This window comes from Uloborus diversus, chromosome 5 (assembly GCF_026930045.1).
Source record: "Uloborus diversus isolate 005 chromosome 5, Udiv.v.3.1, whole genome shotgun sequence".
Taxonomy (NCBI): Eukaryota; Metazoa; Arthropoda; class Arachnida; order Araneae; family Uloboridae; genus Uloborus; species Uloborus diversus.
The window spans coordinates 179,195,877-179,251,993 of record NC_072735.1 but is presented as its reverse complement, the minus strand read 5'-3'; the positions used below and the strand labels follow the sequence as shown (position 1 = coordinate 179,251,993).

The following is a 56,117-nucleotide window of genomic DNA, read 5'->3' as shown; positions in this document are numbered from 1 at the left end:
ATGTGATTGGTTTCTCGCGAAATATTTGGATGCTACATTTGTTATTTTGCTCATCTTGCAGAATATTTAGTAATGTATATATATTATCCTTGTTAATTTTAACGCTTAAAAAATAGTTATATTTGGAATAGTTATTTTTATGATAAAAAATGAACAAAGAGTTCTTCTCTTTGATTAGACCCTAAAAATTTCTGATAAGTATAGTATCTTAGTCCCTAACTTTAATTGTGCAATTTAGTGTTATTTCAATTAACATTTCTTCTCTATGGTTCATAAAACGAAATCTGAGCTTTTAAATTATTCAGCTCTATCACTAGTTATCTCCTTTTTTTTTCATTTTGTATAAAATATAGGAAACTAGTTGTTGGTTGTTGACTATAAAACTTTTATCTTTTAAGACGTAACAGCAGAACATATTTATTTGAATCCAATACATACTATAAAGACTATGGCATTGATTATAATGGCTGAACCCAAATTATGTTTTATTACTTTTCCGTTAGCAATAAATGTGTTTTGTAGAAAAGAAAGAGAAAAAAAATCATTTTGAACAACCAGATTTCTTTTTTTCCCCCCAAATGTGTGCTATGTTTTGAATAATTCATTTTGTGAAAGCATACCTTTATGCGAAAAAAAAAAAAAGGTTGACAAAGGTCATAACTTACTACCATGTATTATTTTTACTGTGTTTAGTTGATATTTTAATCAATTTCTAAAAAAATATGATCACACTAGATTCAAATCAAAATTTCAGTTTTCAATAAGAATCTATTTTATTGTAAATTTCGGGAATTTACAATTATAATTTTAAAAAATATTTAGATAATTATTTTTTTAGTGGTTTAACATGTTTCCCTCATGTTTTAATAGTGCTTATATTCAGGACTTAGTTTCTGTCAAAAGAAGTGCAGGAGCCCTATAGTCGTCAGGACTTCTTCTCATACGTAAATATCTTGAACTCCATTTAAATATGTTGAATCTGTCATAAAATTGAAAAAGAAGTGCAGGAGCTCAGCTCCCTTGAGCTAACAAGAATTGAGCTGTGCTCATATTTATTTTGCTGAGAGAAGGTAAATGCAGTATCTGCAGCAATGAATTTTTGATGAAACTTTTGTTTTAAGAAATGAGTTTTATACTCTATACCAAAAGTAGGGAAGTGCTGGAATTTGACATTTCTTCGTGCTTTATTTTCAACTAGTGGTACCCGCACGGATTAGCCTGTAATAGAAAATTAAAAGGTCTTTTGATTCGCCTGTATATTTACAAATAATGTATGGTGAATTTTCTCACCAATTGGCTTGTGCCCATGTTACGGTTCCACAGTATGATAATTTCGTAATTTACTCATCCATCTTATGATAATTTTGTTCTTAAAATATGAATAGAAAAAGAACCACATCGAATTTTCGTAAAATCGCTTCAAGGTGCACACCCCATGCTACAAACTAACTTTGTGCCAAATTTCATGATAATCGACCAAACGGTTTCGGCGCTATTCGCGTCACAGAGATCCGAACAGAGAGACTTTCAGTTTTATTATTAGTAAAGATGGAAATCAAACAAACAATCAAGCTTGTACAATAAAGCTAAAGTGCAATAGATGACAAAAATGTAAGAGTGTTTGTGATCCAAAAGTTTAGGTTGCTGTTTCTGAAAATTTTGTGATGACAACACATTCTAAAACTAAAAAAATATTTCAAAAAGAAACTTATAAAATGATTTTTATCAATGATTTCAATGATTTTCCTATGCATAATTGAAGAATTTTTATAGGGGGGGGGGGGGGTCGAGCTTCCTTATCGTTTCAGAAAATTCCACTCTGTCTCCAGAAAACTTTACTTCTGCCCACTATCACCCCTGGAAGAATGGGAAAAAATGAAAAATGGAAAATTTGCTGATACTGCACTTTACCTTCCCATGGCAGCATTGTGTTCCTTTGAAAAGGAGTGGTTTTAATTGTTTATTTAATTTTTCAGAGCTATTTTATTTGAATTTTAACTTGCACTTAACATTTAGCAATGAAATAGCAAGTAATAGAAACATGTTCTGGTAAGTTACATTTAAAAATTAAAAAAACTAATAGTGTCCTACAGAACTATTAGTGTATTGAATTCAAATATTGTATATTTTAAAAATAAATGTTTCAGTTTGTATGCCTGAAATTTTCTTTGTTTTCTATGAAAATACTTGAAAGTCATATAAGCTATTTGAGATTTTATAGCTGATAGTTGTACATATTATAATTTACTTTTTGTATGAAATTCAAAGGTAAAATCGTTTCACAAAATCTACAAATGTATATATTGCTCAACACTATGCAAAGACTTTTAAAATTTTTTATTATTATTTATTATTATTATTATTTATTATAATTAAGAAAATGTATTTGCTCTATGGTTTAAAGCAAGTTAATTGTGACAGAAAAATGATATTTTTCAAATGCTAACTAATCATTCACAAGAAAGGTTCAATTCTAAATTTTAGATTAAAATTCTTTATAGTGGTATCACTGAAGCATGTTATAGGGTCATGTGGGGGAAAGTGGGTCTAAAATGGAGGGATGTTTTTAATAAGAAAAGTCCTTAAAATTTTTTTCAAAAAATCTATTACATTTTTAAAATGAAACTTTTGATGCATTTCATATGCATTGAATTCATATAGATTTAGCATAAAACAGAGCAATTTAATTTTGTCTGAATGTTTCCTCTCAATGATACATTTAAAAGGTCCAGTTTTGATAGCCCCTACTTCCCCCTCCCCCCTGGTGGAGGAAAGTAAGGCTATTTAAAAAATTTGTGTATATTTTTAAAAAAATATGTAAATATTGTTTTTTAAATAAAAATGCAGTGAAATGTGCTTTAATTATATTTAAAGGTACAAATGTTCAGAAAAAAAGATTTTTTCATCTGTTATTTAATTAAAGAACTAACCTCAACAGTTTTTGCCTTTACTTATCAATTAAGTAGAAAAATACAGGAAAATTCTAGAAGAATCTGTATTTTTCTATTATATGTTCAAAAACTTGCCAAGTTGGCAACTTTTGGCAATACTTTGCCAAATTTGCGGACAAAAATGTGTCGCCAAATATGATGCCCAACTCTACAGTATCTCTCCAAGCAGCCCATAGAATCCCCATGTTAAACTGATGGCAAAGCAGGGAAACCAACAAGCAAGTAAAGTTTGAATGAGAATGAACTGGATAAATGCTGAATTTAACAAGATGATGAGAAATTAAGCACATAAAAATAGCATCAATTTACAAATTGTGTAACATTATCACACAGCTCACTTTAACTTATCCGTAGGCCCAATTTACCCCACCGCAGAAAAGGTCTCATAATAAATAGGATTATAAACTTTGTTTTTATGTTGATCTAGCCCTTGGATTACTCATTACGTTTTGCATTGAAAAAGGCGTTCCCTGTAATGCCGAAACACGTGTCTGCTGTTATTGGCAAATTTGTGCTTTTTTAACGTTGTTTTTCTTACTTTACCAGGGTTCGTACGGGTCATGGAAATCCTGGAAAGTCATGGAAAAAAAATAAGCAAATTTCAGACCTGGAAAAGTCATGGAAAATTGAAATTTTCATTGAAAGTCATGGAAATTTATTTCAAGTCATGGAAAAATGTCCTGAACAAAGAGAAAGTAACAGTAACTAAAGGAGGATTAGAAATCTTGAGTGATTTAACAGTATAGCACATAAAAGCTATTAAAAGTGGAAAATTGAACGATCCCAAAATCAAATGTGAATTTTGAAATCTCATTGCATCCACTTCTGTCGCAGCCGCTTGTCTTTTTTTGCGATGTGATTTTACTGCTTGGACATCATTTATTTTGAATTTACTGTTATTTTCTACACTTCTTTTGTTTCATATTCTGTAGTAGTGAAATTTCACGTTCTTAGTTTTGCCACGCCCACTCAAAAAGAAAAAAGCAATTCAATTGCATCCGAGTTCGATTCCATCACTCTTACGAACTTTATTATTAAACTTATCAAAGTTATCTTCATTTGTTGAAGGTTTTGGAAAATAAAGGTCTTTAGTCAGGCTGTAGAATACAGAAAAAGAGGAATTCTAATCTCTAAAACAGTAGTGCCCAGCATACGGCTCGCAAAACTAATCCATGTGACCCACTGCTACGTTCAATGTCAGGAATCAAACATGTTCTGGAATTTCTGTTTCTATTAATTTATATGCATTTGAAAATATGCAAATAAGTAAACAAAACAAGTATACTTTTGAATCAGAAGATTGATTCATTACTAAATGGTTTTTTCAAAACAGATCTGATTTAGAAACATAAAAAACTAAACTATGGCTTTACTTTAAAGAATCAAAATACTGTCAAGTAACGTGGATGATTAAATGCACTGTTGACACTAAAAGGCAACTTTTGAAGCAAATTTATTGGAACTTAGTGATGACTCATTCAACCTTTGTCCCATTCAATATCATTCTGCCTGTTTATAAATAAAATATCTGACATTTAAGCATCATCCTATTCGTTTCACTGCATTTTTACTTTACTTATATTTATATGATAAAGTCGAGAATAGTTTGGTTTTTTAGGTGTACACTTATATTTTTCCCATTACGAGTAAGTGCTTCAATGAGGCTGTGGCATTCATGTAGACGTTTTGCTAATGCTCATTTCCAAACATTATCAAGTTTGAGATTAAATAGTGTTATTCTTTTCGAGTAACGAGGTCATGAAAATTTTCATTGAAGTCATGAAAAAGTCTTGGAAAGGTCATGGAATTTTTTCATCCAAATAGAGTATGAACCCTGTTTACTGTTCAACACAAAGGTATTTATTTATCTAACCCTTGGATGTTCTGTTACATGTCTATACTAAAATATCGGATGAGTAATGATTTTATAAGTAAGTTCATTGGCAGCTTACTCTTACGTACCACATGCAACGAGCATAAACAAACAGTTCGTAAACATTCAACTTGGTTACAGTTTTCTAAAAATAAATTAAAAATACTTGCTAAAATCTCAACATACAGGGCCCAATACAGATTGATTTTACTACCGCTTTTCGGTACTTTCACAAAAATCTTATTTTAAAATCGGTACTTTCACAAAAATCAAGTTATAAAACCAGCAGCTTCACAAAACTAACTTTGAAAATCGACACATTCTAGAAGCAATATTAAAAAAAACGAAAGTTTCACAAAAACCTGTGTTTTAAAATAGAAAACATGTTTTTCTGTTTAAAACATAGTTTACTCATAAAATAAAACGCTAAGATAATTTATATGAACGATCGCTTAGGTAACAGCTTTTTCATAGTATTAAACTCAAATTTCACTGTTTTTCGCCAAATTGCTTTTAAGCAATCTTTTAGCATCAGTTTTAGGGGATGGTGTTTTCCTGAATTGTACACAGTACAAAGCTTTTTGAACTGAGATACAATGATATTTTCCCTATCTCTTAGGTCCCCCCCCCCCCCCAAAAAAAAAAAAAGAAGTTCGAAATATTAGTTAATGACATTTGCACTTTTCAAACTAACATTTAAATTGCTCTAATTTTCTGAGACAAAAATTAGAATGTGCCTATAAAGATCACAAAATCAATGCTGATAAAAAAAAAAAAAAAAACTTTCACAAAAATATGCAATACTTTCACAAAAATAGGTAGTGGGAAAAAAATCCTGGATTTGCCTCTGACATGTGTCCCACAAAAAGAATGATCCAAACATCATAATTTAAAAAGAAAAGAAAAATTGGGTGTTTTCCAACATAGACACACTTGACTCCATGAACCTACGTTCACCCTCCTGACCCTATTTATGTTTCATTAAAACAGGAGCATTAGTTATTCCATAGTATTTTGAATTATGTCATTTAACAATGATTCATTTTATTTTATTTAAATTTTGGCAGAATAAATATGTTATTATTTTTATGTTAGGCTAATAGATATTAATTTGCTCAGTTTTAGAAGCAAATTGAAGCTTTGAATATAATAGCTGAATTAATGTTGTAATGTAAAATTGCAGTTATTGAAGGTAAATTTATGGTTTTCTGCTTAGAAATGGCACTAATTTGTTTGTACTTTTATATTTTCTCTTTCTTTTTCTGGCTTTGTAAAGGCAGATTCTTTTGTTGCTTTTTTTAAACTTACTATTTTCATTTATGTTATTGACATTCCTTGCCATATTGTTTCTAAATTTGACATATTTGTCAAATTTGATGATGCTCAAGCTGATTTAACTTTCACACCAGCTGTTCAATATGACTAAACTTTTATCATTGCCCTTCAGCCCACATTTTTGGTTTCTCATAGTTTAATTAACATACCATCATGTTACCGATCTTTACCCGTTGGCTGAGATTAAGTCATAACTATCAATAAAATTAAAATCATTTACCTCATATAATGTGTTAAGTGTGTGTGTGTAACCTGAGCTTTTAAAATTTAATGTAAACTTTTCTGCATATCCTTGAAAAATCCAAAACTTATGCATTGTCGAAAATTGTCTAACAAATTCTCAATGATCACAATTTTATGGTTCAAGAAATTTTGCTTATGCTCCCATGGATAAGCATAAATGTTATGACTTGTTCTTAGTCCTGTTATTTTCAGTTATTCATTTGCAGGTTTATTTTTTGTACTGGTGGTCTTACAGGTGCGTTGATAAAAAATACACTCTCAACCATTAGTTATGTACTTTTTAATTGATATGGTTGTAATCAGTCTTTCCTCTGTTTTTAAAAGGCTGTTTTCAAGAATTGTACAGTGCGTCTCCACTAAACTATTCAATTTGTTTCATCCATTCGATCTTTTTGTTCAAATTAAAAAAGCCTGCAAGTAAATAGGAGTCTAAGATTTGAAACACGATACAATAAACCAAAGTAATGCATTTAAAAAACAAAATATGTGCAACTACTTTTATATATTAAAAAATATTTATAATTTTGGGTTTAAAAAATTTTTCTTCATAATGTACTTTTGTAGTAGCAAAAAAATAATTTTTAGCATCCCTCAATTCATCCTAATATCAATAAGTTAACCTAGAGCATTTCAAGCAAAAAATCGAAACTTTTAGACAATTTCCAAATAGTAAGCCTGTATCGTTTGTCATATTGAACTCATCAAGCTGGGCTAGTCAATTTTCTATGCGTTTTTTTTTTTTTTTAATGTATATTGTCCCTCATCAGCCAGCATGCCAGGATATTCGGATTATCTGGCATGCTTCAAAATTCAAAATTTTACAAAAAAAAAAAAAAGTAGACTGAAAAAATTTGTGTTTTTAGTCATGAATACAAAGAAGCGAGATAAAATTAGTGTATGTTTGCAATAAATTTAGGTTATTCGTTATTGTTTTAGTTGATTATGCAAGGCTAATTTTTTTTATTCATTGAGTAGTATAGTTAATCTTTTTTGTGATAGTAAAATACTTTTATTTGAAGACTAAATGTTTGTTTCATTTCAATCTATCTTTTAGATATCCTTATCAAAATACAAGAATCAAACATAATATTTTGACTCAAACTGTTTATTAATATCATTAAAATGATACATATTGTCGCCTCAGAGCTATAGTAAGATATCTTGGTGTTATTTCTGGGATTAGATATCTAACTGTTGCTCTGAGGCGATGATATGTACATTGTTTTTTATGTTAATCATATATTTATTATATTAAGTATATTTTTCTAACCTCATTTTTTCAAACACATCAGAAAGGTCCGTGCAAGAGTTATTGAAAAATCTCGTGCATCCTCAAATTTTGCAGCATGCCGGCTGATGAGAGACGGAACAAAGTTTAATTTAGTGCACCTCAGGATTGTTGGCATTCGTCCTTGAACGAGTCCACTTCAAGATCAGTTAAAAACAAACGAATGGTTAGCCATAATCAAGATTTAACAGAACAAGTTTTTTTAAGTGAAGGGTTGGTATTTGTTGACAATGAAAAATAAATTTTAACTGCCAACTGACGCGAAACCCAGAATAAGTTCACTGTAAAAATTGCAATTTTTTTAATTGCACTTACTACCCTCCTCGTTTCCTGCAAATTTTGGTGTTTTTGACTCTTCTGCTGTATGCCAACAATGCTGAGGTGCACAAAATTAGTATATCTTTGTTAATGTTGCTTAATAAATGGCCTTTGGTTATGTTGCTGCTAAAACTTTTAATGCTCGAACATTTGAAAAACTCGGTATCTGAATGCAGGTATTTCAAATGTTCAATGCTCTACTGTTATAGTATTTTATTGCACATGTGCACAGAATTTTTATTTCGATGCCTATTTATTACATGCCATTGAATAGTCTGAAAGAAGGCCTTTACATGATTGCATGCAGTTTTATGTATGTATTCAATCATAGTTTTTATTGAATGTTTTACTTTTGTTTAGTTACTACGAAACATTTCTTATTTTTGTTAAATATGGTGTATATGTTTTGTGTTTGTTGAAATATATTTATGAATTTGTGGAAACATGAATCATACTGTTATTTTTGTATTGTTTTTTTTTCCCTTGCATTATTTATATCATGTAAAATGCTTGATATTAATTCGGATAAGGGTTCTCGTAAAAAAAGTTTTGAATGCTTTTTTGCCAAGACAGGATGAATTTTTGTTGTCTCATTTCTATGCTACATGTCCTCGTTTCCACAGAAAATGTTAATTTTGTCCTGCTCGTAACACTTTATACATTTCATTAGAAATAATTTAAAAAGGTAATGAACAAAATTATGTTGCTTAAGAAAGCATGAACGTATGTGACTTATTAAGCAAAACATTTCGTCAGTGCCCTTTAAAATTACTTCTTTTTTTTGAAATACAGGCGTCATGTGTAGGACAAAATGGCCATTTTCAGTGGAATGGCCACATAGTTATTTTTTCGGTGATTTAAATTATTATTTCTCAACAAATGAGAGATGTTTCCTTTACATTGGAGACTAAGCTTTCAAAACCTACAATTTCTTTTGCCTTTGCTTTATTAATAGAGCCAAAAAAAAAAAAAAAGAAATGCATGCAGGAAACTACAAGAGGTTGACTTAGGATGTCTTGCATGTGACGTATGCAAATGAATTAAATTTTAAGTAACAAAGTTGTTTAATAAAAATAGTACTGTGTCAGGATATTCTTTGTATCAAATGTAAAAATAAAAAAAATGTGATTAATCCTGTTCATTTGATATATTAAGATCTACGACAAAACGTTAGTGAAATTATGGAGTCGGATTGTCCGGCATGTGGCAGTTTAATGGCCCAGATATATACTTCGAAGTGCAGAAATGGTCATAACAAGATAACAGAGTTCAGATATTGAATTTAAGAAGCAAAAAAAAAAAAGAAAAAAAAAACATATGAAATCTAATTTTGAGACATGAAACACAGCATACTACATTACACTTTTCTTCCCTTGCATCTTTTTAAAGGCTGAATAGCTGCTTAATAAATTTGATTTTAGGTTTTTATATATCATAGTGTATATGATATATTTTTTGCTACATTAATTGCCATAATTGGTGTTCTGATAAGGCGATATGTCCCTTTCTCATTTTTACCTTGGTCTTTTAGAATCTTGAACTTGAATATTTCCTTAAATTTTTGTCATATAAAAAGTAACTCTAGTTTTTTTTTTTTTTTTTTTTTTTTTTTTTGTCTGTCTCCAGATCTTGTTCTAACCATTTTTGCAATTGGAAGTATAATTTTTCTACAGTATATTGAAAACTTATGTCTAATCATATTAGTTTTTGTACAATAAAATCTTATAATCACTGAAAGACTAACTTCAAAGACAACCTTGTACATGTAATTTTTCTTTTCTAATTACAAATGAACAATTGCATGAAAAATTAAGAATATAATATGATAAATTTAGAAACCTTTATGCCTCCAAAAGCAGTTTTGATCTGTAACTCTTCACATAATATGTTGTGTTTGCAGGATCAAAAATCAAATAAATTGAAATTGTGCAAACTTAGTTCCCATTAATATCATTACCATAGACTTATTTTTAAACATATGAAGAAATATTAATTTCTAGCATGTTTTATTGTTGTTTACATGTGGATGGATGGATACCTATGCATGAATGGTTTTAAATTTTATTACATATAGCAAAATTTGTGAGGTTTCAAAAGTCATATTTTTGTAGACTGGGAAAAAAAAATGTCTCAATATTTTATGAACTGATGTTAAAATAAACTCATTATGTTTAAATACTGTACAGAAATACGTTGCAAGTTTATCTTAAAACTTGTGTTCAAGACATCTTTTCTTTAGTAGCTTAAATAATAAAAACTAAAATGATACAGTAAAACCTGTCTACGACACCGTTGGGACCTAAAAAATTATCGTAATAGACAGGTTATCGTTATAGAGAGTTTGATTATTCATGCTGGCAATTTGCTTGGGACCAAGGAAAATATCGTTATGGACAGGTTTATTGTTATAGACAGTATCGTCATACACAGGTTTCACTGTAAAAGTAAAAATTACAAGGGAAAATAAGCATTATTACCATCAGCTTTATTTTGCCAACTGGTGAGAAATGAATTAAGTCCTAGAAATAACAAATTATGAAAATTCTCAGGTTAGAAGATGTCAATTGTTCTCAGAAAAAAAAAGAATCAAGTCGCATATAGTAGTTTATTCAAAGAGCAAACAAATAAATGGACAACACGTTTCAGTTGCCTTTGAAAAATTAGTGCTAAATCTTTATGTATTTTTTTTTACCCAATTTTATTATTTTTTCAGTGTTCACTTTATTATTTTTATTAAGGTAGTTTGTTTAAAAACTTGTACTGAAAAAGCTTCAAAATGAGACTAAGTTAAATTTTTGTATGCATTTTACTTAGTTTAAAAACTTCTGAAAAATGCCTGGTGTTAATGTTATCAAAAAGCCAAAATAGTCACTTATCCAGTTTAGGCTCTAAGATACATATTTATTAAAATATTTTAATTCAACATGCTTTAACCTCATACCTTGTGGCTTTTTATATAAAATGCTTTACATATTAAGGTTTAGTATAAGAAATTCATTTTGGTTATTATGGAAATGAATTTAGTACACTTCTCCCCACCTTGGTTCCATCTAATCCAGAGATGTGAAGTCCTTCATTTTCGAGATTTAAAGCCTTAGATAAAGATTTAAAATTATTTCTCATCTTAATATGAGCTAACTGAACATTAATACTTGTTATAGGTATTGCATCAGATAAAAATTATGTTTTAATGTAAGTTTGGTATGATTAATGACTTGTTTTGAAAAAAAAGTCTTTAGGAAACAAAATTTTGCTTAAACATGCAAATTAAAAAAAAAAAAAAAAAAAAAAAAAAAAAAAACAGCATCCCTTTCTTGGCAGTTCATGCACATTTTGTCCTTTCCCACATTAAAAGCTCATAACAAATAAATAACAATATTGACAAAATCAACAAAACAAAAGGAAATTGTTTAGGAAAACTTTCCTCTTTCATAAATGTATAGCTCTGCAATCAAGAACATTCCTATTAAGAATTTTTGTTTTTTATTACAATAAAATTCATTCTTTGAAAAACAGGTTTTGAATTTAAAGTAATGAGCATAATTTTGTCAGTTATATACCTTACAACAACTGTACATATTCATTGCTTAATTATATTGCTCTTTTTTCCTTGTTGCAAAAATGTTGAATTAAGCTTGTTAAGTATCACTCCCAAACTCGATCCTTTTAAATTGTTTGTGTAAGAAAAGTGGCATTTTTACTCTTTGCATGTGCCAACAAGTTTTTATGACTTGCTATTTTAAATGACTCAATTTAGCATTTTCTTTGAATTTTAATTGTGAAATATATGCTCTCTGATGGTGGCTTGAAGCTCAATTTTGGAAACAAAATCAGATATTTTTACTGAAGATTGAAATACAGAACAGAAAAATTAAAGTCATTAATTATGCAAAGGTTTGGGCTAAAGAATACATGAACATTTGCAATAACATAGCAAAATTTAAAATTCTAGATTAAGTGGCCTAGTGTAATAATTTTTAAAAAATGCTTTAAACACTTGTTTTAAACTTGGGAGCTTGGCCGCAGATTTTTCTTCAGCAGTCTGCGACAGAGATTAAAAATTCAAAAATAGTCCAAGGAATAATCTGACATCAGATTAATAGTAAAATCTAAATCAGCTCTGAGAAGTACTTAAAAATAAGATGCTGAACTTAAAGCCTACAAGTGCATGCTACCTGGTGGACTTGCTAAGGAATAAGTCCGACTTTTCTCTGTACCGAAATCTCAATTACTCTAAGTAATTTGTTTTCCTCAAAAGCTGTAATCACTTAAATTTGATCATAGGTTAAGTACACAAAGAATTTCTCTAATTATTTAACACTAGAAAGACGGCGTTTTGCGTATACCTAGAAAGACGAGCAGCGGTCACTTTGACCGCCATACTTAAAATAATAGAAATTTCCTCCTTTTGGGATTTTCAGCCATAGAAAAGATTTGTTTCATAATATCAAAGTTTAATTTAACAATTTAATCCTAATATAGTCTGCAAATAAGTCTCAGATAGCTTTTTTTTATTTTACGTTCGATCAAGTGAAATGCACATGCTTTACACAATTGGCATTGAGAAAGAGGAAATTTGTACAAAAAAGAGGAAATTTTCTTAGCATGTAATAACCAACAAGTACTATAATCAACCATGCATGTGTTTGATTTAAAAAATATCTTAATATCGCAAGATACCGTACATTACTATCTTTTACAGTATTTCGAAATACTTATGTTATCACGTCACCTGTATATTAGTCATTAACAGTTTTTTGTTTGGAAGTTAGAACAAATGCTCGTAGTTTTAGTTCCGCATAATTTAATTTCACACTATTTTAATCTTTTTCCTGAGGTACTTACTTATTTATATGCAGCAAAATTGATCAGTGGGGATGACTTGGCAGAAATGGAAGAAATAGGAGTTCTGTTTTTGAAATTTTCTCCTTTTTTTCGGCGTCGGACCCTTTTCACTCTTTCTTTCACTACTTTTTAAATTTTGAGCATCAGTTTTTATTAGCGAGGTTTCTTCTCATTCTAACTCAGAAGAACAATCCTTTTCTGCAAATCTAGGCTCCGAAAAATATTTGCAATACTCTCATGAAAGCAAACTATTCTCATCGCTAGAAACATATTTCTCTTCAGATAAGTCAGACTGTTCATTCAAACCATAATCTGTTTTAGATATAAATCTGCAACAGTTTCAGGAGTTAATGTTCCTATAAGTTTTGCTTGTCAACGGTTCATCTCGACATCATGAAGATAATTATGTGACTGAGCACTTCATTATCACCGAAGAAAATAAACGTCAATGCTTCAAGCAAAGCACATGTTTTGGTGCACAAAACAATTCCAGCAAACATTTTTGTAATTTACCTGTTTATATTTCCTTTTTTTTAGACCCAAAGTAATTTCACGTGTCCAGTCACATGCTTTTCAAATTTACCTTTCCCAACTTTGCCCCCTGTGCAGATAGCAGAAAACTGAAACCATGCAACCAGCAGGTGTTTCGCATTTTCCTAACAGTTCAAAGAATTAAACCTGACCAACAGATACTACTCAAGCTCAAAAGAACATTACTCACCCTGACAACTAACAATAGTCCATAGTACACACAACTGATAAGCGAAAAAAGAAGAAAACGGATGCATAAAGAAAGGTTCACTTAGCGGTCAAAATGACCGTAGTCAGTCTTTCTAGGTATAAACATTTATAGCGACTATAATAATCCTAAAAGGAAAAAAAATTACTGTTGTAAAATCTTAATAAATAGTTAGGAAAAGTCAATGAAGGAAAAAGAGTTTAAAATTAAACGCAGCAAATATGAGCATTTGAAAATCGTTTGCGGTCAAAATGACCGCTTACGTCTTTCTAGTGTTAAAAGTGATACAATTTTTTAAGTCTCAACTTTTATTTTCGAAGTAATTTTTACTCAATGTTGCTGATATAAATGATGGAATATTTCCTCATATGTAGGCCAGTCTTATTTTTTTCAGTATAATTTGTATTTAAATTGGTGCTGAAATGGGTGCGATATGAAGGCATGTAAGCTCAGAGCAGTGATAATATAGAGTGTGCTTTTGTTATGGTAAAAATTGAAAACCAGGTTCGTGTTTTTTTTTTTGCTATCACTAAAATTAAATTACTGTGCTTGAATAAATTAGGGAGGGGAACACAATCACTGAAACACTGCTTGGCTGAAAGTTCGACCACTCAGTTCCCCAAACAGTCATGTCGTCAGATTTTTTTTAATGCCGAGAAATCCTAAAGCTCACTCACTCGACTTAATCTTTGCTCTGAGCATACAAGCTAATTTATAGTTTCTCTCTCTCTTTTTTTGGTAGAAGGAAACCTGACATCCGATTAATTCGTTATCTGCTTCATGATTTTCTAGGTTAGAAATTCTCAAACTTTTCTCATTATGAGCATTCAAAAATCTTATCTCGGCAAAAAATCATTTTAAGTCTGAAGAGGACAGCTGTTTATTTTTATGATAGAAGGCATTTGAATTTTCACAAAATTATAGCATGTCCGGAATTTATTTTTAGAAAGTGAAATGCTGATTTGTGTGAGGGAACATGCTTAAATTAGTTTTTGATGATTCCTATGTGTTTTGGTGCATTGCATTTGTGTAGTTGCCATCACTTGTGATGTGTTGGGGTTGAATTTATCATTTTTTTCTATTGATTTTTTTGTATAGATTTGCAACTCTGGTGAGCAAGTCCAGTTTTAATCATTTTTTCTGGTATTTTTATTTATTATTCTGCTTTATTTATGTCGCTTAATGTATTACTGCTTTTGCTCAAATTTCCAATTTTTTATTTTTCCTTTGCAATTTTTTAAATAAATAATGATTTAGTTTTTTTATCCATTCAAATTGGGCTTTTCTTTTTCTGATTTAGCTACCTGCAGCATTCTGAACCTTAATTTTTTAGAGGAAATTTCAAATTTATTAAATGATAAAACGGTAGATAACATATGTTCATATAATGAAAATAGGCATTTAGTATTAAAAAACTGCAATAGCGTCTCCAAAATTGCTGAAGGAAATTTTGAGATTTTCACAGTTGCATCCCATTTGGGATCTCTGTGCTACCAGTATAACAGTAATCTTGCCATCTATGAGAAGTTTTAGCTCTGTTATGGCTATTCCAGGCTGATGATTCCAAACAAGGGTAAAACTTGTAACTGCTGGATGCCGCACCCAGTTGTTAATTAATATTTATTTACGTAAAATACATTAATATATTTGCCATTGTAAATGTTTTTATAGTTCCATTACACAATGCATTTCAAACTTTTTTTTTAGTCTTCAATTAAATTCTTTGTAACTGCTCAATGACCTAAAACATCAACTGGTTAATAGTATTTCATTTGTTAAGTATGAATAATTACAAATATTTGAAGTAGTTTGAGAATCTCTGACCCAATGCTTAAAATCATGTTTGATATCTTTGTGTGTTTTTGTTCACTATGCACTTAATAGTTTGTGAAGCAGAAAAGTGTACCATTTCTTGCTGCCAGAAACAGCTTATTTCCTTACATATCATGTATGTATGTGGAATTGTTATGTAACTGTTTCTATTATGTACATGTAGACACCAGTATGCTGAACTTTGTTCGAGATCCAAGCTGAAAAATTTACTTGAAAATTTTTTGAAGAATGTTTCTTTGAAGAATTTGATCCTAGGTGCTTATTATTCTCAATTTTGTTTTATTGTTGCATAAATTGTTTTTTTAAGTCCAATACTTTGTTTTCTTGTCTCTCAGTGGTCTAAATGGATACTTGGCTGAATGAGTAACCCTCTAGGAACACAAAATCCAAATTAAAATCTGCAGGTAAATATTTTGCCAAACTCATCCTTGAATTAAGTATATTCAGGAATTAGAGTGGCAAAATAATAATACAGTGAAACCTGTGTAAGTTAACCACTTGCGGTGCAGTACTTTGCTGGTCAATTTAGACAGGTGGTCAACTTATAGAGAGTAATAATGAAAACTTTTTTTTTAATTGTCATTTCTTGTCCCATGTATTCATTTTTTAACTAATTGAAATACTTCATTGTTTAACCATTACTTTAAAACAATAAGAAAAAAATGTTTTTTAAATATTTTTAGAGATTATTTACCAAAATGACGTGTAAAGTATCATACAAATTTTAAATTTCTGTAAATCAATCAAAAAAAAAAAAAAAAATTGTCTCATTGCTTTTGAAAAACTCCTTGCTTGATATTAACTATTCATAAAAATTCATAACAAGTCAAAAGTGACTCAAGTTCTTCATTTGATTTTTTCTTGTTCATTTGTAACCATGGTTATCTTCTTTTCAACAAAATAACTCCTTATTGAAGTTTGGCCCCTTTTCCTGGGACTTAACATTAGCCTAAAGTTTTGCGATAGAAACATAAAAATTCATAAGTTTTTCTAAAATGTCTGGTTGCTTATTTGAGGCATAACTGATTAATTTTTTATTACAATCTAATGCTTTTTCCAAGTGGTCAACTTACAAAGGGTTTTCTACACTGCCCCAAAACAAAGCTGGTGTATATTAGTGGTAGAGGTGGTCAAGTTACAGAGGTTTTCCTTCATTATATAAGACAGGACTAATTCCGTTCCTGACGAAAGTGGTCAACTTAGACAGGTGGTCAACTTTACAGGTTTTGCCATACTAATAAAGTTCTAACAAGATTTTTGTCACAAAATTATTTAAAAATATTTTTTTCAAAAATGCACTTGCATATTTGAATTTTAAAATCTTAGTATCTCTAGCATAAGATTTTTAAAGAAATGCTTTACTTTTGTAATTATAATGCAGCTGAACCTGTTTAACATGAAACGCTTGTTTGGAGTTGACAATCCCTTAGCAATTTATCAGGTAAAATAAAACCGGTTAACTAGAAACACACACTTAATTACAGTCAGACCTCCATATATCGAAGTAGCAAATTGCCGGAAAAAAAAAATCGATATATAGAAATTTCGATTCATAGAAACAATCTTATTTTAATATATAAAAATCTTCTGTGTGAACTTTTGTCACCATAAGGCTTTTAAACGGCTGGACCGATTTCGATCAAATTTTTTGTGCGAATTAAGTTGTGGCAAGCATGGTTTCGAAGCGAGATAGATCGAATCGGAAACGTTTTTGTTAATTAAAACATTGGATGGTCATATCTCCCAAATGATTAATATTTATTTTAACCTATTGCTGAGCGAGAACTGAAATAAATATTTAACCCGTTGCCAAAGGACAGTAAGAAAGCCAGCTCTGCTTTTTGTAATGAAATTTCCTACTGTGATATGTCAATTGAGAATAGAAAAAAACATAGAGAGAGAGAGTGAAGCCTACATTTCTTTAAAGCAACGATTTTAGGTCCCGAGATATTTTTTAAAGTAAAGTACTGGAAGGTTCACGCAAAACGTTTGTTCTGTGGTCGTAGTTGAACCATGTGACCGGATCGGTGCTTTAGGTTTTCCATACCAAATGATTAGAAAGTACAGTACCTAGCAACATTTGTTTTTCGGCTGAAATAAATCTGAGTTTTGGCACCAATTTCGAGAATACTTAAAGGATTATATAAGTAATCAGTACATTATTAAAGGAAAAGATGATAGAATTTAAAGACGAATGTTGCAGCGGGATTTTCCGTTTGTTCTAAATGGGAAGTTTTTTAAACTAAATATCTGAGGACACATTTTATCCTTTGAGTGTGGCTGAAGGAACAAACCATCAAGTACGGGAGAAAAAAGTTAATAAAACAACTACTCAGTGGGCATAAGATAAATCAAGTTGTAATAAATATATATACGCATTCTGACACCAAGCAGCTTAAAACATTTTCTTTTTTACTTATTTTTTTTCAACAAAACGGTTCAAACACTTGATAGTTTATTGAAATTTTTTAACTTTTCAATTTACAAAGTTTAAACAGAATGTCTGTCGGGTCCTCTATTTTTATCATAAAAATCTCTTAAAACATTAAAATTAAAGCTAATTTTCGTGCATGAAACCCAATTTCTAATTTATAAGAGCATTGGATTAAATGAAAGTTAATAACTGAAAAATTAACAGAAAGTACATTTTTGTGCCTTCATACATCTTCATTCTTCGGCAATTCAACTTGATCCGCAACATGAGGGGATTTTAGTTTTAACAATGTAATCGCGAGATAAGTAAAAAAAATCAATTTACTTAACTTGAATGGTTTTTACTGAAGCTAAAAAGACTAGGAATGATAATCAACAGACAAAAAAAAGAAACTTGAAACTAATTTTACAGTGTTACTGGTTACAACTAAGATTTGAAATAAACTTGAGGGAATTTATGAACTCCAGAACGGAACAACCTCCTATCTACACGCTGCTCAAACCCAAATTTCTTATGAGTTTCTTAGCAACCTTTAGTAAACTAAATTTTCTCCCCTAACCTTCATTTTTCACGAGACAAACAGTCTAAAGTGGAAAAAAAAAATCTACGAATGCCTCGAAAAAAAATCAATATATGGAGATTTTTTCGATATATAGAAACAATTTTTCTATGTAATGAACATAGAAATTTGCTGGGATTTCGATACATAGAAAATTTTGATATGTGAAGGCTCGACTGTACGTACTTTTGTTATGTTTCAACTTTTCAAGACCTTGGGTGTTTTTGCTCCTATTACTTTTAACATGTTGAGGAAAAAATGCTAATAAAGAAAATAAAAAAAAACAAGAAAGTTACTTTTAAAACTATTTAACATAAACAGTAATACTTGGAGTTATGAAAATAAATCGTTCATCTCTCAAAAAGTTGCCGATGTGCAATTTATATTCTAATCTAGCAAAATAGTGCTCCTCTTGAACCTCTTTGTAAATTGGCAACTCTGCAAACTTAGTGAAAGCTAAATTTGGTTTTCAAATAAAATAAACAATCAATTGTGATCTTCAATGGAAATGAAGTCCTGTAAAAGCGTTTTATTTTCACAAGCACATCGAGATCGTGAAGTATTTCAAATTTATAAACATAACCAACTTTCTGTTTATGTAAAAACTAGCCGCCTGCGGCGACCAGCTGGTCCGCCTTTTTACGCAATTCGCCTTTTTGCGCCAGGGTTCCCGCCTTTGGCGGCTGCTTAGACAATTTAGCGACGGTAGTAATCAATGTTTTTCTTTATATATCAATATTATCATTCGCCTTTTTACGCCAAGGTTGCCGCCATCGGTGGCTGCTTAAATAAATTTTGTGTTGAATAAAGTATTTTCTAGATCTATCTCCAGTTATGTCCTTTGGAACATTTTCAAAGGGGGGGGGAGGCACAAAGGGTTATATTCTTCATGCAAATTTTGTCGGAAAGTAACAAAAAGCACTTCCACTTTTATGTGAAAGCATTGTTTTTTCAAAGTCATGGTGTGTGTTTGTGTGTGGGGGGGGGGGGCTATTGATCCCCCGCTGAAGTTCCACTATTACTTACTGTCCATCTACTGTATCCACCTCTATATTTGTCGCATTAGAGAGAAAGAAGGGTGTTCTTTCTCTCTATCTATCTATACGATCCATGTATATCTACCTCTGATAGTAATTAACAATCCTTTTTCTATGTAAAAAAGAAAAAAAAATTGCCCACTTAATATCATCTCTCTATCTACCAAAGCTAACCACCAATCCCAACCAAAATCATGCAAAAAATCGCGGGTTTTAATAATTTACTAATAACTGCACGCAAAAAAAAGGCTCTATGTTCCCCGTAGTGTGCAAAAAGCAGCGCTTGCAAAAGATAAAAAAATCACCGCTTTTATTGAATTAAAATGCGCACAAATATTTGACCAAAAGTAAATATAGCAAAACGTCCAGAAAAAAAAAAAAAGTGGAAAAATAAAGGTATGAAATTTCTGAAAGAAAAGTAAAAAGAAAGCGAACGATTTCAGTTAGGTCACGTGATAAGGAAGTGCGGAACTCAGCCGGCAATGCTTACAGGTCGCGTCACGTTCTGCATTAAAAAAATTGTAAAAAAAAAAAACTTTTGCGTATTTTTAGAAACTTTTTTCTTCTGAAGGGGGCGGAATGTTTTTACTATTACCAACTAAAATTTTGGAATTGTGAGCTGAATACTTTTTGCAGGATGAGTTTCGAAAAGAACTAAACCCAGAAAAAAATGCAAAATAAAGGTTTTTTCAAAAATTCACAAAAAATACAAAAATTGCTCTATCTTCAAAATTTTTTTGCTCATCATATTTGAAATTAAATTTCTGACACTATAGTACAAAAAAATATTCGTCTGGTGGGATTGGTTCGGGGTCTGTGAGGTAAAAAGTGCTAAAAATCACATAAAACATTAAATAATTTTTTTTCTAATTAAAATATCAAAAATCGAAGCCCGAGGTGCACAACTTCAGCAAAAACTACACCTGTATACCAAATTTCATCTTTCTAGGCCTGACCGTTTTCCCGGGATGCGCGCCACACACACACACAAACATCTTATTTTATTATATGTATACATCGCAAATTTTTGAGCTCGCGAAATCAAATACTTTTGCGAAAAACTGTGCTTTTACAGTATTTAGCATTTCTAAAGTGATTTTTTTTCTTCTTATGAATGAATACTTTAATTGTTACTAAAACTAACAGAATTAAGATCACCTTGGTTTTAAACTAATATTACTTTGTTTTAACTGAAAAAAAAAAATTTGTTTTAATTTATTTCAGATTATAATGTTTTTGTTGGGCAATATTCTGAATTTGTCAAATTAAAAGCAAAAAACTTTTAATTTTTAACTCGGCTATTTTTTGCAATGTTTTTTCTTTTTCTTTGTTCATTGTGGGTGTGTTTTTGCTTTCGACTTTTTAAAAGTAATTGCAATGATATTTCAACCTTTCACATTAATCTGGAAGAACCTCAGAAACTCCTCCTATTTTAAGTCATTACGACTGAATCTATTGGAGAAAGGTTGACCAAGTTGTTGAAGATATAATGTAAAAATGTATGCAGTTTAATATTTACAAAAATAACACATTACAAACTACAATGATTAAAGCATAATTCTTGGAATGAAAATAAAATGCGAGAAAGTTTCAGCAGTCCGGCAGTAGAAATTCAAGCACTCATTCTAGTATGCCCTGGAGAAAGAAAAATTTATTTCAATAATTCATTATCTTCAAATTCTAATTTAAAAACATACAAATAAACAAAAACTATTCTTGTTTATTCAATACTAGTGGTACCTGCACGGCTTTGCCTGTAGTAGAAAATTAAAAGGTTTTTGGTTCGCCTCTATATTTACAAATAATGAATGATGAATTTCTCGACAAATGGATCACCCATGCTATGATGGTTTTACGTTATGATGGTTATGATGATTTCGTAATTTACTATTCCACGTTGTGATAATTAGCTTGGAAATTTTTTCTTAAAATTGGAATAGAAAAGGAACAAAATCAAATTTTCAAAAAATCGCTTTGAGGTGCACACTTTCATGCTACAAACTAACTTTGTGCCAAATTTCATGAAAATCGGCCGAATGGTCTAAGCGCTATGTGCGTCACAGAGATCCGTACAGACAGAGAGATTCTGCTTTATTATTAGTAAGGAAGTTACCTCCCATTAGCCAGGGCTAAGGCAGAAATACATAATATACATGAGTGTATTTCATAAGTGTGAGCTGGCGGTGTATTTCATATATTCTTGTTTGTTATTCAACATGAAGATGTCAAAATCATGAATTTTTAAAGCAAATACAATTTTTATTTCAAATGAAATAAAGATGGCAAAAAGGAAAGTACACTGGTTTCCTACACCTATATTTAACACTAGTGGTACCTGCACGGTTTTGCCCGTAATAGAAAAATTAAAAGGTCTTTTGGTTCGCCTGTATATTTACAAATAATGTATGGTGAATTTTCTCGCCAATTGGCTTGTACCCATGTTACGGTTCCACATTATGATAATTTCGTAATTTACTCGCCTATCTTATGATATTTTTGTTCTTAAAATTGGAATAGAAAAAGAACCACATCGAATTTTCGAAAAATCGCTTCGAGGTGCACACCCCCAGGCTACAAACTAACTTTGCGCCAAATTTCATGAAAATCGGGCCGAACGGTCTAGGCGCTATGCGCGTCACAGAGATCTAGACATCCTGACAGAGATCCAGACTTACAGCTTTATTATTAGTAAAGATTATCTGGTCCCATCTAAGACCTGCACAAATGTAACTAAAATTTTAATCAAAAGCAGAAGTTTAATTTAATGTAATAGTTATTAGTGTCTAAAATAACACAACCAACGATAGTCCAAAGGAATATTTTCCATTATATTTTGTTTATTAATATGTTTAGTTTGAAAGTTGCTGATTCAATTATTTTAATTAAAAGGAAATAGATAATTGAGAGTTCAATGTTCAAGGAAACACTCTTAAAAATTAGGTGTTGTTAACAATTCTGTAAATTTATTTTATTACATTAACAGTTAATGTTGTAAAGTAAGAACCCAAAACAGCATGGATGAATTTTAGAATACCACAGCTGCCAGTATTGAAAGACGATAATCAGGAAGACTTTGCATAAATATAATGATAAAATTTTTTGCATAAATAGATTTCTACAGGCTATCTTTTGCATTTAAGAGTTTTCAAATGCATGATTTTCCAAGATTTGTTTTTTCAACTTTCCATGACTTACGGCATGCAATGCTATCAGAAAAGCGTACAATTTTCACAAGAAATGTCAAAATTAATGCTTTGTGAAAATAAAGTTAAAACCATTATTGCACGTAAATTTCAGAAAATTCAAATTAAAGCTAAGAGCTACTATTATGAATATAAGATATTGCAACCTGATGTGATTTTCATATTCTACTCTTCCTAAACATCCTTAAGTAACTTTTCAGGCAGATTTTATTTCCTAAAATCTTTGCAAACGTAAGATAAACACTGGTGAAAATAAAGGATACTTTTTACAAGTGGCATTTATTAGTTCAAATCAGAGTGAGTGAATGCAAATAGATTAAAATTTTCGAGATGAGGTTGATGCATGCATGTTATGTCATTAGGGCCTTATTAAATTATTGCATTCTCAGTTAAAAATGAGGGAAACAAAAAGAGTTTCTATGGAAACAACAAAAATAAAAATTTCATACAGGAATGCAAAAGCAAAATGACAAGCTGAAAATTATGCTGTAAAAAAAATCAATCAATTTTAGTATAGAGAATAAAGTTTAGATTTTAAAAATTATTGGGGCAAACAAAGAGCATTTTTACAAAACTGCGACTAAATAATTAAGAGCCAAAAGCAAAATGTAATGAATAAACTAACACTTCTGTAAATTTATATATGCATTCATTTCTGCCCTATAAATTGGATGTTTGTTTTTCCATCTCATTGTAGTAAGACAGTACATACCAGAAGTAAAATATCCTTTTATACGCGTTTATACCACAAATCAGGGTTGGCAATGTTTTGGACACTACAATAAAAGCCGTGGTAAATGCAGTGATTTTACCGTCTTGTCCAAAACTACATTTTTAGAGAAACTAATTTGTGAGAAAATATCAAAAACAGAAGGAAATGTGTCAAAGTTATGTTTTATATTGAATATTTATTCAATGTGAACATTTAAGTATAAATATATATCGTCGCCTCAGAGCAACGGTAAGACATTTAAGCCAACACTAGTAAGAAAACAACAGTAAGTTATTTTACTGTTGCTTTGAGGTGACGATATGTAACTTATTTATACAGCTTATTCTAAAATAGTTACTTAGAAGAAATTCTTTAGAAATTTCAATTTGTATGCACAAGTTTTTTTAAATTCATAATAGTAACCAAATTTTTCAACATTTATGTAAGTGTGCCAGTGGAAGTGTTCAAAATATAGTGCAATCATAGACTTGAACTTGAAAAAACAAATTTGAGAGTTTTTTACAGCTTTGGGAAGATTTTCTTCTTTTGACTATGGTGCCATTTGGGATCTAAAGCTAAATTACCTCCAAATCACTTTACGAAAATGCCAATAAGTTGTTTCCAAAAATTGTTAAGTTACTATAGTTTTTGCATATTGTAGTTACAGAATGTATTATATAAAAATATGAATTTAAAAAAAAATTGCACAAGTTTTAAAATATAGGTGCATATATTTAATCCTCAATTAATTGTTTTTTAATCTATGATTTTAAAAAGAATTTTTGTTAAAACATTGTCTGTGTGCTTATATGCAGAAGCAAAAACCATTATAAAAAAAAAAAGTTTTTTTTTTTTTTTGCACAAAAATGTCACATTTAATAACATTTCTTTGAGTTATAAATGGAACTGAATTTAGTAGTCTTGGTAGTGTTGTGAATTTCATTTCATAGCTTTATCAACTTTCAAAAGAAAGTTTTTATGTGTAGAGTAATTGACAATTTTTTAAATTAAAATATCTTTTAAATGAATACTTCGAAGAAACATATTATCAAATACTCATTAATTAAAAATTTATATTTATGCATTAGGAATATTGAAGTAAATACAAACTGATTAGATTACATTTCTTTAGCTTTAGCATACTTTAATTCTATTATTTTTCAAAAATAAAGTAAAAAATAACTACGGACTTAATTTCTCTTTTTATCATATGAAAAATAAAATACTTCAGCACTCAAAAGATTAATGCACTGAGTGTATCCTTATCAAATAACTAGATTTTACTGGAAGAAAAAAAGATAATTTTGTTAAATCAGAGACATTTTCTCTAAAAAATATTTTAAAGATCATTTTTTAATTTACCGTTTAGCATTACGCATTATTGCACTGTTGTGACATAAAATTTACATTTAAAATTTTATTACTCCTTTTGAACGAAGTTTCTAGGGGAAAAATGAATTTCAGCATACAGAGATAAATGCAGAAGGGAATAAAATGCTGAACCTAATGTAAGACTAAAACTGTCAGACATGACATTTGAGCCAAAGTTATTTGTCTTACAGCCCTCTCATCACATTTTTTTTCTAAGTGGGCTGAAACTCAAATTATCACCACGAGGTTTGTTCAGTTGAGTTTTTTTTTTTTGTAATAACTTTTTAGCTGTAATTTTAAAGCTTATCGCAATGTTTGTTTGGTACTTCTATGGTTTACAATTATTATCTTTATTTCTCAAACTAAAAAACATATTTCAAGTTTTACTGTGGTGATGGGGGAGTGCTTGTAACTTATTACTTGGTGCACAAAGGGTTCGCCAATTGCTTTCAGATTTTGGAAGGGGTTTGCAGTATAAACTAGTATGTTGTGGCCATCACGAAACTTTCTTCTATATTTTTCCTTTTTCTGATCCCTTCCCATTCTTGACGAGGAAGCAATATTCCCAACAAAAACAAAATTACACATGCAAAAACTTGACCCAATGTCTGAATTATTGCAAAAGCAAAGCAAAGAGCGAAAATTGAAAGTTATTTTAAAAGCCTTGCTTGAATTAATTACAAATATTTTATTTGTTAACAAACATAAGATGGCAACAGTTAAAAATTTTAAATCATTGGGATAATATTTCCTATCATTTCCATTCAATTAAAATCACGAGAAATACGCAGACGACAATCTATTACGATTTATCTTTCTTATTGTTGCATTAATAAAAATATTTTTATTCGCAAAAAAAAAAAAACTCAACACCTCTTGGAGCGATCGGCGTCAAAATAGAACCAAAGCCTGTTTACATATGGATTCACATATATTCCAAATTTCAACCAGAACGTAGCATTACTTCTTGAGATAGGGCACTCACAATAGAAAAAAAAGAACATTCGATTGCGCTACCCCCTTTTTAGCTGTTGACACAAAAATAAAATAAGTTCTTATACCCACTAAGGGTTACTTGCCGATAAATTTTTCTTTCATTCCGTTCATTATTTCTTGAGATACACAGGGTTCATACTCTATTTGCATGAAAAAAATCCATGACTTTTCCAAGACTTTTTCATGACTTCAATGAAAATTTTCATGACCTCGTTACACGAAGAGAATAGCGCTATTAAATCTGAAACTTGGTAAGATTTGGAAATGACCATTAGCAAAACGTCTATATGAATGCCACAGCCTCATTGAAACATTTACTCGTAATGGAAAAAATATAAGTGCACACTTAAAAAACTAAACTATTCTTATTTTGTCTTCATCGTGTGAATTTAAGTAAAGTAAAAATGCAGTAAAGCGAATATGATGATGCTTAAATGTCTGATTTTTTTTAACAGGCAAAATGATATTGAATGGGACAAAGGTTGAATGAGTCATCATTAAGTTTCAAAAAATTAGCTTCAAAAGTTACTTCTTAGTGTCAACAGTGCCTTTAAGCATCCACGTAACTTGACAGTATTTTGGTTCTTTAAAGTAAAGCCACATAGTTTAGTTCTTTATGTTTCTAAACCAGATCTTTTTTGAAAAAAAAAAAAATCAGTGATGAATCAATCTTCTGATTCAAAAGTATAATTGTTTTGTTTACAAATTTGCATATTTTCAAATACATATAAATTATTAGGTTCAGAAATTCCAGAGCACGTTTAATTCCCGACATTGAACGTAGCAGTGGGTCGCATGGATTAGTTTTGCGTGCCGTATGTTGGGCACTACTGTTTTAGAGCATTAGAATTCCTTCTTTTCTGTATTCTATCGCCTGACTTAAGATCTTTATTTTCTAAAACATTCAACAAATTAAGATAAACTCTGATAAATTTAATAATAAAGTCCTTGCGAGTGATGGAATCGAACTTGCATGCAATTGAATTGCTTTTTTTTTCTTGAGTGGGCGTGGCAAAACTAAGAACGTGAAATTTTACGACTACGGAATATGAAACATAAGAAGTGTTGAAAATAACAGAAGATTCAAAATATATGATGTCCAGGCAGTAAAATCAAATCGCACAAAATTGCAAGTGGTTGCGACAGAAGTGGATGCAATGAGATTTCAAAATTCAGATTTGATTTTTGGATCGTTCAATTTTCCACTTTTAATAGCTTTTATGTTCTATTCTGTTAAATCACTCAAGATTTCTAATGCTCCTTTAGCTACTGTTCCTTTCTCTTTGTCCAGGACATTTTTCCATGACTTGAAATAAATTTCCATAACTTTCAATGAAAATATCAATTTTCCACGACTTTTCCAGGTCTGAAATTCTGTTATTTTTTTTCCATGACTTTCCAGGATTTCCATGACCCGTACGAACCCTGGATACAGCAGTCACAATTGACGACAAAAAACGTTCTATAGCTCAACCACCGTTTGAGTTATTGACACCAAAATTGAATCAGCACCTGTTCCTGTTAATACCAACATATGGACCAAATTTTGTTTGATTCCGCCAGTTACTTCCTGAGGAATAGCAAGCACGTGTAACTCGAAAAACGTCCCATTGCTCCACCCCCCTTGGAGGAATTCGCGCCAAAAACTAATGGGCACAAGTTCACATAGGGGCACATATGTGTACTAAATTTCGTTCGATTTCATGCGGTAGTTTTTGTTGTAGAGCGGCCACAAAAAACTGGTCACACACAGACGTGACACACATACATACACACATACACACACACACACAGAGACAGACAGACATTTTCCAAAAATGGTCGAAATGGACTCAGCACACCTCAAAACGTTCGAATCCGTCAAAATTCGAAATTCGAAAATTTGCACGAATCCAATACTTTCTTCTATATATTAGATATAGAAGAAAGTAAAAAGGTAGGGAAACGCTACTGTACACAAATATATTGTACATATAGAAAGCATACCATTCTGCAAACCTTGCAGATATACTCAAATGTCAGCGATAAGCTTCACGAAAAATAAAAATTAAGATTAACTCACCTTGACTATACTTGCTAGTTGGTTGGCTTCTTTCACAATGTTTTTTAGTTGGGAGTTTTCAACTTCCAGCACCTGTAGTTGATCGTGTAACTAAAAAAATAAAAATGAAAAAAGTTAATGTAGAAAAATGATGCAATTTTATTTAAACCTAGTTTTGAAATTCAAGATGTTAAGACGAGTGCTTACCGATTCATTTTCTTCCAAGGCTTTTTCCAGAGCAATTCTCCTCTGCTCAGCCAATTCCCGCCAGAAGCTGTCTGGTGGTGCAGCTGGGAAGAGAGGGAAAGTGCAGGCACGTCAAAATATTAGTAATTCATGTTTGCCAACTTTTTGATATCATCAACATCAAGGAACCTCTTACAAGGGTGACATTTCAAATACTTAAGGGAAGAGGAGATTCCCATTGGCTTTTTTTTTAGAGTACCAGATTAGGCCAGGATGTAATTACAATTATGTTTTTAAAAATATTTTTAAAAATAATTGATTTTTCTTTGATTAAATCAGATTTTTTAAAATTTAAATAAAACTTTTAAAAAATCCAAAAAAGACTTAAACTTCAGTTATTAATATTAATAATATTACAGTAATATAATTTTTAAAAAATCATATTCATCTAAATATAAATAAGAAGCCCAGTGGCTCAGTGATGACACTTCGTGCTTCCATGGCGCACACCCAGGTTTTGATTCTCAGGTTGGGCACGCCCGATTCAGCCCTTCATCCCTTCAGTGAGTCGATAAAATGGGTAACAAGTTTGCTTGGGAGCAAAACCCTATGGGCTCTGCCTTCAACTGACCACATAGTTGACAGTAGGCCAGCTCCCATGGGCTGTTGCATTACTTAGGTCAGTTTTAGTTTTTTTAAATATAATTAAACTTGAAATTTATATTTTGAAAAATTACAAATACCACATCAAACTTTTATAATGTGACAGAGTTCGTACTCAATATCAGAAATGAAATGTAGGAGTTTTGAAGGAGTACTAATGGAGTGTCATTAAATGATGTCACACTTTTGTTTTCAATATATTTGACCATCAGCACCCTTTATCACAAAGTGTCATGCTTCACCCCAAACTTCTCTTGTCACGTCATATTTTTTACAAATATATTGTTACAATAACTGTGTGATGTCACTTTTTGTCACCCTATCTCTTCCCCTTGTCACAATTTCATGAGCCCGTTAACCTCCTCAAAGCATGACATCACTTGTGAATGACCCTTTTTACAATATCATAACTGCAATTAACTAAACAATTGTTTTTTTTAACGCAATCACTTAATGTAGTACATTTACTTATGTAGTTTTAAATATTTAAATAATAATTAGACAACTTTACTTTTGCTGCTGAGAGTGTGGTGGAGGAAAAAACAATAATCATAAAACTTGAAAAAAAAAGCTAAGCACCATTTAAGCATGTTTTACTTCACTTATGAAATGTCTTAATCTTCTAATAAAATTTTCACCCTCAACTTTTATGAATTAACTATGATCAATTTGTAAATCGAAAAAAATAAATGCACGAAATTACTACATGAAAATCGCCTTTGTGACAAAGTTAGTTGTCAATCAAAGTATTTTAAGTTTCTGTTATAGAGGAAGATTATGTAGTCTTGAACTTAAAAAAAAGGAGTTGAAACCAAAATGAGGGAGTTTGAAGGGCCTTTCAAAATTTTTTTATAAATGAAGGAGTATTGGAGGAGTTTTGAAGGAGCGTACGAACCCTGTGTGAGGTAAAACCAATTTAATACAAATACATTACAGTTCACCTGAAATTAAATATAGATGGCACAGCTGTGCACAAAAAAAAAAAAAAAAAATGCAGAAAAACAGCGGAAATAATACAATTAGGTAGGGTTAAATAAGATCCCCTTTTTTTAGAAAGTGATTGTAGATTTAAAAAAAAAAATAATAATTTACTTATTTATGTAAGGATTGTATCTCAAAATCATACAGCTTTCCATATTCCCTTTCTTGTAAAAGTATATAAAAATGTTTATATTCAGTTTATATTTATATATGAAATTACAGGAAGAAAAAAACTAAGCTTTTATTTTATGAATAGTTTTTTGAGTATATTTTTTGGTTTTTTAAATTCATAGGTACATACTTCAATTTTTTTAAAAAACTATTATTAATTTTAAGTTTCCTTTATCCATTTTGTACACATTTGCATACACTATAGCAACAGACTTCATTTGCCAAGATTTCTCCACACCCACCTTTTACATAGTACCTTACGATTTCTTCATTATTTTCATTTAAGAAAAAAATCCTGAATACAGTGGCAAGCAAAAATTTGGCCTGAGAAATCACACGTTTGCAATTTCTTATGTGAAAACTTTATACCGTAAAACCCCTCCTAACGGACACCCCTCACATGCAGACAAGTTTTTAATAACAAAAAAAGTAAGATATAGAGCCTAATGTATCAACCTCTTTACTACCGACTCCCTCAAGTACGGACACAGACACTATTTTGGAAGCCATTTGCATGGATCTTTCCCTTTTTGCAGATAACTGAATCGTTACTAATAATAAAGCTGAAAGTCTCTCTGTCTGGAGGATGTTCTGGATCTATGTGACGCGCCTAGACCGTTCGGCCGATTTTCATGAAATTTGGCACAGGGTTAGTTTGTAGCATGGGATGTGCACCTCGAAGCGATTTTTCAAAAATTCGATGTGGTTCTTTTTCTATTCCAATTTTAAGAACAAAACTATCATAAGATGGACGAGTAAATTACGAAATTATCATAACGTGGAACCGTAACATGGGCACAAGTCAATTTGCGAGATACGAAATTATCATAACGCGGAACCGTAACATGGGTACAAGCCAACAGGCGAGAAAATTCACCATACATTATTTGTAAATATACAGGTGAACCGAAAGACCTTTTAATTTTCCGATCACGGGCAAAGCCGTGCGGGTACCACTAGTTAAGGAATAAAAAAATTAATTTCCAGAATAAAATAATTAAACATTGAAGTTTGTTACATTTATAAAGTTGATAAAACACATTTGTTTTATAGAGTTCGTAGAGTAAGCTGCTCTGGTGAGAATTTTCTAATGACATTTAACAATTTTTATGAGCACCATAGATAGCATGAAATTGAAACCTTTTGTCATCCAGAAAGCAACCAGACTCCAGTACTTTAATGGCCTGGATTTAAAGCATTTACCCGTTAACTGGCATTCAAATTAAAGATCCTGGAGGATGATAGCCAGTGAAAGGTCAGATCGGCTTTTGATTTTGGATAAAATCTTTGCTGGAGAAAGAGGCATGTTGTTTTCTTGATTGATCAATGTGATTCAATTTCAAACATTCATCAACAGTACAGAGACCTTTTTCTTGTTAGCAAACACAACATCAAAATGTCAACTCATGGACGCTGAAATTTAATGGTAGAAAAATATGCTAGGTTTAACACATTTGATCAACAAAATGGAAAACGCTAAAACTAGTAGTGAATTGCTCAAAACTGTTCAGGGTGGCGACAGAAACTGAAAAAAGTTCCCTGACTTTTCCCTGATTTCCCTGATTAGGTTCCTCAAATTTCCCTGATTTACATTACCAATGATAATGGTTTCCTTTCTTTGCTCTGCTTGAAATCCATTGTATGTTTGTATAAAATGGAGTATTTTAAACGTTTTAAGTTATGTAAAGTTGTTGAACTAAAGATATAATTTTTAAAAAATGCTGTTTTTTAATAAAATGTTTAAAAAAAAAACCTATCAATTTTTTTGGAAAAAACCTCTTACAAAACAGTACATTATTTTTTTTCTATTTGGAAAGTTATATAAAATTAAAAAAAATACTTTACTTCCAGTAACCACTTAGCATAAGAATTTTAAGAAACTATTAAAATCACTCTTAAAAACATATGGGTATTTAAGATTAAACTAAAAAGTAATTGAAATTTGGAACTAAATTTCAAACAGTATAATAATTATTGCAAGAAAAACAAGTAATAGTGAAATAATAGAAATAATGTAGTTATTCTTATATAACTAATTGACATATTTATGCAAAACAGATGAAACCATTTGACATCCATTCATAGGGAGCTTTTCTCTAATCAAGAACATAGGTTTTAATGTATGAATACAGCATTTTAACAATAAAAAAAAAATAAAGATATTTACTTAAGTGCACAAGCTAACTCTATTTCAAATGATTTCAGTATGTATCGAAAAAAATCTTAGGTTGCTTTTGTAACAAACAGCTTTAAAATGCAAGGGGGGGGGGGAGGGAATGGTTAATTTCAAAATATATAAAAGAATACAACTTGGTTTTAAAATAAAAGTATCATTTAAGCCAGAAAAAAAGAAAACCTCTCTAATCTGTTGTGACAACAAATAGTATAACGGAAATTTTTTTTTTTAATTCAAAGTTCAATTTTAGCAATTACATAAAAAATGCGAAAAAGTAATAACTTTTAAGCTTTTATCAGTATTAATTCAAAAAACAAAGATTTTTTCTTGAAACCTTGATTACAATACGCTTATTGCTTCGAGACAATGAAATAAAGGCAAAGGAGCTAAGGCATTAATGACGGTTTCCTCTTTGCTTGTAGGGTTGTTTATTTTACGTAGTATTGAAGGGCGTGAAAGCAAACTTCAAGCTAAGTAAAATAAACAACTTTACAGGCACAGAAGCAATTTTAGGAAGTTCATCCTGTGGTTAATAAGTAAGATGCAATACTTTGACGTTGAGGAAAAAAGATGCACAAATATGCGGCAGTGTATAATCGCACCTCATTAATTTTAACTTTTTTTTTTTTACAGATAATTGCAAAAAATGCATAGAGAATTAGGGCAATTAATTTAATTTTGCAAAGCAAAAAAAAAAATTTTTTTTCTTCATAAAATCAATTTTCCCTGATTTTTTGTTATTTTTTCAAAATTCCCTGATATTTCCCTGACTAATAAAGTTCCCTGACTTTTCCCTGATCTCCCTGATCTGTCGCCACCCTGCTGTTGATGTTTTGGATGCGATCAGCTGTGTAAAGTACATTTGCAGGCGGTTTAAAACTAAAACAATAGCAAGTTGGTTTCATTGTTTTGTATTCCAAAAAGGAATGAAAAATTTTGTGGCGTTCAAGAATCCGAAAGTTTGCAGTCGTTAGTGCATCAATTAAGTTTCAGAAACGCAACTTGATGTAACGTGACCTGATAAAATAGCGTTTATTATTACTACATATATATTTTTAAAAACTAGTAAATTAAAAAGTTATGGAGACATTTAAGGGTATATTATAAAGATATTTAAGTTGGGAGTAAAAAATGAATAATATGAAATAAACAAATACAATTATAAAACCCCTCTCCTGCGGACACTTTTCTGTTACGGACCAAAATGTTTGTCCCGTTAGTGTCTGCTTTAGAGGGGTTTTACTGTATTTTTGTAATAAATTAGAAGTGTCACAAGAGGGCAAATGCCTGTTTCTTTGTGGTACGACTCAGTGTTTGCTTCTTTAAATGTTCTCGTTATAAATGAGTTGGAAACTACAGTCCAACTCATTTATAACGAGCCCTGATTTAACAAGGAAGTATGAAATATTTGGTTGGTAATGTTAAATGAATTGGAGAAAACTCTTTTAATGAGCAAACTCCATTAAAGAGATCAATCGACATGACTTTAAAAATGATTTTTTCTGCATACCTATACCCATAATTTACGAGCAATTCTTGCGGTCCCTTAGTTCTAGGTATAAGCAAATTCGACTGTATTACTAAGAACTAGAGATGATCCGAGTAGCACTTTGGCCGAGTAGCCGAGTACTCGGCCTTTCACTACTCGGCCGAGTTAACAAGTACCAATTATGTTTAAAAAAGAACCACTGACACACACGTGATCAATTTTGAACTTATTGGAATAGACCTCTTTGTCCACATAAAAGTTTTTAAAACTAAATTCCTGCTGAAATTTAATTTTGTATTATTTAAAAAATTTTGTTTACATCAAAAATTTTACAAAAAAAATTATTTTTAAAATTAAAAATAAATAAATAAAAGGTATGATTGATCAAGTTGGAATTAAGACAAACTATACCAATCTATTTTAGTTCTAGTCCGCCAAACATAAATAATTTTTAAAAGCAAATAAAGCAAATGTGCAGGAACACTGCACACATGTGTTTCTGCGTTAGAAGGAACGTCTTTATCAGTGCATAAAATGTGAGCTAAAGAATGTTAAGACATTCGACAAAAAAGTCCGACTTTTGTCGGATGCCTTTAAATCTACGAGCTCACATTTTGTGCATTGAAAAAGGAATTTCCTGTAACGCCAAAACACGTGTCTGCAATGTTCCTGCACTATGCTTTTAACGTTGTTTTATTTCCCCTTTTTTAAGCAAAGGAATTTTTATATTTCTTATAACTAATTTTTGTTTGTAGCAAAAATCTATTTTTTATGTAAAAATTTCATATTTTCTATACTTACCTTTTTTGCACAATTTTTAAAAAATAAGTTTTATTAACTTTGGGGACATTAAAATAAAGATTTATTCCATTAAAGCATTAAAAACTTCATTATTCTCAAAATTTAAAATTGATTTGTAAAATGATTGCAGAATATTAAATATGCTTGCGCTTTTTTATAAATTTTAATATCCGTCTTGGACAATATTCAATTTTTTGCAACTACTCGGTATTGGCCGAGTATCTGATCAAAATTTGGCCGAGTACCGAGTACTCGGCAAATTGGCCGAATATGCCGAGTACTCGGTACGTCTCTACTAAGAACTATAGTAGGGAAGCAAATTTTATATTTAAAGTCTTGCAACAATAGAGTCTCAGGATAGTTTCCAAGAATTGAGAAGTCTAAAAGTGGATGCATGAGAAAGGTAAACTTCAGCAAAAAATAAAAAAGATGCTGGAGAAAAAATTTTTGCTTAACAAATCACGCAACTAAAAGTCTTTCACTGGGTCAATAAGTTTTTAACTGTTGTTCCTAAATAATTCACATTTATTTATAAATGTAAGGAAAAATTTAGTCCAATTCAACCTACATATCATAGTGGGATCACTTTTACATTACATTTGAGTAAGAAATGGATGCATGATTTTAAAATTACATGTATCTGCATGAAATGTAGAAATAAGAAAACAGTGGTTTGCAACAATATAATTTAAATATAAATCCAGGATGAAAAACTTTTTGAAAAAGCCCAGGTTTTTTTCAAACCCAGAGACATACCACATGTAAGTATATTACTCTCTTCGAAGATGTTTTTACTTTCAGCGGCGACTTTAAGGACAGGAGTAATAAATTCATAAGTATCATTCATAGTAGTTAGTGTCTTGGTTGTATCAGCCTCCAATTCACCTTAAGGAGAAAAATAAAACTTCAAAAAAATGAAATTGTCATACACAATGAATTTCCCATACAAATATGAATTATGACGAAGTTTTGCTACATTATTGTAAACAGTAATGCAACAGTAAATGAATAAAAAAAAACAGTTATTGGATTCCATAAATCAGAATAACATACATAAAGAATTTATATTAGAGCAATTACAACAATAAATTCAGGTCAAAAAATAAATGAATAGTTGGTGAAAAAAGATAAAAAGTAAATGTATAAATGACTGAACATAGGAGCATAACTACACACACAATTTTCATTTTCCTTCACTTTTCAGCATTCCCTCCCCCCCAAAAAAATATTACAAATGATGCCACTTTCTTTTTTCTAATTGGATAGTACTTCATATCAAATATTAAGCCTGCCTATAGCATAAAAACCCTGCAGTTTTGACCAATATTGCTTTTTATACACGTGATCACTCAAGCACAAAAAAGGTGAACTTTTTATTAGTTGTTTTTTATTGAAAAGAAAGAGAAGAAATGCTTCTCTGAAATTTACACTACTTGTTTGAACCTAAATATCTTACAAGTATGAATGTTTAATTAAATAAGTTATTTTTGAATGCTCATAATTTTTTAAAACACTAGAATAAAAACAGCCTTAAAAAGATAAGTCATGCTTATGGTCATTCTATGGTCATATACATTTGAGACGAATCACTCGCTGAAAGCTGCTTCAACTTGCAATAGTGTTATTTGATTTTTAAACTATTAAATTTAATAACTGTTATATATTTAATGAAAGCATAATTTTTTTATTTTATAATGGAACAAAATAGGTTATTTTAAATAGAAAAAATGACATTTGTACCAGATGCCGAAGTGCACCAAACAGAAGAACATGCTTTCTTTAGCATTTGCTTGCAGGCTGTCAGAATTTTAAGCTTTGAACAGTAACATAGAAATTTCTAATGTGTTCTAAATATTAGTATTTGCTGTTACTTTTCAAACAATCGCCATGATAAAACATACAGAGCAAAAAAGGGGAAAAAAAATTTGTAACAATGTGCGGTTTTTGCCAATTCCTCTTGTTAATTATGTAAAAAAAATTGTGTCTATAAAAGCGGAAATTTAAGAAGCTGGTGTATGAAACTCTTGAAATACCACTAATCAAATAGAAGAAATTCTGTGTGCGTCTTTTTGAAACTTCCGACTGCTCGAGGTTAGTGTTTTCACAGAAAAGCTCTACTTAGATTCATAACAGAGGTCAGCCAAACATTGAATCATACATCCTTTGTTCACTTGGCAATTTTCTGAAACATTACAATTTTATTAGTTTCAAATACCTTCCTGACTAGTACCAGGTGCAATTCCATTCATTTCCTCGCAGACCGTTTCATTCGGAAAAGGGATGGGCAAGGTAGGAGCTTCCAACTCATATGTATCATCGTTCTTGACATCATTTGGCAAGTCATCTAGAAGAAACAAGGTTGTAAGTAGAGCAGAGAAGGCTGTAGTCCAATGTGTGCACGCTAACATATAATTCACATACATGTAACAGTCTGGTCAAAAGAAACTAAAACACTTGAAAGTTGGGAACAACTTGCCCAGAGCTGGAAATTGACAAACCTTAAGCAAATCTCTGTAAATGAAATGTCAAAAATCACCAACAAACACACTTGAGCTAAAAATTTTATGTAAAGTCATAAGTCAAAAAATGCTTGGTTAAGTTATTAGAGTAGAACCTCTTCAACCCCTGTAATCCTAACAACCCAAGATAAAATACATTTTCACAAATTCAAGATTTAGCAGCCAGAAAAAAGCACTTCATCCTTAGTTCAGAAGATACCAAAAACGATACCCGACTTAAGGATTTCCTCAATTTAATGGTCTGGATTTGACTTGATTAAGTGTCCATGCTCCTCGATTTTAATTAATAGAAATTTGACTTTGAGAAACAAGTTGCATTGTATAAAAAATTCCCTAATCTATACATTCAACTTTCATATAATTATGCAGTATTTTGATGAATTACTGAAGAACAGTAGCTTACAAAAGTTCAGAAGTGAAACATTGACTAGATATGTTATGTATACATATTATTTACACACTTAAAATACCTTAACCCCTCATAACGTTCCGCCTTGTTATATCACTAATTTAGATGTATAATGCTTTTCCTTCATCTCTTTAGCTATAGTAACACTCATGAGAGATAGACTCAAGAAACAATCTATCGTCACCTCAACCATACTTAAGCATTTTATTTACACTTTTTACTCTTTATTTACGATTTTAAAAAAATGGGAATACATGAGATAGCAATCAAAAAGAAAAAAACTTAAATACTGTTTTAAAAAAGCTATTTAGAATTGTGGGAATTCAACCCAAGAGTACATTTTGCTTTTTCACAGGATGAGGGTAGTTCAGTCTAAGTAAGCTCATAGACTATTGACAAAACTGTTTTTAAAAGACAGAAATCAAACTGAAAATTTGTTACACAACGTGTTATGCTACTTTGATAATATAATACATACATCCAAAAATTCCTTTTGCGAACATTATATAGCATTATATTTGTGAGTTTTGCTCAAACACTATTTATTAATCTAACTTACAAAAAATAGGATATCCTTTAATTTTTAATGTTGACTGAAAAAAAACTTTACTTGAATTTTCTTCAAGTTTAAATAAAGTTATCTTCTCAAGAAATATTTTAAAAAATTATTTTAATTTTTCTGTTTTCAAGAAGTGATGACTGGTATAACCACAATGTGCATTCTTTCCTACATCCTTTAAAACTGAATGTAACTGTTTTAAATATATTAGAGTTTTGACTGTAAGGCATCTAAAATACATAGTTATTTGAATACCATATCTTAAGAATTAAGATTTTATCCTAAACACACACAAATCTCCTTTGTGCAAACATTAGTTTTGTGTCAGTGCCTACTCTTCAGTTTTTAATAAATAAATTTATTATATATGTGTGTGAAAAAAATATATATCTTTAATAAAGGTATGCGTTAAAGATTAATACAATATCTATAGATCTGCTCATTATTTGGGTCTCTTATCATTTAGTGTTACTCCCTTCTCATGAGTGTTACTTTTTCCAAGTAACACTCCAGAGGGGTAACACTCAAGAGATTCATAGAAGAATTCTTCGCTGGAATAAATTCTATCTGCGCTTTTGAAAACTTAGTTAGGGCACTTGTTCCTTAACCAAAAAAATACATTACTGCATAATTGTGTATTTCTATACTTAAAAAAATACAAAATAAATGGGCAACACTCCTGAGTGATGATTAAAATACTCTTCACATTGAATTGTATGTTCCAATATACAATATATAAAGAATAAATATATTCAGTTTTAGACTTGCACCATTCAAGAAGAAGCAAATATGACTTCCTCAATACTGTTGCTAACTAAAATAAAGAAATATTTTACACATAAAAAATATGAACTTCCCTAAGGGAGATACTGACTGACTACCAATGAGATGGAAAGGCAAATATCCAATTTAAAAGTGAAAATGGAAACACAGGGGTCTGTACAGGATTTTTCACAAGGTCCGTTTTTTTGTGAAAAATCAAATAATTTTGCAAAAAAAAATTTTTTTTTTGTAAAAACGAAAGTTTAGACTCTTGAGATGGTGGATACTGCATCATTGACACTTAAAGTTGAGTGTTCTCTCTTTTCTGTTGAGAATATCATTCTTGAGTGTTTTTCTAGTATTTGAGGAGAGGGGGGGGGGAGGCATCCCTCCCTGGGAGATAGGCACCCCTCAAGTATCAATATTTATCTACCATTCTACATCATGTTAAATTATACTAGAAATGTTATTTGTATAGTATTTAAAATAACTAAGAAAAAAAATTCAGGCAGGGGTTCAGCATTTAACTTTTTAACCCAAGACACTGTTTAAGAGCACAGAGTTTCGTTCAAACCTTATGAACTCCGTGATTTTTACAAAAATAAAAAAATATTTTATTTGTTTAACTCTAACTAAGCACACTAAACATCGAAAATTCAAAAAATCAGATTTCCACAGCGGATGCAAAGAGATTGCAATCCTCAAAGTGAAGGCATCAAAAGTATAAAAACGACTTGTAAAATAAATATTTTTGATAAAATTACTTTTGAATTGCATTTTAGAGTCCTACGATAAACATATCATTAATATCTGAACACAGTTGAAGCAAAAAGAAACAAATAAATAAAATTAAAAATAAACCATCGATTCAACATTTTAATTATTGACTCATAAAAGAAAATGGAATTCCCATTTAAAAACTTGAAATAAGCTTTGTTACAAAAATAAAAACTTTTCATTTATTTGCATCCTAATAAAGCGAAGTTAGCTTGAAAAAAAGAATAAAATATGATTCTCATATCGGATGTAAAAAGAAACGGTAAATAAAAGTTTATTTAAAGTTAATTATCTTTTTTAGCTTCCAAAAACCAAACCCAAATAACTTTAACATCGGACCACCAGACACTAAGTGGCGATAAACAGTTGAACATTACACAGGACCACCAGACACTAAGTGGCGATAAACAGTTGAACATTACATATTACACCGCCAGATGCTAAGTGGTGATAAGTTTGAATTTTGTAACCCTATCTGAAGCAATCACATCCGCCCCACCCATACTATCCTTTGAAGTTCTAAATTCATTTCCCTGTATATTATTGATGATTAAATCATGCGTGGGGAGAAAAGTGCTTACTACGCCTATTCAGAGAATGTTGACGGTTTTTTTTCCAAAGAAGTTTACAACAATACCACTGCATAAAACAAACAAGCAAAATAATAAACCAAACTGACTTTCAGCTGTTAATTTCTTTCAAAGAAACCAACAACAGGCATTATATTTATTTGGCGGTAGTAATTATTTATGGCTTGCAGGAGCATCACAAGAGTGCCGATTTTTTTTTCTTTTGCAAAATTAGCTGATTTTGTATAAGTTGATTTCTCTAATTTAACTTTATATATGCTGTATTATTTTAATTTGAGATTTGCTCTTTCAATAAACAATTTGTGAAAGATCTGTTTTTGCTTATCAGAATTTTATGAAGGGCCTATTTTGGTTGATAGGGATATTGTGAAAGGTCCGTTTCGGTTGATCGGATTTTTGTGAAGGGTCCGTTAACGGACACAAATTTGCTCTGGCCAGACCCCTGAAACATCTATTAGTTTGCAGAGATAACAGCTTATATATATATATATATATATATATATATATATATATATATATATATATATATATATATATGTTAACATCTAAATTAAGCAGAATCACATTAAAAAAAAAAAAATACAGGAGCATCAAATTTTTCCTTTTTCCTTCATTCAGACTTTCTGTTTGCCAATTCCATAACAACTGTTATCAGACATTAATTCACTTTTACAATGAGACATACAAAAAGAATTTTGTGCTTATTAAGGAAAGAGTAAGATATTGAATTCTAAAAAGTACTACTATTTCCAACTGCTCTTTACTAAAACTACTATTTCATTACTACAACATATTAACAACAATCTGCGTTATAAATCTTAATCTTATTTGAAATAAAATTTGTACAAACAGAATCATTGTTATTATACTCGCAAATGTGTTTCTTTTTGTGTCACTAAAAGATAGCTGAAATTGAAAAACAAAAGATAAAATATGATAATTTAGTGCATTGTTTTCCAATTTGCAAGTGTATGTTTATGTATTATTAAATGACATGAGACAGGGAAGTGTGTATGAAGCAGGGTTGGCAAATACCTCTTAAAAAAAAAAAAAAAAAAAAAAAAGACCAATGACTCAAGGTTTTTTAAAAAAAAAACCCCAACTAAAGCTGGGTTTAAAAAAAAAAGGCTTTTTTTTTGTCTTTTATAAGGAAAAGGTAGGGCATTTCTAGCATATGGTAGCGTAAGCATACAGGCAAAGCGTAGAAATTGTCCTGGGATGGAAAAAGCTGGAAAACTAGACAAAACTTAGCGTTTTCTGAAGAAAAGTATGAAAGACTATGAGAATGGTGAAGTTTCAGATTTGCAATTTCTGTGATTACCAACAGTTTAGGTCAAGTTACTTATCAAGTAATAAAATGTATTGTTATTTTTAAATTACGTCTCCCCCCCCCCCCACATTCTACTTTATTGTATCTCATTAAAGTAATCAAAACTACAGTAGAACCTCAAATTGTCTTTTTACTGAATTGCAGCTTAATCAAGACATTTTTTAAATTTTTATATTGCCTGTTTTTCTGTTTCTTTGTACAGAGTAAGAAATATTAAACTTTTTTGTAAGATAATAAAATGTGGTTCATCCTATTCTGTTTTCTGTCCGACTGTTTGTAAATCCTTTTAATTTCTAAAAAATATATCTTATTTATTTGATATTTGTGACATGTGTTGGCTTGCAGAAAATAATTCACATGAAAGCTTTTTGGTTAATATAGTTTTTCCTGTACAATCTACAAATTTTGAGAAAATCAGACCTGACATGACTTATTCAAGATATTTTGAATTATTTCTTGATCAGTTAAAGTAAAAATCAAAATATGTTTATTTAAAATATTTGAAATATTTTTTTCAATGCCGTTAAGACCTAAAAAATAAGTTTACATTGGCTTATTTAAATTTGACTAAAAGTAAAGTAAAAAAAAATGCATTTATAAAGACTATTAAAGATTAAAATTCATTTTTTATGTCCATTGTCTGTAAGAAATAAATAATAAATTTAAACTGCAAAAGTATTTAAATTAATTTTATTGAAAACTTTTCAGAAATGTTTAAAAACCCCAAAAGTGGGCTAAATTATAGGGGTTTTTTAATTGTTTAAAAAAAAAAACATTGTGTCCAACCTTATTGGGTCAAATCCAGTCAACCCTGGTATGGAGTAGATCGTACAAAAAAAAAAAAAAAAAATCTAAAATCATTATGCATACTAACTAAAGTTGTGCCAAATGATATTTTAAAGGTGTGGTAAAAATTTTGTTTCAAGATTAACAGAACTCGTATAAATATCTAAAATCATTTTTTTTACCCTTTTTTCATATAAAATGTGTGTGATGTAATAAATGTTTTTAAAAATGATGTTCATTAGTTTATATCTTAATCATAAAGTTTAAAATTTGATGCTCCAAATGGAACGCGATATTAAATTACAGAGGGAGGAAGAGGGTTAAAAATAGCAAAGAAAAAAAAAGAGGAACATTTTCTGACAACCCCAAAGATGAAACTAAAGAAAAGTCCACAGAAGGAAAGAAATCTTACCCGCAACAAGAGTTTCATCTTCTTTCGGCAAACCGGTAGGAGAGAAGTGTAATTTCGTCTGGGTCAAGTTTGCTTTACCAGCTTTTTTGCTACCACCTGCAGCTGCTTTCTTACTCTTAGCAGTGTTCTTTGACTTCCCACGGGTGGTTTTCAAAGTTTGCTCTTCCTTGGATGCTTCAGTGTTGGCCACGACATCGGCCAGAGCAGGTCGCCGCTTTGATCTCCTTGGGGCAACGGAATCCACCTTTTCTTGTTTCTTAGATGTAGTCTCGTTCTTTGATTTTTTCGCAGGTTCCTATACACAAAACATAGCATTGAAAAAAAATGTTTTGAATAAATCTAAGGTGGTTTTCTGAAAATTGTGGGAAAATGTCATTGCACTTAAGTGTTGAGCATCTTAAATCATATTTAAATCAAGTATATTTTACTTAAAATTAATAAAACACATCAATCAGTAGAGTTGCCATTAGCAAGAACTTTAAGGCGTTATAAAAAAAATACCTGTATAATCTATAAAAAGTACTACTAAGGTTTGAAAAATAAATTATATTCTGAATTTTTATCAGTAACAGGTATTAATACATTAATAATTACATAGTACCGTTAACTCCCAATTATCCGCGGAATAGGGTGACACGGTAACCGCAGATAACTGAAAACCACGGATAATATAGGTTAAATATTTTAACCTATATTATCCGTGGTATATGCAGTAGATAAAAAATATAAATGACACTCACACATTCATTTAAATTGTAACTAAAAACATTGCTTTATTCATCTACTAACATTGAACATAAAAAATACAGTTGACCTCCATATATTAAAGTAGTAAAAAGAAATTTTGATATATAGAAATGACTTTATTTTATCCTAAAACATTAAAATTAAAGCTAATTTTTGGGTATGAAATATACTTTCTAATTTATACGAGCATCAGATTAAATGAAAGTTGAAAAAAAAAAATCAACAGAAATTACATTTTTGCGCCATCATACATCTTCATTCTTCGGCAATTCAACTTCATCCGCAACATTAGGGGATTTTTGTTTTGAGAATGTAATCGAGAGAAAAGTAAAAAACCAGTCTAGTTAACTTGAATGATTTTAACTTCAGCTAAAACGGCTAGGAATGACAATCAACAGACAAAAGGGATAACTTGAAACTGATTTGACAATGTTACTGATTACCAGGGTTCGTGATTTTTTTGATTTTTAAAAAAAATTAAAAAAGTCTGATTTGTTTTAATGTTTAAAAATTTGTAGATATTATTTACTTTACATTTATAAGCATAATATATTTCATACAATAGATGAATCCATTCAACTTACTTTTAAAATTAAGATAAGTTCTCTAACTATTCAATAACATTTTAAGATTTATAAATATGTTATAATGCCTAGATCAGATGTGATTTTGTTTTATGCTTTGCTTAAAGATAAGGTTTCCATTATCATGTATGTTTTTAGAGTAAAATAATTTGTTGGACAATTACTTTTCTGAACTATATTAGTCATGGTATATGAGAAAAACTCATTTTCATTTTGTTCTAAACTGTAATTTTGGAGTAAAAGCAATAAAGCGAAAATCTGTTACACACACAGAAAGAGGGATCCATGTAGTTTTGCCTGTTGAAGTTAAGATAGTATAATGCAGTGTAGTTAAATTTAGAGCAATACAATTTAAAAATACAAAATTTATAAAAGTAAAATCAACTGATCTTAATGAAAGATTTTGTTAAAAAAATAACTTAATTCAAATGAATTGACTTTAATAAATGATTTTTAAAAAAAATCACTTGATTTAAATCACAATTTAAATCAACGAATCCTGCTGGTTACAACTAAGATATTTTAAATAAACTTGGGGGCATTTAAGAATTCCAGAACGGAACGACGTCCTATCTACACATCCCTCAACCCCAGATTCCTGATGAGTTTTGTAGAAACCTTTAATGAACATAATTTACTCCCCTAACCTTTATTTTTGACGAGACAAACAATCTAAAGTGGAAAAAAAAATCTACTCATGTCTCGAAAAAAAGATTCGATATAGAGATTTTTTTGACACATAGAAATAATTTTTCTATGTAATGAACATAGAAATTTGCAGGGATTACGTTATATAGAAAATTTCGATTTGTGGCAGTTCGATATATGGAAGTTCGACTGCATATGTAAAATCTAAAAGCAAACAACACAACCATAAGTCTCAAAAAAAAAAAAAAAAAACTGAAAGGTCCCATGGGGGCAAGTTCCAAAAGTTTCATTAAAATTGATTTCATTTGAAATTTTGAAGGAAATATATGAAATGTCAAACAATTTTTTCTTTAAATATACAGTTTGACTCTCTGTTTAACGACTTTCAAGGGACCACAAAAAATCATCCTTAAGTAGAATGCTTTTAAAAACTACAGTGGACTATCCGGGACTGGGAAAAGTAGTCTTTAAATAGAGAGAACCATTAAATACAGCGTCGTTAAACAGACAGCCAACTGTATACAGATGATATTTAATAACAAATTCAAGCAATCCTTTTTTGTACACTTCTTATATCCTAAGAACTTCCTGTTGAAGTTTGTTCGAAATAAACTCATCAATTAGATGAGGATTCATATAGGATTCCATACTCTTCCATATATCCAAATGCTCAGAAAGATTTGAAAACCTTTTTAGCTTTAAGCACTATTGCTCTCAAATGGATATATTGAATAACAATCGTTTGAAAAAAGTCCATTTTTGAGGATTCTAAAAAATGCCTATTTTTAAAAACAGATCTGATTTTTTGAAAGTAAAATTATTTCTCCATAGTAACTGTCGCCCACAAAAATTCAAAATCATCAGTTTTTGTCATTTTCAGAGATTTAATATGAAATATTTCAAGAAAGCCTAAAGCTTAATGAAATTTCACAGTATTAATGAATAAGAATTATGTTGATGAACGAAATAGAAAAAAAAATGTGCATCAAAAATGTGTTTTGTATAAGCTTCTCTAGCTATACACTATAAGTGAAGAAAAATAATAAAAAAATTTCACCTCGCCTTATGCTCGTCGAATTCTTTAATGCAACAATAAAAAAAAACATTAAATATCCTTGCACCAAATACTTGAAAATAAAAGTTCATATATTGTAATAAATACCTGAGTCTTAGGAGGTCCCATATCTATGGAGTTTTCTTTTTCTTCAATGGCTAGTAAGACCTTTTTTCTGGGAGAAGAAATTTGAACCTGGATTAAAATTACAGAAACATTAACACTCCAACAGTTTCATTGTTAACACAAAACAATTGACGAATAAACTTTAGAGCTTCTTCAGACTGAACTCAGTAGCACAGCCAAAAAATACTCTCTGGATGGGTTTTTCATTATAACCCCCAGTCTTGCATAATATAGACGAGCGTGCGAACAGCGTTTGCAGAAAATTTTTTTAAACTGCTAACGTTAATTTAAAAAAAAAAATTTTTTTCAAAGGAATTTTTAAGAAAATCCCAGAGTTTATTTCTGTTAAAGCCTTTTTCTAAGAGCCTCAAAGTACATGTGTAAAAAAAATAATGGTTTTAGCAGTTTTCTTCAGCTGGTGAAAAATAAGCAAACTATATGTTATTGTAAAAAAAAATAAATGATTTAAAGCACTTTTTTTTGTCTCTTTCATATTTGAATATAAATTTAATTTTTTATTCAAGGGTGAGTTAGGCAAAATAATTAATTGCAGAAAATTTTCTAGTTAGGATTTGTGCTTGCAGAAAGCTTTTTATTTTATATCTAAGTCTGATAACCCCCTTTATATCCTTGTGTCAGAGCAATTTTAGGATATCTTATTGTTGTTTCTGCAGGGGCCAATCCAGGATTTTTTTCTTGCTACCTATTTTTGTGAAAGTATTGCATCATTCTATTTTTGTGAAAAAAATTTTTATCAGCATTGTTTTTTTTGGAATTTTTAGAGGGATCCTAATTTTTTTTAAAAAGAAATAGAACAAGTGAAATTTTAGTTCGAAAAATGTAAATGTCATCTAGTATTTTTAACAGGTTTCGTTTTTTGGAGGGGGGGGGGGAAACTACCAAAAATACCATCGTAATTTCAGCTTAATGGGCTATGTACTGTGTACAATATTGGAAATTATGAGAAAATACGATTCCCCAAAACATGTTAAAAAGATTGCGATAATATTGCATAATAAATACACTTTGCCGAGAAACAGCTAAAAATTAGTTAAAATACCACAAAAAGGTTGCTATTTAAGTGATTGTTCATATAAATCTGCTTCGAATTTTATCTTATGCATAAATTTTGTTTTAAACATAGAAACAAATTTTGTTTTAAAATGTGAAATTTTCGATGTTTTTGTGAAGCTACCGATTTTATTACTTGATTTTTGTGAAAGTATCTATTTCAAAACAAGATTTTTGTGAAGGTACCGAAAAACGGTAGCAAAATCAGCCTATATTCGGCCCTGTTCTGGGATTAGATGTCTTACTGTTGCTCTGAGGCGACAATAAATCTATGAAAAACCGACCGCATAACTTAAAATGATCCCATTGAATAAATATTCAATATAAAACATTACTCTGACACACTTTACTCTTTGTTTGATATTCTCTCACGACTGTCTAAAAATGTAGTTTCGGACAAGATAGTAAAAACCAAGGTATTTATCATGGTTTTTACTATAGTGTTCAAAAACTTGACAATCCTGCTTTGGAACTTTTTGGCAGCAATGTTTAACCATATTTTAGGGGAAGGCTGGTATCTCCTTTTCTTGTTATTCTACTATTTTGTAGATTCTACAGTACTTTCTATATAGCTTTTATTCCTTCTATATGAAAGATTTCCATATGAATAAACTAGAACAAGAAAAAAAAAAATCCTTGAAATATTTAGCACTTGACTACATTAGCACTTGACTGTAGTTCCTTTCACTGTAACATTTGTTCCTCACTTAACATTTTTTTGTAACTTTAATTTAAAAAAAAATATATCCAGATTTGAAGAATTGTTTTATTTCATGGAGTTCGCCTGTTTGGTGGAGTTTTCTTATTTTTTTTAAAGGAACTTTTAATCTTGTTCAATGACTTACATTATAAAAATTGAAAAATCCAAAGTAAAGCGACATTTGTTAACTGAATAGAAGCATTCACATTGAAGAACATTTCGCTATGAAATTTAAATTCAAATTCTTCATTTAGGACTAAATCTCTAAAATTAAACGGATGTACTACACAAGCTCCACCCTCCTCCCCTATTTTGACTAGCATATACAGTTGGCAACTAAAATCATTTCTATCATAAGCAGGGCTCTGTCTAAGCATTCAGGGGTCGCGCTAAGGATTTCGAATTGTTAACCAGTAAATTAGTCAAGTTTTGAAAGTATTTTAGCCAAATTTCAAAAGTTTAAGCCAAAGACGAACTTTAACCGATTTTATTTAATTTTTTTCTGTAGAAATATTCAATTAGAGAACAAAGTGTAATTTTACAGAATATTAAATGCAAGCACATTTATACTTTAAAGATGCAGCATACACTCAAGATAAATAAGAAACTTATTTACCAGTATTATTTTCACCCTTTGGAATTTTTGACACCCTTTTAAGGATCAGGGAGGGTTTTCTTTCTGTCTAAATTTTGAAGAATTTTTTACTTGCCAAGAAATTTGCCACCTCAGAATTTTTTTCGCCGAAATTAAGATTTTATCGCATGGTCCCTGGCATTTACCATCGCACCAAATGGGATAAAAATTTCAAACTTGGTGAAAGAATCTTTTTTGGCAAAAACATTGGTGGGCAAAAAGTGCTCAAAAATTTCAACCGAAAAAATAAAGGCCCTTTCCTTCATATTCAAAATTATTAGAAATTCTGCAAGAAAAAACTGAGCACCATATTGGGAACACAATGTCTTATGCTTTGTTATTTAGTCTTTATTCAATTTAAGTGTATCGTGCATAAACACTTGCATCGTATATTTCATAAAATTAACTTAGTTTTCTGATAATTTTCTAAAAATAGGAAAAAAAATCCAATTAAAATAGTTAAGACTTAAAATTTGGTTAAGATTTAGAAAATTAGGCTGTTTTTTTGGCTAGCAATTTGAAATCCTTTGCGCGGTCGTGATTGATAAGATATATCTAATAATATTATGGGGACTATAGAAAATGAAGAACAAGCAAAACAGCTGGAAGAGGATCTTTATCATATTACAGAGTGGGCTGATAAATGGGGTATGGCTGTTAATGTTGGGAAATGTCAAGTGCTACATTTAGAGCATGGAAATAAGTGTACAAGTTATTATTTGCAAGGTTCAGTCATTAGTCAGGCAGACAAAGTTACTGATCTGGTGGTCTTAATAAGTCAGGATTTAAAGTCTAGCCAACAGTGCAGCATTGCTAGTAACAAGGCCAATAAGATGCTTGGGTTTATCAATAGATCTATTTCAAATAAATCTAAAGAAGTTCTTTTGCCCTTATATAGAAGTTTGGTAAGACCGCATTTGGAGTATGCTGTTCAGTTTTGGTCTCCTTATCTTAAGAAAGACATTAATGTATTGGAAAGGGTTCAAAGGTGAGCTACAAGGCTAATAAATGGCCTTTCTCACTTAGACTATGATTCCAGGCTTAGAAGGCTAAAAATGTAGTCTTGAGCAAAGAAGAGACCGAGGGGACATGATGATTCAGTTGTTTAAATTTATTAAAATGAAAGATGTTACGGGGCTGAAGTTTGAAAACAGGACAAGGGGTCATTGTTTTAAGCTATTTAAATCTCAGGCTAACATGGATGTTAGGAAAAATTATTATTTTAGCAGGGTAGTGGAACCTTGGAACAGCTTACCGGAAGAGGTGGTAATGAGCAAGGGAGTAGATAGTTTTAAGAGGGCCATTGATCTTTACTGGGGATTGTAAATTGAATAGGACCAGTCTAGCTGGGCCAAGAGCCTGTTGCTGGTCGTCACATTTGTATTTGTATATATTATTGAAAACATTTAAAATTCCATTAACTAATTCGAACGTGTGTCAACTATTTTTCTGTAGTTTTACAGCATATTTTTTGACTAAGTTGCTAATTTCGACGCAAGCCGCCCTTGAGAACACATTCTGCTTGTTATGTTAAGTGGCAAGGCAAAATATTCAAAACACCTACAAATTCTACCAAAATAAACAGCTGGAACTAATATAACTGGAAAACTAATGATAAGCAAAAAGTAGTAAACTATAAAAAGACAAAACCGTTCATACTTGAGAAGCCAAACGCGTTGTTTTTGCCATTCTAGAAACGTTTTTTTTTCAATACGACAGACACAAAATTATCAAATTAAATGAAATTTTAAAAAAGAATGAAATTTAACAATACCGCCACCAACCAATGGGCTTCTGGGATATCCCTACCCAGATCGCAGTGAAAGTTATTTGATCTTCTTCTATCCAATGAGCCATCAGCTCAAAAATTCATAAGAGGACTGCGTACATAGTTATTTGATGATTAAATCATTTTTAACCTTTCAAGTTTGAAATCCATAAGAAGAGTAAAATGTTGTATCAAAGATATGCAAACAATAACTTTAATAAGACTGTAGTGATAACGTTTATGCTTAAAGGACGTTGCTACTACTCCTCGAAAATAAGCAGCTATGATTGGCTAACGTAGTCTACTCCAGTAGGAACTACTTATTGGCAAAATAATCGCTCATTTTGGCGAAAAACTTCTAATTCTACAGGAAATAAATTACATGACGAATTATACAGTTGAGTAATCTTGTCGGTTGCCATTTTTTTCTTGCGTGCTGAGAAATACGTTCGGAATCAATGTTACAAAAGCTTTGAGGCTACTAGAGTTCTCATGGGTTTTCGAACTAGTATTATAGAGTCCCTACGGAGATATTTAGAGGGCGGAAATGGTTAAGAGGAATATACAAATACAAATACAAATGTGACGACCAGCAACAGGCTCTGGGCCCAGCTAGGCTGGTCATAGCCAATTAATTAGTCCCCAATGAAGATCAATGGCCCTCTTAAAGCTATAAACTCCCTTGCTCATTACCGCCTCTTCCGGTAAGCTATTCCAAGTGCCCACGACCCTGCTAAAGTAGTAGTTTTTCCTGATTTCCAAGTTAGCCTGAGATTTAAATAGCTTCAAACAATGACCCCCTCGTCCTGCTTTCCCCGCAAAAATTTAATCCATTTACATCTTTCATTTTGATAAATTTAAATAACTGAATCATGTCCCCTCTGACTCTCCTTTGTTCCAGGCTATACATGTTAAGCCTATTAAGTCTGGTATCATAATCTAAATCTGAGAGTCCCCTTACTAATTTAGTTACCCTTCTTTGAACCCTTTCCAATACAAAAATATCTTTCTTCAGATAAGGCGACCAAAACTGAACAGCATACTCCAAATGAGGTCTTACTAAACTCCTATATAAAGGCAGAAGAACTTCTTTAGATTTGTTTGAAATAGATCTATTGATAAACCCAAGCATTTTGTTGGCTTTGTTACTAGCAATACTGCACTGTTGACTAAACTTGAAGTCCTGATTTATAAAGACAACCCAGATCCATAACATTTTCTGCCTGATGTTAAGAGGAATATGTATTGGAAAGGAGATCTCTTAATACTTTAATGGAGACTTTTGGGGAATGTTTTTCTTTTTATAATATAGCTTGAGTTCTTGAGTATTAAATGTCCTCATTCACAGGGGTACCCACCTAGGGGGAGGATCATGGCATTTTTAGGGAGGTTCTTTTAGGGGTATTTTTTTCATTCGGGAGGGACTCTTGCTCGGGTGTTTTTTGCGACATTGAGAAGAGATGCGCCCTTGTCCATCGGGGATGAGCACCCCTGTCATTCAAATGAAGCTTTTCAGGGACTACTGTCCTTAATTTGATGCGTCGCTTGAACAGGACCGTTGACGTTATTTAGGTTTAATTAGGTTTTTAAGGGGGTAGTTTTAAGTGATATGTTTATCCTCATTTTAGAGGGACTCTCTTTATGGGGGGGGGGGGGGTACTCCGGTCATAGCCGCCCATATGGGTGGCAAGTGAGGGCTCAAGCTCTCCCCCCTTAGAACTCACCGAGGCGTCCCCCTAAGAGCAAGGGCGCACCCCTCTCAATATTGAGCTCCTCCCCCAAAATGAGAAAAATACCCCTCCCTATAAATATTTTAATGGTGCAGTATGCGCCATGACCCCCCCCCCCCCCCCCCATCCCAGGTGGGCACCCTCGGAAATCAGAGCTTTCTTGATTTCAGTACTTTTTCTTTGAAAAAATGTATCATTTCTCTAGCTACTAATGAATAAGTTATCAAAAATGTAAAATTTTAATAACTCTAATCAGTACAGAAATCGGTTTCCACGGGGAAAATATATCCTGCTACACCATGGGGAAAATATCTGGTCTCCCTCTTCTCAAAATGTTGCGGTCCGGGATCAATATGATATATCAAGGGGTTAAATGGAGTTAGGACACCGCTCATGAGAAAGATTTAGGCACTCTTTTGATACTATTAAACTGTTTCTTCATTCCAAGTTTGTCACTTTTGGGGATCGGGAGGTGTCAACTGCCCCCCCCCCCCCCGTCATAAATTTTTTTTGGACTAATGTCAACTACTATACTTTATCTTAATGAACGTTGGCAAGGTCGAACGCTATTCCGAAACTGTTGATTTTTTTTGTTCAGCATCATTTTTAGTATTTCTTCAGGTTTTTAATCCGACACTGCCTCTGTTTCGGTTTCTGACTTTGTATGCATATCGCGCGTCAGCATTACGTTAATGTCATATGTTCCTAAGCATGAATCTTGCTTTGTAACCGTGTTTCTGATCTACACAAAGACAGCACGACAGCTTATTTGGACGATATAGTTATGAATCCTCTACTGTATATATGCACAATGGGAGAGGGGAGCATGAGTGTCCTCGGTTCCAGGGCTGGATCAGCGTACCTGCAGACCCCGCGGTGCAGGGGGCCCAATGTCCCAAGAAATTGGGGAAAGAATTGAAAAAAATAAATAAATAAAAATAAAATACTACACAAAGACTTAATTACGTCACAAACATACTACTAGGGGAAGGACCCTACAGATTTTGGGGCACAAAATTTATAGATCCGGTCCTGCTCAGTTTAAAGTAAAATAAAAAACAGAGCCCCTTCAAGAAAAAAAATTGGGCCTACCAATACAGGGCCGCCAGAGCTTGAGTTTTTTTTCAAGATCTTATAGTTTTTTCAATCGGAGGCTACCCTCCTTTAAGACCAAACTGCCCAAATAACGGGCCTGACCCCCCCCCCCTCCCCACGACTATATGGTCTATTGTGGCAATTGTCCCTAATTTAAAAAAAAAGTACTTTGTGCTTAATAACTAATACGAATGCGACGACCAGCCAGCCAGGGGGCGGATACAGAAAAATCATTTGGAGAGGGTACGGAAAATTGAATAGCCCCCCCCCCCCCCCCCCGCGTCACCTTCGATGTTTCATAACAAAGTTTTAATGACTTTATTTTTAAAAGTGCATGTTTTTTATTTCTCCTTTAGATCGAGGAATTTACTTCGAAGTACATGAAAATTATGCACTAATATACTTTTAATGTAGCCCGAAAACATCTTTAACGTTTCAAGCCATTTAAATACTAAACCCAATATAATGTCACCGAGATGCTAGACAATGAGCAGTTTTACTCAGGAACATTGCCGTTAAGATTATAACACAAGAGCAAAGCTATTAAATAAACCCATACTTCACTTGAATTTTTTAAATTAATTTATAAAGAAAATCATAACATATAAGTTTTATTGAAGAATTCAGAAACTATATTTGTGTGAATTTCAAAACAATTGCTGATTTGTTCTTGAAACCATGATACAGTTGAGATAACATATTGATACTACATGCCGTTTCCATTAAAAATCATGGTTTTTCCCAAGAAACTACCATATGATTTCTTTCATTTTGCATTTTTCATGAGCTGAAAAAAAAAATCGCAAATAGGTTCTTCGATCAAAATGACTCTTTTAGGAGCACCTACAAATTTAAAAAAAAGAAAAAAAAATTAAAATAAAAAAAAATATCAAAATAATTATTGATTCCATCAAAGAAGAATTAGTGGACGAATCGCGATAATACGGTCCCTTGAATTCGAAACTAGTGAGTTAAATGTATTCTGCAACTCTGAGCCTCTGACTCCAGTAATACTTCCTCAGCAAGCAAATATGCTGTGTGTGTTTTGTGTTCTTTTTAATTAACTACGTAAAAACTGCAAAAGAAAAGTCAAGTAATAACTAAAATAGTGAAACTAATTTATTCTTTGGGGAAGGGGGGGGGGGCGCAACTCCCAGCCAGTCTAGCATAGATTAGGGTTGGTGACAAAACACCTCCTGAAACGTTGGTCCAAAAAAAAAAAAAAAAAACCTCAAAACCATTTATTCCTAGAAAGGAAAAAAAGTGCGATTTTTCCGTTCATGTCATAGTTAGGAACAACTGCGTGGGAAAAGCAAATTCTGTAGGTCGAATTTGGAGTTTAGGTTCGAGTAGGGGGGAAAAAAAAGCGCCAAGAATAATCTTTTCACGGGTTGATCGGTAAAATAAATTTAAGTGATCGATATGCTAATTAATGAGCGTATCTCAACTCCACATCAAGGAAAATTGATATTCCGTTGAGATTCTTGAGTCATTAAATACAAAATTAATCAAAAAATTTATTTTCCTTTTTTCTTCCCATAATAGGAGAAAAAAAATATTAAATATGTATACTCAAACCCCAAATAATGAGGGAATTTTTTTGTCGTCATGGTTACAAATCGTTTGCATTCAAGGCTTACCTCAAATAGTTTTTGCATAAAGGTTTTTTTTTTTGTGTGTGTGTAAAATCAAGTATTTTCAGGAAAAACATCTAAAAATACTTAATTCTGGTAAAGATAAAGGTATAACATTATACGTTGTAAGTTTAATCTTTATGAAAAGTGCACGAGTGCAATTTGGTCATTCTTTATTACCTCATCCTAATTACTATTTTTTTTTAAGAATATGTCTCCTTTTACCTAACCTAGAAAATCATTGGTCATGATATGATGAGTGTGAATTTGTCCTTTACTTCCATTCTATACATAGAAACTCAACAAGTAGGGTCCTATCACAATTTGTGATTTCGAAAAACATAATTTGAATTCAAGACGTCAAAATTCAAATGAATGCCAGGGCCTTTTTTTTTTTCTTTTTTTCAAGTTACAACAATTTATGCGTTTTCAAGTAAAATTGTGAAATTAAAGTTTGTGTGTGGTCTTTGTATTACTGTGGGGTCTTTTGACCAGAATGGGATATGCTGCAAATGCTTGAAAAAAATGACAATCTTGAAAAAGAGAGGAAAGAAACAAACTTTTGAGCAACCAAACTTCAAATGATTAAAATGTTTTTTTTTCCCACCACACTTCTAAGATTTATATGAATGGCTAGATGTAGCTGTTAAAAAATATAGTAGCTAATTTGAGAGGTTGTAGAAAATTTTTTAACAATCTGGTAGAAAACATAAAATATACAGACACATAGATTTGATACAAGAACTTTATTTATAGCTTCCAAAAATATATGCATAGTAGGTACCAATTCAAATGACCAAATCTTTATTTCTTTATGAATGAAACAGAAATATATCAGTTTAACAAATTAGATTTAATCAAAAGATCCTAATTCAAGGGAAATGGAGCAAGCCTCCAAACAATATGGCAAAAACCTTTTAAAAATTAACCAATTCCTCTTAAATGAATTGTTATGAGGCATGTTATGTCTTCAGATACTTCCACCCTTTTTTGATGACAAGCAGACAAATTACACAAAATAATTTCAATATTTTGCCCCAATGTCTCGTTAGTTCTACCATTATCCTGCTTCACACTGTTCCTTCAATGTTCGACGTAGGATGCCTTTAAAGATGTCTTAACAAGCTTCTAGGCAAATATCTAGAAAAAGGAGGATCCAAGCTTTAAATCTTCAAGAATATGCTCCTACAGTCTTCCATTGAGCTTAGAAATTTACTTTCTTTTCATTTGAACTATTTTACAAAAATTATGGGTGCTATTAACAAAGATGGGGTAAGAGATATCAAGACATGAAAGAAACAGGTGATCTAAAGAAGCTCCAAACATCTCTATATGGAGTAAAACTGCGTAACACTTTTTCATCAGGGGAGTGTAAAGAGGTGTCAGAAGGTATAAAAAATTATTTAACAAATACACAGTAAAAAATAATTTAGGTTAGCTATGCCAATCACTAAATTCGAGAGATCAATGAGCCTGAGCTGTTATCTTTTGCTAACAGCACAGTTAGCTTTTGCTCCTCAGATGTGTAGACAAAATACTACATAGTACAGTTAACTCTCAATCACTGTACTCAAAGTCCTGAAAAAAAAAACGGCTGTAACCTTTGAGTTACGGGAAGCAACCACAGCCTTCTCAAGAGTTAGGGACCCAATGAAATCTATGAGATAAAAAAAAAAATATTAGAATTAGAGTCAACTGCATAACACAAATCAATGAATAATAAAAAATTAGAACATAAGAAAAAAATTCATGTACACTTGTTATTTGATGATTTTAAAGTTGAATAATTTCCTCCTTGATTACTTATTACAGATTAAAACTCTTGAATTATCACACACATTCATACTTCTGTTGAATCAGTTATTACTCTTCAGGCTCAGACTGAATTGAAAAGCATAAACAGAGGAAATGACAGCAAATGAAGCCAAATCTCTCTA

The 56,117-nt window shown here is 31.1% G+C and overlaps 1 protein-coding gene across 1 annotated transcript; it reads right to left on the bottom strand.

Annotated features, from left to right (window-relative positions):
• Positions 1-20,957: 20,957 nt before the first annotated feature.
• Positions 20,958-49,732, bottom strand: LOC129222656 (uncharacterized). The gene is made up of 8 exons (XM_054857185.1): positions 49,613-49,732; positions 45,531-45,617; positions 42,390-42,684; positions 36,461-36,589; positions 35,002-35,130; positions 27,986-28,068; positions 27,800-27,889; positions 20,958-21,090 (listed from the first exon to the last, which is right to left on the bottom strand). The coding sequence occupies exons 1-8, from the start codon at positions 49,640-49,642 to the stop codon at positions 21,076-21,078; spliced, it is 858 nt and encodes a 285-aa protein (XP_054713160.1). The 5' UTR covers positions 49,643-49,732; the 3' UTR covers positions 20,958-21,075.
• Between the last annotated feature and the right edge of the window lie 6,385 nt (positions 49,733-56,117).

What these genes read in the sequence shown, in the direction of transcription:
- LOC129222656 (XM_054857185.1), bottom strand. Translation starts at nt 49,642, where the DNA reads ATGGCAAAAACAACGCGTTTGGCTTCTCAA. An exon ending in CAACGCGTTTGGCTTCTCAA is followed by an intron (nt 45,618 to 49,612) that starts GTATGAACGGTT and finishes ATTTTAATCCAG; the next exon opens with GTTCAAATTTCTTCTCCCAG. An exon ending in TGGGACCTCCTAAGACTCAG is followed by an intron (nt 42,685 to 45,530) that starts GTATTTATTACA and finishes TTTTGTGTATAG; the next exon opens with GAACCTGCGAAAAAATCAAA.